This window comes from Vipera berus (assembly GCF_964194415.1).
Source record: "Vipera berus genome assembly, chromosome: 2".
NCBI classification, from domain to species: Eukaryota; Metazoa; Chordata; class Lepidosauria; order Squamata; family Viperidae; genus Vipera; species Vipera berus.
Window position 1 is genome coordinate 273,464,417 of NC_138203.1, and position 56,410 is coordinate 273,520,826.

General features: G+C 44.1%; 3 protein-coding genes across 5 annotated transcripts; 2 read left to right on the top strand and 1 right to left on the bottom strand.

Annotated features, from left to right (window-relative positions):
* Positions 1-11,643: 11,643 nt before the first annotated feature.
* LOC308663794 (uncharacterized protein) lies at positions 11,644-14,697 on the top strand. Its single transcript, XM_081320489.1, has 2 exons — positions 11,644-11,732; positions 12,462-14,697. Exon 2 carries the CDS (start codon positions 13,319-13,321, stop codon positions 14,243-14,245), a length of 927 nt encoding a protein of 308 aa, XP_081176615.1. The 5' UTR covers positions 11,644-11,732; positions 12,462-13,318; the 3' UTR covers positions 14,246-14,697.
* A 9,764-nt stretch (positions 14,698-24,461) lies between these two features.
* Positions 24,462-27,574, top strand: LOC308661886 (uncharacterized protein). The gene is made up of 2 exons (XM_081317107.1): positions 24,462-24,598; positions 25,178-27,574. Exon 2 carries the CDS (start codon positions 25,694-25,696, stop codon positions 27,215-27,217), a length of 1,524 nt encoding a protein of 507 aa, XP_081173233.1. The 5' UTR covers positions 24,462-24,598; positions 25,178-25,693; the 3' UTR covers positions 27,218-27,574.
* A 9,326-nt stretch (positions 27,575-36,900) lies between these two features.
* On the bottom strand, positions 36,901-53,988 carry LOC308662385 (tigger transposable element-derived protein 1-like). 3 transcript variants are annotated; one of them, XM_081318133.1, is made up of 5 exons: positions 53,631-53,988; positions 50,701-51,198; positions 44,676-46,557; positions 40,454-40,580; positions 36,901-39,469 (listed from the first exon to the last, which is right to left on the bottom strand). In XM_081318133.1, exons 2-4 carry the CDS (start codon positions 51,184-51,186, stop codon positions 40,474-40,476), a joined length of 2,475 nt encoding a protein of 824 aa, XP_081174259.1. In that variant the 5' UTR covers positions 51,187-51,198; positions 53,631-53,988; the 3' UTR covers positions 36,901-39,469; positions 40,454-40,473. The 3 variants fall into 3 exon arrangements, with proteins under 3 accessions (XP_081174259.1, XP_081174258.1, XP_081174260.1); XM_081318132.1 differs by having other exon boundaries at positions 53,603-53,988; XM_081318134.1 differs by lacking the exons at positions 36,901-39,469; positions 40,454-40,580 and adding an exon at positions 44,165-44,456 and having other exon boundaries at positions 53,603-53,988.
* Positions 53,989-56,410: the final 2,422 nt, after the last annotated feature.

Sequence of the window (56,410 nt, forward strand, 5' to 3'; positions counted from 1 at the left end):
TCAAAATTCCAGCCTGGTTAGACATCAGAGGACTCACACAGGAGAGAAACCATATGAATGCCCAGATTGTGGAAAGCTTTTCCTCCAGAAATATAACATGGAGAAACATCAGTCTACTCACATAGAAGAGAAATCATATAAATGTCGTGATTGTGGGAAATGTTTCAGTCAGAATTCCTACCTGGTGATACACCAGAGGATTCACAGGGGAGAGAAACCGCATGAGTGTATAGATTGTGGGAAAAATTTTAGATGGAATGCTGAGCTGGTGATACACAAGAGGACTCACACAGGAGAGAAGCCATATGAGTGTCCGGATTGTGGGAAAGATTTCAGTAATAGGTCTAGCCTTATAAATCATGTAAGGTTACACACAGGAGAGAAACCATTCAAATGCCCAGATTGTGGAAAGTGTTTCACATATTATAGTAACTTTTTCAGACACAAGAAATTACATGGGCAAAATTTGATGTGTGTAGAGGAATGTTGAATTTCATTTCTCTAATTTGGAAGCCCAGCTGAGAAATTAAACTTTTAATTTCTTGACATATTCTTTTTAATAAAATGTGTTTTAGTATCAAACATGAGAGAGAAGATCTGCGCTTCCTTTCTCTGGCCCAATGTGGTCGTTCCCTTCCACGGAGTCAAGGGGAACTGCTGTGCTGGGATAGTGAAAGCGAGCATGCATCTGTATTAAGTGTGTTTATTGCCTTGAGCTATTTGTACACATAAATATTTGTTAAGAAAATGTTTATGCCAACCCAGCTCATGGTGAGTGGGTGGCTTGCAGTAATAAAACCTTAATATAGAAACTAATAAATAGCATATGTGGCAAAATGGCAACATTTGGCCCCATTATGGCCCTACTTGTGCCATTCTTGTTCAGAAGTGGTCATCTTTCTCCTTGCAAAGAGTTAAACTGGAGAGGTTAACCACAGGATTAGATCTTCCTTGCTTTACCGAAGCCAAGGAGGATAAAGGCCTGCCACACTTCAGGGGGAAGAGTGTCTCACAGGGCAGGGTCTGCAGCGGAAAAGGTTCACTTCTTAGCTCCTATCAGACGGCAATAGTTAAGGGAAGGGGCTAGCTGTGTGCTCACCCTATCTGACCTGGTAGAACAGATAGATGCAAAAATAATAAAAGTGGAACACTAACGAGAGGTGCCCCGTTGGCTCAGTGGTCAGAATGCAGAATTGCTGGCTGACTCTGCCCACAGCCTGGCATTCGATCCTGAGGGGGTTCAAAATTAACTCAGCCTTCCATCTTTCTGAGATCAGTAAAATGAGAACCCAGATTGTTGGGGAGAATATGCTGACACTGGAAGCCAAGAGTGCTGCTGTAAAGCACAGTGGGGTAGTGTATTAATTCCAAGTGCAATTGCTACAGTAAAGAAATAGCTTTAAATGAGATGACCAGCATCTTCAATTGCACCTATAAAGAAAGAAACTTGGGGCAGCTCCCACCACAAAGATGTGACATGGGCAACCAAGAGGCCCTCATTACTTGGTGCGTTGGGGCATTCTGGATCAGTTAGAAGTTTCCGGGTGGTCCAGGGCAGTGATCCAAACTGGAAGTGACCAAGGCATGATTGAGCCCTGTGCAAGAACTCCCTGGTCTAGGAAAGGACACAGTTGGCGCACCAGATACATCTCTGTCAAGCCCCTCCCCCACCTAGGATCTTCTCAAGCAGGAGCCATGAGTCCTGGAGGATCCCCAAGTTGTGCACCAGCTCAGTCGACAAAGGAGATCACATGACCCAGGACACTGAAACTCACAAATATGAGTCAATTGCCAAGCCTCATAATTTTGATCACCTGACAAAGGGGATGCTGCAATGGTTGTAAGTGAAAAATGGTCATAAGTCACTTTTTTAGCACTTTTGTAACTTCAAATGGTCGCTAAATAAAATGTTATAAGTCCAGGACTACCTGTACATAATGGGGTATCGTAGGATGGATGGCCTCCCTTAGTGATTTCAGGTAGATGTTAGCAGCAGTGTTTTACCAAAAATTATTTTTTTGTTTTGGATGATCCCAATTAAGTTTTCAGATCAAGAATTAGAGGAAATACAGAGATTGCTGGAGGTGTATTGCAGTGGAGGCAAGAGAGCAGGAATAAGCAAAGCTTTATGGTATGAACCATTGAAAGGGTGGGCTGGGTTTTCCAAATGTTTGAAATTATTGGGTAGCTAATCAAGGGTGGTCCCAGATATTATAGCAGATAGAGGTTTATTATGGAGCGATACAGAATTGAATGAATTAGGGGAAATAGGTGATCCTAAGGAAACATATTGGTTTAAAAAAGATATTTAAAAAATAGTTAAGAGAATTCAAAATCCCTTTTTAAAAAACTTGATAGAATTCTGGAATAAATGGAGATATCGTTTAATGCCAGGAATTTCTCCTTTAACACTGGTAGTAGAAATGGAGAAATTCCCTAAGACTGAATTGAAAGATTGGATTAGTAAATTAAAAAATCAGATATATAAATGGGAAGACTGGAAGAACAAGATAAAGAATATAATACAATTAAAGAATTTTTTTATCAGATACTAAATTAAATTGGTTGAATTTAATACAATTAGAGAAATGGATAAAAATGGAAGAAAAATTCGAGGTGAAAGACGGTTAACAAAATTTGAAATGATTATAAAAGAAAGTGAGGAAAATGAACATATAGGTAAAGGAAGAATTAGGAAAATATACCCAATATTATCTGAACTAGATGATCAGGCAAAAGGGTTAAAATTAATCTGGGAATCAGATTTAGTAGAAATAAACTATAAAGATTGGAAAATATTTGGAACAGAAGAGTATATAAGAACATGTCAGAGTTAAGGAAAATGGATATAAAGTGATGGAGGTGGTACCTAATACCACGTAAATTAAATCAAATAGATGTTAAATATACAAATATTTGCTGGAGGTGCGAGAAAGAGATTGGAACATATAAAACGTGGTGGGATTGTGATAGCGCACAAAAAATATGGGACGTGGTGTTTAGGGAAATTAGAGAACTTTTGAAGGTAAATTTAGATATGTCACTGAGGATTGCATTACTGTTACTGGTGGAAAAACAAGATATAAATGAAGCAAAAAAAAGGAATTGATTGTAAATTTGATAATGGCAGCTAGATTAGTGATGGTTAAATATTGGAGACAGAATTGTGATATTCAAAGAAATGAGTGGTATAATGAAACATGGAATATGGCAATACATGATAAATTAACAGAAATTAAATTTAAAAAGGGATGATTAAAGTAAATAATTGTAATGAAATACGGGATGGTTTTATAAAAACAAGTCTTGGTGGAAGGCAAAAGGAATAAACCTGCTCAAGAATAGATGCTGTTTTGGAGGGGATAAGGGCAGAATTGAACTATATTGCATATTGTTAGTTGTTATATGAGATGAATTATAGGTCTCCAGGGGGGTGTACCTTTTTATAGTGTTTTTTAATTTAGATTTATATGTGTTATGTTTGTATTATTTGTATTTGAATAAAATAATTTTTTTAAAAAAAAAGTTAAAAAAAAAGCAAGCAGCAGTGTCAGGCTTTTCTCCTGGGGCCTCCTGAATTGCGAAAGGCCTGTCTCCACACCGAGTGGAACCAGTGTGGGGAAAAGAGCTTATTGTTTGTGCAGAACTATGAGAAGACATGCCAGCCTGTGAAGCAAATAAATTGTATATATTTTCATCTCACGAGCCCAGGGGTAGGCAATGTAAGGGTACACATAAGGGAGTAACGATTCAAATACTCTTGATTGTGGAGTGTTTCACACAAAATTCCTGCCTTATTACAGAGGAAATTCCACCTGAGGAGTTTCCACGTTGAAAGGAATAAAGTATTATTCAGAAATTTCTAATGAGTCTAAAGGTTGTCAGAAAAAGCAGGAGCCAACTAAAGATCAGAAATAATAATAATATAGAGTGTTGACAGGTACAAATGTGAAAAGCAGAAGTCGCTAGCTAACTGAAATTCCTAGCAGAGGAAGTATCGAAATAACTCTAGGAGCGGAGCTGTGCTAACAGAAAATTAGATGGTGAAAGATAGGATATGAACAAAGGGGCTTCCTGGAACGTAGAAAGGGACAGTGGTTTTAGGCGGTCCAAAGTAGGTATCAGATGATTAGATAAGGGGCGTTGAGTGCGACGGGGGGAGGGGGGAATCTGCGTCGGGGGTAGGAGATAAAAATGTGTAAAACAGCTCTTTAAGGTGTGCCTGAACTCCTGTGTGTGTTTCAGTCCACCAAGCTTTTGCAAACGCTTTATTTTGAATAAAACTTTGTTGCTGGAATTCCAAGTGAGTTTGTTTGCTTTGGGATCTTGGGCCACGTTCCAAACAACATGATCTGTGCAGAGGAATATTTAATTTTGTTTCTCATCTCTTATTGGAAGCCCAGCTTAGAAATCAATAATTTAATTTCTTGAATGATTTTTTTCCCCAGTCAAGTTTGTCTTGTTATTAAACGTGAGAGAGGAGATCTGAGCTTCCTTTGGCCCAGTGCGATCATTCCCTTTCATGGAGTTGAGGGAACTGCTGTGCTGGGCCAGAGAAAGCGAGCTTAGATCGCTATTAGTTTGCCATCTTGAGTTATTTCTACATAGAATAAACATGGGGCGTGTATCTTTATTTAGTAAGAAAATGTATATGGTAGCCTTCCTCATGGTGACTCCACACAATGTACAGCAATAAAACCTTAATATAGAAATCAATAAACCCCATATATTGCAAAAGTCAAAATGCAAAGCCTCTGCATTTAACATGTACTTGGTGTCAGGACCCACCCCAAACCACGTCTTAGGAAGACAAAACTCTTGGAGCCAAATCTTAATCCAAAAGGAATCTTTACTATGACATGCTTGGTTGTAGGAATACAAGACAGGACTTAATATTGTTCTACAAACTAAACCCTTATAAAGAATTCCCGGTTCAACCGCCCCTTAACCCCATTTGGTCAGTCCCCCATCATTTACCTCGTATCATCCCTCTCGTGGGAAAAAGGAACTTAGGACCTTTTATGTTTATTGCTCTCTTCCGTGACACAAGCCAGATGCTCCTACCCTAACCCCCCCTTTTGTTCCCCCAGTTCAAAAGGCTTCTCTTTTCCTTTGAAATGCCTAATACAGGCTCAATACACATTCGTTCCCTCCTCCTTGGGAGATGGCAGAATCCATGGAATAATGTTTTAAACATACATTTATGAATATGATATAAATGGATTCTGACACTTGGTCTGCAAATACGGGGCACTTCTAGCAAGGTTGGTGGTATTTTGATAGTCTGGAAATTTCAAAAAGCTGATTCTTCCTTTTGTTCAATTTCGAAGTTAACCAGGCCTTTGGCCCTGTTAACTCTGTTCATGCCTTGAGCCATTCTTGCCCCAAACTGGTAATCTTTCTCCTTCCAAGGAGTAAAATTGGAGAGGTTAATCTCAGGATTAGCGGCATATAAATTTGATAATTAAATGAATGCATAGAATAGATCTTCAGCGCTATAGGCAACTTGGAGATGGGGAGTCTCAGAGGATTCATTCATTCATCTCTTTCCTCTGATTTATTTAAAATATTGATGCTAGCCACCCAAGTTATAACAAACTCTGGCCGGGTCCCAATCAATAGTTAACTTAAAAACCGTATTAAAACCAAAAGCATATAAATAAAAACCTGGTGCCGAATCAAACTTCTGACGTGCAAGTGCCTCTTATCTCAGTGCTTAGGGGAAAAACTAGATCTTCCATGTTTTACAGAAAACTAGGAGGATAAAGGCCTTCCACACTTCAGGGGGAAGAGTGTCTCATAGGGCAGGGTCTGCAGCAGAAAAGGTTCACTTCCAAGATCCTTTCAGATGGCAATATTTAAGGGAAGGGCCTAGGAGTGTTCCTCCCCCCCCATCAGTCTTGGTAGAACAGATAGATGCAAAAGTAATAAAAGTGGGACAATAATGACAGGTGCCCTGTTGGCTCAGTGCTTAGCATACAATATTGCCGACTGACTCTGCCGACAGCCTGAAGTTCGATCCTGACTGGGCTTGAGGTTGACTCAGCCTTCCATCCTACTGAGATCAGTAAAATGAGGACCCAGTTTGCTGGGAACAATATGCTGTTAAACTGAGAGTGCTATAAAGCATTGTGGGTTGGTATCTGTGTTTAAGTGCTATTGGTATTGCTAGAATAAAGATCTAGCTTTAAAGGTGATAACCAGCATCTTCAGAAAAGAAACAAAGCCAGTGCAGCTTGCACTGCAAAGGTGTTACATGGACAATCTAAGGGCCACCCCTGCTGTTTGCACTGCTCCATTCTGGACCTGCTGAAGGTTCTGTGTGGCCCAGTGTAGTGATCCAAACAGGAGGTGACCAATTCATGAGCGACCCGTGTACGAGACCCACTCCTGCCAAGTGTCTGAATTTTAATCACATGACCCTGGGCATGCTGCAATGGTCTTTAAATGTGAGAAATGGTCGTGTCGCTTTTTTTTTAATGCCGTTGTACCTTCAAATGGTCACTAAATGAAGTGTTGTAAACTGAGGATTACCTGCACATCATAGGATACCATAGGATGGATGGCCTCCCCTAGCAGTTTCATATAGTTGTTAAACCACATTGCTTAGTGAGGGCATTCTCCTGGCATTTCCAGTTGCTATTGCAACTCCATGGCCCCGTGGGTCATTAAGTGAAGACCTGATGTGAGAAGAGGTAGGAGTTCCAGGCAAGCAGGTGAGAGTTGTGGGCAAGTGGGCGGTCTCCAGGTGAAGAATTGAGAGCCAGCTACTAAAGCGCAGGAATCTTTAGATCAGCTTTCTGCAAACTAGCGCTCTCCAAATGTTTTGCCCAAACTGCCTGGGAATATTCAATGCCAGAATCAAACTCTTCTGGAAATTGGGAAGGCTGCTCAGAGGAATTTCGCCCTCTAGTGAGATTTAGGCCCTGCAAGAATGCAGATGGGAAAATAATATCTCTCCTCTAGATGTGTTTGGAAGCAATATGGGTGGGTGCTTCAAGGTTTTGTCCCGTATTTCATCCTACTATTAATGGAATGAAGCTGACAAGCGTTTAAGGCTGCACATACAGACAAGACCTTTGTCAACTTTTATGATGAAGCACCTGGTTAATCTTGTGAAGCTAAAGTAGGGTCAAGCTTCACTCTTCAAACTTCCTTCAGTTGCAAAGGTAGTTTTGGGGCGTTATCCTACACCCCCAAGACAAAGAACCGGATGGAAGACTCTCCAATGATCCCCTAAAGGGGGTGCACTTTCTTGTTGGGGGAGAAACACACATTGTTGGAAAACACACATTGTGTTTCCCCCCACGGATGCTTTCCATTGGTTTAGTTCAGGGGTAGGCCACCTTGGCTCTTTTATGACTCGTGTACTTCAACTCCCAGAATTCCTGAGCTGGCTGGCTCAGGAATTCTGGGAGTTGAAGTCAACGAGTCATAAAAGAGCCAAGGTGGCCTACCCCTGGTTTAGTTCCAGCAAAAGAAGCTCTTGGCTTAGTTGCAGTGACAATGAGGGCATCCCTGCGAGACCCAAAAGGACAGACTAGGGCTAGATGGTCTTAGGGAAAAGTTACGGATGTGTCGCTAAGAAAGGAAAACAGCTCTTAATTAAAAAAAAAATCTTAGAAACATCAGATAGAGACAGAATGATTGTATTTTCACCCCTGTGTCACTAGATGGAGCCCTAAAAGAACACCAGGGCCTCGAAATCCATCAGTCAGATGGCGGCAGCACCTTGGTAGCTGAGTTGCCATTTCCAATTGAATCAATCAATCAGAATGGAGCTGGAAGGGACCTTGGAGGTCTTCTAGTCCAGCCTCCTGCTGAAGCAAGAGATCCTATACCATTTCAGACAAGTGACTGTCTGGTTTCTTCACCACGACTTCTAAAGGCAAAGCTGTTCCACAGGTTAATTATCCTCACTGTTAGGAAGTTTCTCCTTAATTCCAGGTTGCTTCTCTCCTTGATTAGTTTCCATCCATTGTTTCTCATCGGGTGCTTTGGAAAACAAATTGACCCCCTCCTCTTTGTGGCAGCCCCTCAAATACTGGAATATTGTTATCATGTTTCTCTTCCCCCCCTCCCCCTCCCCCTCCCCCAGTCCTTATCTTCTAGACTGGCCAAACCCAAATCCTGCAACTGTTCTTCATATGTTTCTGAAGCTGAGTAGGGTTAAGCATCACTCTTTTTAAACTTCCCTCAGTTGCAAAGGTAGTTTTGGGGAATTAGCATCAGGTGGATGGTGAGTTTAGGACAGGTCAGAGGAGAAGCCGGGAGCAAGTCAGGCTGTTTGGTTCCCTCCACGGTGTAAAAGCAGAGAATCAACTAGGCTGAAAGTGGTCGGCTGCTGTGTATTGCTTCCCACCCCAGATTTTATTGCACTTGTGCTGCAGTCCTTAAAACTGATGCCCACCATTCTCTGCTGGTTGGAAGATTTAAAGAGTCTCCTTCAGATTAAGATTGATTCCTTGGGATTTTGTAGACATGTTGTTTTGTTTGCAACAATATGTGACTGGTCTCTTTGGGGACTTTACTTTCTTTTATTTCCATGTTTGTCTAACAAGCACAGTATTTCCTATTGGAGCCCCATCAGTATATTAACCAGGTTCAACTGAGGTTAACCCACTAATTTATTAAAAAATAGCTATTGAGAATGTTAGAAATTCCGTTTTATTACATAGAAATGGTAGCAGAGGATTATCATGCAGCCATACAGATTGGTAACAGAGGATCCTTTGTGAGGTTCAGGGGTAGGCAACCTTGACTCTTTTATGACTCGTGGACTTCAATTCCCAGAATCATGCTGGCTCAGGAATGAATTCTGGGAGTTGAAGTTTTTTTTTTATCCCATTTATATCCCGCCCTTCTCCGAAGACTCAGGGCGGCTTACAATCTAAGAAGCACAAATCAATGTGCTTAGCAATAGCCTTCATTCTATGTATATGCCTGCTTACTAGGGCTTTCGGGGGCCCCAAGCGGCATTTTTACAAAGTCAGTTTATTGCCCCCAACAATCTGGGTCCTCATTTTACCTACCTCGGAAGGATGGAAGGCTGAGTCAACCTTGAGCCTGGCGGGACTCGAACCTGCACTAATTGCAGGCAGCTGGTGTTACTTAAGGAGGCATTAGCCCACTGCTCCACCAAGTCCTCGAGTCATAAAAGAGCCAAGGTTGCCTACCCCTGCTATAGGCAATCCTCGCTTACATTTGTTCCCTGAGCCTTCAAAGTTACTACAGCACTGTAAAAGAACACACAAAGCTGTTCCACATATTTGTGGCTATCGTGGCACTTATTCAGTGACAGCACTTCCTGTAGTTCTATAGGTGCAGGAAAAGGAGTTGCACCAATCTGGGTGCTGCCAACTGGTGCACATTTATGATCCCATTTTTGTGACCTTCCCAGCCAGCTTCTGACAAGGGGATGGTGGCAAGAGGTTGCCAGTCACAGTCATGTGAAAGTGCCTTTAACAACCCACAGTGATTAGCTTAACAACGGCAGAGGAGCAGATGTAAGTTCATGTTACATGAAACTTAATGATTGGGTTTCTTAATGACACTGGAGCCACTCCCAAATGTGGTCAGTAAGTGAGGACTACTTGAATGGGGATGTCACCAGAGGGGCTGTGGACAGTACTTTCTGCCTTTATTTGCAGCTGAGGATGTCCATGGGCAAACCTGTTGGTTCAAATCTTGCAGAGGCTTTAGGCATCATTTCTGTTAAAGCCCCCACATCTCTAAGATTAGTGCAGAGGGTTGGACCGTAACAATTTTGGGACATTATTCAGGCTAAAATACACATGGATTCTCTCTATATATACATTTGTAGATGTGTGCATTTGTATCTCTCTAGGTATATCTGCATCTGTATAATCTTATCCCCAACACTTCCAGGTATACAGAGGCTATAGAACATCTACACACCCCTTGTAAAATGCCAGGTAAAATAAATTGAGACCAAGAGAAATCACTTAGGAATTTTTTCCACATTTCACATAATGTATGAACTGTACAATTCAACTGAAATTCAAACTGAAAAGTTTATGGGAAAGAAATGACTATACAAATCTTAGAATGACATGGTTTTCATAAAGATGTGCGCCCTTAAACTGATACTTTCTTGAAGTACTTTTGGATTTTATCACAGCATGCAGGGCAGGAAGCTTTAGACCAGCTTTTTTCCCCTCTAAGTGTTTTGCTTGGGAATAATGAGGCTGAAAGGTAATGAAGCTGGGAACTGGGAAAGCTGCTCTGAGCAATTCTGCCACCTAGCAAGATTTAGACTCCCCAACAATACAGACATAATACAGGTCATATCTGCCTCCTGTGTTGGATGTGGTTCAGAGGCAGTGCCAGTGGGCACTCCTGGGTTGCTCCCATGTTTCATTATTCTATTCTAACAGGCTGAACCCTTAGTAAGACCACACTTGGAGTACTACAACCAGTTTTGGTCACCACACTATAAAAAAGATGTTGAGACTCTAGAAAAAGTCCAAAGAAGAGCAACAAAGATGATTAAGGGACTGGAGGCCAAAACATATGGACAGCAGTTACAGGAACTGGGCATGTCTAGTCTAGTAAAGAAAGGATCAAGGGAGACATGATAGCAGTCTTCCAATAACTGAGGAGCTGTCCCAGAAAGGAGGGATCATGGCTAGACTAGTGAAGAGACATGATAGCAGGAGGGGGTCAATCTATTTTCCAAAGCACCTGAAGGCCAGACAAGGAATAACAGATGGAAATGATCAAGAAGAGATTCAACCTAGAAATAAGGAGAAATTTTCTGAGAACAATCAACCGATGGAACTATAGGGATTGTACAAAAGGGTATTCTTGTTGTTAGCCTAATGACTGCCATGTTTGCTTCTGTACACTGCTTGCCTTAGGGATGCCGTTTTGTGAAGACAGGAAGGTCACCTACACAGACCCAGAGACGCGGGAAAGTAATGAAAGATGATTGGTTAACATTCTGTGTGCCAATAAGTGTCACCTTGTGGTTGCTGGTGACCTGTATATAAATAGAAGCACCTAACTGACCACTTTGTGGCACTTCTGAATGCAGCTGCCAGCGTTTCAGACAGTGTTCCACCCAGCAACTTCACTTGGCCAAATAAAGTTCTGTTTGACTTGGAAGCCTCTGCTTGAGTCTCCTGATTTGCCCGCTTGGAACCTCACGTTCTTCGGATAGCTGCTGACCCTTCAGAAGTTGTGGGAGACTGGACTGCCATCTATCAGAAATGGTGTAGTAGGGTCTCCTGCCTGGGCCGGGGGTTGGACTAAATGACCTACCAGATCCCTTGCAACTTTGCTACTCTACTCTACTCTAAACGCGTTAGGGTAGAAACAAAACGAGCGTGTTTTTCACCCTTATATCACTAGATGGCGCTCTACAAATGAGCGACACTCGTGCCTAATAAGCAGTGAATACAGTAAAAGTAGTGGCATTGCGAGTCTACTGAACGGGTATGACCCGTGGACTTCAACTCCCAGAATTCTAAAGCCAGGCATGCTGGCTGAGGAATTCTGGGAGTTGAAGTCCACAAGTCATAAAAGGGCCACGTTTGAAGACCCCAAGGGTAGAGGGTGAGATGGAACGGGTTGAAACGATAGAGTATTGGATTGCTAGAGAGGATTTTGGAGAAGGGCAGAGGAACTTCTTCTTCCGGCCACCCGGGGGAGGATGATGGCGTCGCTAGTGCTTCTTCCGCTGTCTCGAGGGTCGAAGCGGCTCCTGGGAGGTGAGTGGAGGGCAGGTCGGAGGAGAAGCCGGGAGCAAGTCGGGCTCTTTGGTTTCCTCCATTGCGTGGAAGCAGAGCAAGCAACGAGGCTGAAACATGTCGGCTGCTGCTGCAAATTCTTTCTCCGAATGTTATTACTCTGGTGCTGCACGGTTTAAACTGCTTTCTGCTGGGAGATTTCAAGAAATCTTTATATATTTTTCATATTTCTTAACCACCCATCTCCCTCGGCCTTCGCGTAACACGATTCGTTGTGATTTTATCGACCGGTTGTTTTCCTGGCAAGTGCGGAGTTTCATGGGCAAAAGGGATGCTTTCAATCTCGCGTATAGGATTTGGGCACCATTTCATCTGTTAGCGTCCCCAGCTTTCTAAACTTAGATCCAACAAATTGAGGGAATCCACTTCTGAATCATTTTGAAGACTGAAATAAACAAAGATCTTCTACATCCATAAATTTATAGATGTGTATTTTTGTGGGGGTATATGTGTTATCTATGTAAACCTAAGCATTTTCAGTTATTTTAATATCAGTTTGCAATGATAATTGTGATTTACTCAAGCCAATGAGAATTTCATGATTTGAAATATAAGTGGATATTTGAACTTGGTTTTTGCTAGTCTTCTATGTGCCTAATGAATCATAATGAATGTTAGACGTTAAACCAGCATTTTGATATGTTTGCTTTTTCATAGTAATACATGGATGATTTTTTGCTCTTTTCACAGGTTCTGCAGCAATTTTTTAAACAATAATGAAACTAACCCATTAATGTGAATCTTATAGACAAAGAGGATACCAAGAAGAGCACTCTGGAGAACAGACCATGAGAAGCAGCATTAAAATGCAAAAAAAAACAACCATCGATCAAAATCTTTTCCACTTCTTCCAGAAAGTGTTAAAATTCTTCTCTTTCCTTAGCTAATAGAGATAAGGGAGAGAATAACAGGAACAGAGTTTTCAGGTAGAAAAAATAGATTATGTGGAGCTCAAGGACATACTGCATAAAAAGGTAAAACAATATAATTATCAAATTCAGAAAAAGTGGGAAATGGCTGGAAATCAGTGGGAAGGAAAAGGTCACTTGGATAGCTAAAGGCATTAATGAAAGACTTCAAGGAAGGAAATAGTTTCTTTAAATCAAAGCACCACCAGATAAGGGATCAGAAATATTTTTGGCCGCCTCATCAATATATTACTGTTGGGGAAAACCCCCCCACAGATGACCTATTTTGGGGAAAACACAGATTGCAGATCACATCTGATTTATGCATAAATCAATCCACCTCATGAAAAGCCATACAAATGGTTGGAGTGCAACTGGTTAGACACAAGAGTATTCACACTGGGGAGAAACTCTTTAAATGACCTCTTTGTGGGAAAAGTTTCACTTGGAATTCTGCCCTGATGATACACCAGAGGATTCACACTGGAGAAAAAACATATGAGTGTATTGTGTGAAATGTTTCAGTCAGAATTCCAACCTGGTGACACACCAGAGGGCTGACACAGGAGTAAAACCATATGAGTATCTGAATTCTGAGAAAAATTCAGTCACAAATCCCACCTGGTGAAACACCAGACAATGCACATGGAAGAGAAACTGTCTGAGTTTTCAGATTGTCAGAATTCCAAGCTTGTGAGACAGCAGAGGGCTCACAGAGGAGAGAACCCATATGAGTGTCTGGATTGTGGGAAAACTTTCAGTCATAATTCCAAGCTGGTGAGGCACCAGAGGATTCACATGGGAGAGAAACCATATGAGTGTCTGGATTGTGGGAAAAGTTTCAGTCAGAATTCCAAGCTGGTGAGACACCAGAGGACTCATACGGGAGAGAAACCACATGTGTGTCCAGATTGTGGGAAAAGTTTCAATTGGAATTCAGAACTTGTGGTACACCAGAGGATTCACACAGGAGAGAAACCATATGAGTGTTCGGATTGCGGGAAAGGTTTCCATCGAAATTCCGACTTGGTGATACACAAGAGGACACACACAGGAGAAAAACCATATGAGTGTCCGGATTGTGGGAAAAGTTTCAGTCACAAATCCACCCTGGTGATACACAAGAGGACTCACACAGGAGAAAAACCGTATGAATGTCCAGATTGTGGGAAAGATTTCAGTAACAATTCCAACCTGGTGATACACCAGAGGAATCACATGGGAGAGAAACTGCATGAGTGTCCAGAGTGCGCGAAAAGTTTCAATTGGAATTCGGAACTTGTGGTACACCAGAGGATTCACACAGGAGAGAAACCATATAAGTGTTCTGATTGTGGGAAAGATTTCCATCGAAATTCTGACTTGGTGACACACAAGAGGACACACACAGGAGAAAAACCATATGAGTGTCCAGATTGTGGGAAATGTTTTAGTCACAATTCCACCCTGGTGATACACAAGAGGACTCACACAGGAGAAAAACCATATGAATGTCCGGATTGTGGGAAAGATTTCAGTACTAGATCTAGCCTTATAAATCATGTAAGGTTACATATAGGGGAGTAACCATTCAAATACCCAGATTGTGGACAGTTTTTCACACAAAATTCCTCCCTCATCAGAGAAGAAATTCCACATGAGGAATTAACACATGATCTTTGCAGAGGAATATTGAATTTCATTTCTTGTCTCATATCGGAAGCTCAGCTGAGAAATTAATTTAATTTATTGCATGCTTTTTTTTTAAGTCAAGCATGTCTTATTATTAAACATGAAGGGAGGAGATCTGGACTTCTTTTGGCCCACTGTGGTCGTTCCCCTTCATGGCGTCGAAGGGAACTGCCATGCTGGGCCAGAGAAAGCGAGCTTAGATCTGTATTAGGTATGTTTCCCATCTTGAGTAATTTCTACATATAATAAATGTGGGGTATGTATATTTAGTAAGAAAATGTATATGGCAGCCCGACTCGTGGTGACTCCACATGATTTACAGCAATAAAATACAGAAACCAATAAATCCCATATATTGCAAGGCAAAATGCAAAGCCGCCTCATTTAACATGTACTTGGTCTGCAACTGCAAGGCATTTCTAGCAAGGTTGATGGTATTTTATTTTATTATTTATTTATTTTATTACATTTCTATACCGCCCTTTCCCGAAGGACTCAGGGCGGTTTACAGGGTAGATTAAAAAACCGATTACAAAAGTTAAAACAAATTTAAAAAGAAAAAAATTGTATGTGCCCCTGTCAAATAAAACCCCCATTAAAATCAGATTTTGACGGTCTGGGAATTTCGAAAAGCTGATTCTTGCTTTTGTCCAAATTAAAAGTTAACCAGGCTTCTGGCCTACTATGTTCATGCCCTTGGCCCCCTTGGCTCTGCTGGAGAACTGTCCGCACAGCCACCTCACTGGTATCCACTTGAATCACAAATGTCACTTCTGGGTTTGGGTGTTTTCAAACTGGCCCAGCCACGAACAGCCCCTTTAATTTTTCACCTGCCGCTTGGCATTCCATCGCCCAGTTCACGGGCTTGCTCGGCTAAGGCTTTCCTCCCTCTTCCCGCCCAGTTTTTAGCAGCCCCGTGATTGGTAGGGAATCTAAAGGCCTTGGGAATGGACAATAACAGCTGGGGAACCTTGACCTCCGGTCGCTCAGCTTGGAGGCTAAAGACGCAGCATGGCCGCCTCCAATTCAAAGAGACACTTGTGCAGCAGGCTGAGGCAAAGGCAGTCCCGGAACCAGCGAAATCTGGGGGTTGAACAGGGGACAGATTGTAACTGCCCTCAAGTGTGGAAGGGACTGCCACTCTCAAATAGGCCTTTTCAGCCACACCAGATGCTGCTTTAGGACCTCTTTCCAGAGCACGATACCGTAGTCCAGGGGTAGGCAACCTTGGGTCTTTGATGACTCATGGAGTTCAACTCCCAGAATTCCTGAGCCAGCTGAGGGGAAAAGGGAGAGGTTTCCAAGCTGAGCCATGCTGGCTCAGGAATTCTGGGAGTTGAAGTCCACAAGTCATCAAAGACCCAAGGTTGCCTACCCCTGCCATAGTCTCTCGAGACTGAAGGATGCCAATGATGATTGGTAGGGCAATCTTTGTGAAGGATGGGATAAGTTGTCTGTAAAAGTTTGCAAACCCCCAAAAGCTTTGTAGTTGTTTATGGGGCGGGAGGGGGGCTTGACATTCCAAGATGGCTTTCACCTTTCCCAGGTCCAACTCTACTCCTTTGCATGACACTCTGTAGCTTAGCTAATCTAAGTTTGTCTTGTGGAACTTGCATTTTGACAACCTGGCATATAGCTTAGCATCCAAAAGATTTCTTGGCACCTGTCGCATGTGTTTCACACATTCATTCTTTGTCTCAGAGCAAATAAGGATGTCAGCCAGGTATACCAAAAGACCCCCCCCCCTTGTATAAATGTTCATGCAGCACCTCATTTATAAGTTGCATAAAAACATCAGCTAAATGCCTTGTGGTCCAAAGGCATTTGGACTTAGTAACTTCTTATCAATGTAGTTAGTCCCTCAGCTCTGTCATCTCCCTTAGGGTCATGGGATACATTTTCAGCTTAGGGCAGACATGTCAAACACAAGGCCCGGGGGCCGGATGCGGCCCGCGAAGTGGTTTCATGCGGCCCGCGAAGCCATCCTGGAAACAGTGAGGGAACGGCCCCCACTGCCTTGGCCCTGGCCCAGAGACCCTCCTTCTGCCAGAGACCCTCAGATCTGTCCCACTCCTGCCCAGGCCCCCATAGACACCCTTGATGCGAACGATGTAGAGCTGGCCACGCCCACCCAGTAGGCCATTTGCACTCTAGCCATGCCCACCCAGTAGGCCACGCCCACCCTGGCCATACCCACCTGGCCCCCTGAGGGCAACCGCAATGCTGATGCGGCCCTCAATGAAATTGAGTTTGACACCCCTGGCTTAGGGAGTTTCGCTCCAGGCAAGATCTCAATGGCACAGTCTGTGGGCCAGTGAGGGGGCAGCATGATGTACTCCTTGCTGAATATCTCGAGTTTGCTGCTCTGACATGGCCTTCCTAACTCTCTCTGGTGTGGCCCCACCTCTCTTTTCTCTTATGTGGGTGGGATACCCTTTCCCCATCACTCATTTTGCAGATTTTCCCAGTGGACTTTGCTTAAAAATGATCATCTTTCTCCTGGCAAGGAGTTAAATTGGAGAGGTTAACCTCAGGATTAGCAGCATATAAATTTAATAGATGATAGATTTGATAGATAGATAGATGCATAGCAGCATATAAATTTGATGAATGAATGAATGAATGAATGAATAGCTCTTCAGTGCCTCAAGCAAATTGCAGATGGGTAGCCTCAGTGGATTCATTCATTCATTCCTTTTTCTTCTGATTTATTTAAAATATTTACGTAGCCACCTGCGTTATGAGAAATTTTAGCTGGGTCCCAATCTCTTAATTTACTCAAAAACCATATTAAAACCAAATGCATAGAAACAAAAACCTGCTTTCAAGCTTTTGCTGTGCCTCTCTTAAACTGATGCTTACAGGGAAAAGCTAGTTCTTTGTTTATGGAAGACCACTAGCAAGATTTAGACTCCCCAATAATACAGACAGGAAGTTCATGTCTACCTCCTGTCTTAGATGTGTCTCAGCGGCAATGCCAGTGGGCGCTTCTGAGTTGTTCCATGTTTCTTTGTTCTATTAACAGGATGGAGCTGGCAACCGTTTAGCCCCCCCACACACACACACAACCAAGAATGTCATGAACTTTTAGGGCTCAGGACTTGGCTAATATTTTGAAGCTAAAGTAGGGGTCAAGCTTCAATCATTTGCAGAGGCAGATTTCGAGGAGTTATATTGCAGCGCGCAAGACAAAAAACTGGCTGGAACAATCTTCACTAGCCCCCCCCCCCAAGGGAGGCCCATGTTCTGATTTGCTGTTGTACGTCATTTTTCCCCCTAAGACACTTTCCTTTGATGCAGATGCAGCAAGAGGGACATGATGTCCCTCTTGGGAGACCTGAAAGAAAGGGATGAGGATAGATCAGGGGTAGGCAACCTTGGCTCTTTTATGACTCATGGACTTCAACTCCCAGAAGTCCACGGGTCATGAAAGAGTCATAAAAGAGCCAAGGTTGCCTACCCCTGATCTATTCTCATCCCTTTCTTTCAGGACTTCAACTCCCAGAAGTCCACGAGTCATGAAAGAGTCATAAAAGAGCCAAGGTTGCCTACCCCTGATCTATTCTCATCCCTTTCTTTCAAGACTTTAAATCCCAGAAGTCCACGGGTCATGAAAGAGTCATAAAAGAGCCAAGGTTGCCTACCCCTGATCTATTCTCATCCCTTTCTTTCAAGACTTCAAATCCCAGAAGTCCACGGGTCATGAAAGAGTCATAAAAGAGCCAAGGTTGCCTACCCCCTGGGACAGATCCTCAGGGAGGAAAGCGATCGACGAGCTCGTTGGGAGTCGAATGCGACTCGACGGCAGATAAGGAAGTACGAAAGCAGTGAAACCAAAGGCTTTCAGGGTAGGACCGAGCGTGATTTTTCAACCTTTCGTCGCTAGATGGCGCTCTAGAAAGAAGCATCAGTCGTGCCTAGAAAAGCCGCGAATACAGTATATAACAGCAGCCGCATCGCTAGTATTGACATTGCACGGGAGGGAGGGAGGCCGAGCTGGAACGAATCGAAACGATAGAGTCTTGGATTGCTAGAGGGGATGTGGAGGGGAGGAGGAACTCCGGATTCCGGCTCTCCCGCGGGAGGGCGATGGCGTCGGTGGCCCCTTTTGTGCGGTTCCGAGAGTCGAAGCGGCTCCTGGGAGGTGAGTGGAGGGCAGATCGGAGGAGAAGCCGAGAGCAAGGCGGGCTGTTTGGTTTCCTCCACGGCGTGGAAGCAGAACAAGCAACGAGGCTGAAGCATGCCAGCTGCAGCTGCCTACTCTTTCTCTCCCCAAATGCTATTATTGCCCTTATGCCGCATCGTTTAAAACTGCTGCCCGTCATTTTCTGCTGGGAGATTTGGGACATTTAAAACGTCTTTTTTCATGTTTTTTTAACCGCCCATCTCCCCCAGCCTTCACGTAACACTTGATTCCTTGTGATTTGTTTTTTGACATGTTGTTTTCTTGGCAAGCGAGGAGTTTCATGGTGCAAAACGGATGGTTTAAATCTCCCGTGGGATTTGGGCACCATTTCATCTGTTAGCGTCCCCCCCCTCCCGCTTTCAAAATGAGGTCAAAATGATTGAGTTGACTGCCTTTTGCAGATTGCAATACACAGAATTCTTTACACGAATCAATTCTTTGAAGTGTGTTTCCGTGTCAATCGGCATCCATATATAGTGCATTCAGAAGGTACTCGGACCTCCTTCACTTATGTCAATTTTGTTATGCTGCAGCCTGATTTTACAGTTGTTGAAATTCATTTTTCCCCTCATTAATCTATGTACAAAGTGAAAACAGAATTTGAGAAGTTTCTGTAAATTTATTAAAAACAAAAAGACTGAAATCACAGTGGTGTAATTATTCAGACTCTTCACTAAGTACTTTGTTGGAGCACCTTTGGCAGCAATTTTCTTTTTTTTGGTTATGACATGAGAAGCTTTGCCAAGACAACACAGGAGTGGCTTAGGGACAACTTTGTGAATCTCCCAGAGTGGCCCAGCCAGAGGCCTGACTTGAACATCTCTGGAAGGACCTGGCAATGGCTGTCCACCAATGATCACCATCCAATCTGTCTGAGCTTGAGAGGATTTGCAAGGAAGAATGGCAGAAAATCCCCCAATCCAGGTGTGCAAAACTTCTCACGTAACCAAAAAATTCAAGGCTGTAGTTGCTGCCAAAGGCGCTTCCACCAAGTACTGAGTGAAGGGTCTGGATACTTATGTCGATGTGATATTTCAGTTTTTGTCTTTTTAATAAATTTACAAACATTTTTAAAATTCTGTTTTCACTTTGTCAATAAGAGTGTAGATTAATGAGCAAAAATGAATTTCAACAAGTGTAGAATCAGTCTGCAGCATAACAAAATTGATAGAAGTGAAGAGGGTCTGAATACTTTGGACACTTTCTGAATACACTGTACATGTGATTTACTGAAGCCAAACAGAATTTTCTGATTGAGTTGATATTTGGATCTGTTAGTCTTCCGCATGCCAAATGAATCATAATGTTACAGGTTAAACTAGAATTTTGATGTTTGTTTTTTCATAGTAATATATGGGATATTTTTGCTCCTTTCATATGTACTGAAGCCGTTTTTAAAACAATAATTAAACTAACCCATTAATATGGATCTTACAGACAAAGAGGATGCCAAGAAGAGCACTCTCGACAACAGAAAATGAGAAGCAGCATTAAAATGTAAAACAAAGCATCAATCAAAATCTGTTCCACTTCTTCCAGAAAGTGTAAAAACTCTTCTCCTTCCTTAGCTGATGAGAGACAATGGAGAGAACTACAACAACAAGGTTTTCAGCTGGAAAAAAATAGAGTATGTGCAACTCAAGAAAGCATTACATGAGAAGTCAAGGAGGATAATTTCCAAAGAAAGAAAAAGTGGGAAATACCTGGAAGTCAGTGGGGAGGAAAGGGTACTTTGGATATCCAGAATGGGCAGGCATTAATTAAGGCCTTTGAGGAAGGAAAGAGTGGCTTGAATCAAAGCAGCCCCAGGTAAGAATAGAAGAGAACAGAAGAGAATAAGAGTAGAGTAGAGTAGGAAGGAACCTTGGAGGTCTTCTAGTCCAGCCCCTTGCTCAAGCAGGAGAACCTATACCATTTCAGACAAGCAACTGTCTAGATCAGAAATATTTTTAGCCTCCGGAAGAATCCAAGAATATCACTGTTGGAAAAACCCACAGACTGCCTATTGTCAGAAAAACAGATTGCAGACCATCGGTGAGATGATCTACCCAGAGAAAAGCTATACAAATGTTTGGAGAGCAGCCAAACTTTTACTCAGAACAGCTCCCTTATGATTCATGGAAGGATCCACACTGGAGATTAGCTCTACCATTGCTCCAATCTGGCAAAAGATTTAGCATGCAAAGCACTCTAGTGAGACACAAGAGAACTGACATTGGGGAGAAACCATTTGAGTGTCTTTATTGTGGGAAACGTTTTCTGCATCATTCCAAGCTGCTGATACACCAGAGGACTCACACAGGAGACAAACCATATAAATGTCCAGATTGTGGGAAAGGTTTTATCTGGAATTCTGAGTTGGAAGTACACCAGAGGTCTCACACAGGAGAAAAACCATATGAGTGCCCGGATTGTGGGAAAAGTTTCAGTCGGAATTCCAACCTGGTTGAACACCAGAAGACTCACACAGGAGAGAAACCATATGAGTGTCCAGATTGTGGGAAAAGTTTCCAGCAGAATTCCAAGTTGGTGATACACCAGAGGATTCACACAGGAGAAAAACCGTATGAGTGTCTGGAGTGCGGGAAACGTTTCAATCAAAATTCCCATCTTGTGCAACACCGTGGGACTCATACAGAAAAGAAACCATATAAATGTCCAGATTGTGGGAAAGGTTTTTGTCGGAATTCCTACCTGGTAATACACCAGAGATCTCACACAGGGGACAAACCGTATCAGTGTCTGGATTGTGGTAAAAGTTTCAATTGCAACTCCACCCTAGTGATACACCAGAGGACTCACACAGGAGAAAAGCCATATGAGTGTCTCGAGTGTGGGAAAAGTTTCATTCGAAATTCTGACTTGGTGATACACCAAAGGACTCACACAGGAGAGAAACTGTATGAGTGTCTGGATTGTGGAAAAAGTTTCAGTCGGAATTCTCACCTGATGTTACACCAGGGGTCTCACACAGGAGAGAAACCATATGAATGTCTGTTTTGTGGGAAAGGTTTCAGTCAGGATTCCTACCTGGTTAAACACCAGAGAATTCACACAGGAGAAAAACCATATGAGTGTCCCGAATGTGGGAAAAGGTTCATTTGGAATTCTGGCTTGGTGATACATTGGAGGACTCACACAGGGGAGAAACCGTATGAGTGTCCGGATTGTGGGAAAGATTTTAGCATTAGATCTAGCCTCATAAATCATGTAAGGTTACACACAGGGGAGAAACCATTCAAATGTCCAGATTGTGAACAGTGTTTCACACAAAATTCCTCTCTTACCGCACACAAGAAATTCCACATGAAGCAAAATTTGATGCGTGTAGAGGAGTGTTGAATTTTATTTCTCTCATTCGACACCCAGTTGAGAAATTAACCATTTAATTTCTTGCCTTATTCTTTTTAGTCAAATGTGTCTTAGTCTCACACAAGAGGCAGGAGATCTGAGCTTCCTTTTTGTGGACCAATGAGGTCATTCCCTTTCCCAGCGTTGAGGGAAACTGCTGTGCTGGGCCAGAGAAAAACAGCTTGGCTGTCTCTTATTTATGTTTGCCATCTTGAGTTATTTCTGCATATAATAAAGGTGGGATATAAATATGTATGTATTTTTATTTATTAAGAAAATGCATATGGCAGCCCAACTCTGTGCAACTGGACAGCTTAGAGCAATAAAACCCTGTGCAGTAACCAATAAACTCCATATATGCAACCAATCAATTAGAATAAAATAGGAAGGGACCTTGGAGGTCTTCTAGTCCAACCCCCTGCTCAAGCAGGAGACCCTATACCGTTTCAGACAAGTGACTGTCCAGTCTTTTCTTAAAAACCTCCAATGATGAAGCACCCAAAACTTCTGAAGGCAAGTTGTTCTACTGATTAATTGTTTGTATTGTGAGAAAGCTTCTCCATAATTCCAAGTTGCTTCTCTCCTTGATTAGTTTCCATCCATTGTTTCTTGTCCTGCCTTCTGGTGCTTTGGAAAATGAGTTGACCCCCCCCTCCTCTTTGTGGCAACCTCTCAAATATTGGAATAGTGGTATCATGTCCCCCCTTAGTCCTTCTTTTCTCTAGACTGGCCATACCCAAATCTTGCAACCGTTCTTCATGTGTTTTAGTCTCCAGGCCTTTCATCATCTTAGTTCCACTTTGGACTTTTTCAACGTATTGTTGTAATGTGTTGACCAAAACTGGATACAGTATTCCAGGTATGGTCTTACTAAGGCTTTACAAAATGGTAGCAAATGGTCAGTAAATGAAGTTTTGTAAGTCAAGGACTACCTGTACATAGTTGGGTATTGTAGAATGGATGGCGTCTCCTAGCGGTTTCACATCTATGTTAAAAAGGAGCAGTGAAAGGCTTGAGCCCTGGGCACCCCAAACTGCAAGGGCAGGGGTAGGCAACCTCGGCTCTTTTATGACTCATGGACTTCAACTCCCAGCATAGCTGACTCAGGAATTCTGGGAGTTGAAGTCCATGAGTCATAAAAGAGCCGAGGTTGCCTACCCCTGTGCAAGGGCCTAGGAGTCGGCCTCTCTTCTACCCACACCAATTGGAACTGGGCATATAGGCAGAAGTAGAATCACCTTAATAAAGTGCCTCTCATTTCCAGTTCCCAAAGCTGGTCCAGACGAATATCACAGTCAATAGTATTGAAACCTCATGAGAGGTCTAGGAGGGACAAAATGGCTGTACCCCGTCTATCCCCAGGCCTCCAAAAAGTCCATGAGAGTTGCAACCAGTCCAATTTTGTTGCTGTGCCCCAGACTGAACCCAGACCGAGAAGCCCCCAGGTGACTTTCTCCTGCACAACCCTTTCTGCGGGTGGCAAAGTCACGAGCTGCAAGCTGGGGGCGAGTTGAAGTTCCAGGCTGCCAGCCTTTCATTGCCCTCTTCAGCTGCACTTAGAAAAAGATCTTAATCTGCAGCAATGCCTTGAACTCCTCTGCCAGGAAAACCTGTCATGATTTTCTGATGCACAGCAAACTGCTGTTGAAGGTATGAAGCTGGCCAGGATGCCAACTGTCCGGAAGTGGGGGAAATGACGCTTCCAGCCCTCTCCTGAGCTTGGAAAAGAAATATAGGTAGTTCTTGGATTGTGACTGTCAGGACCCACCCCAATACTAAGTCCTGTCTACTGTCAGGACCCACCCCAAACCACGTCTTAGGAAGACAAAAACTCTTGGGAGTCAGTTCTAGTCCAAAATGGATCTTTACTAGGACATGCTTGGTTGTGGGAATACAAGACAGGACTTAGTATGGTTTTACAAATTGAAATTTTATAAAGGGTACCCAGTTCAGCCCCCCTTCCCTCAACCCCATTTGACCAGCCCCCATCCTTCTACTTCGTGTCAACCCTTTCCTGGGGGAAAAAAAGGAACTTTGAATCTTTATGGTTATTGCCTTTTTCCTCTCCCCTTCCCTTTTGATCCCCCTAGTTCAAATGGTTTCCTTGGTCTTTGAAATAACCTAAGGCAGGCTGAATCCACATCTGCTCCTCCTTCCTCGGGAGATGGCAGAATCCGTTTGGGGGGGGGGAAATAATGTTTTAAACATACATTTATAAATGTGATATAAATGGATTCTGACAGTGACAGCAATTGGCGCCCGAATTTCCATTGCTTAGCAGGGATGGGGCACCAGTAGGAAATATGGTGCTTGTTAGCGAAACACGGAAGTAAAAGAAAATAAAATCACAGAAGACACAAGGGATCAAGCTTCAGTCTTTCACCTTCCCTAAATTGCAGAGGCAAATTTCAAATTATCTTGTATTCCACCTCCCCAGCGGGATAAGGGGCTTGAACGAAGGGAGGTGCGCTTTCCTACTTCCATCCCCCCTCCCCACCCGCCAAAGGGCGCTTTCCTTTGGTTTAGTCGCCGCTTCTTGCAAAGGAAAAGCTGCGGGATGGATCCTCAGGGAGAAAAGCTACCGACGTGCTCGGTGGGAGTCGAATACGACTCGATGGTACAGAAGGAAGCCCGGAGGACGGGCGTGGCTTTCGGCCTTCTGTCGCTAGATGGCGCTCTACAAAGAAGCAACACTCGCGCCTAGAAAGCAGGTAAGGTACGGCGGCGGACGAACTATTCTAAGGGGAGGGGGAGAGAGTAGACTGAGCCGAAACGAGTTGAAGCGATAGAGAGTATTACTAGAGAGGACGTGGAGAAGAGGCGAAGGAAAGAGGAACTTCCTCTTTCGACTCCCCGAAGGGAGGAGGATGGCGTCGGTGGAGCCTCTTGTGCTAGTTCCAGGGTGGAAGCGGCTCCTGGAAGGTGAGTGGAGGGCAGGTCGGAGGAGAAGCCGGGAGCAAGTCGAGCAGCGAAGCAACGAGGCGGAAACATGCGGGCTGCTGCTGCATAATCTTGCTCTCCCCAAATTTTAGTCCTCTGGGGCTGCGCGATTTAAAGCGGATGGATTGATTGATTGAAAAAAGAATCTTATGATTGAATCAATATTTGAACTTGGATCTTGCTAGTCTTCTGTATGCCAAATGAATCATAATTAATATTAGAGATTAAACTAGAATTTCGGTGTTTCTTTTTTTCATGGTGATATAAGGGTGTTTTTTTGCTGCTTTCACATGTTCTGCAGCCATTCTTTAAACAATAATGAAACTAACCCATTAATATGAATCTTACAGACAAAGAGGATGCCAAGAAGAGCACTCTGGACGACAGAGAATGAGAAGCAGCATTAAAATGCAAAACAAATCATCAATCAATTTTTTCCCCTACTGCCTTCGGAAAGTGTAAAAACTCTGCTTCTTCCTCAGCAAATGAGAAACAAGGGAGAGAATTACAAGGACAGTTTTGAGCTGGAAAAAAAAATAGAGTGCAACTCAAGGAAACATTACATGAGAAGTCAAGGAGGATAATTTCCAAAGAAAGAAAAAGTGGGAAATACCTTGGAAGTCAGTGGGAATGAAAAGGTACATTGGATAGCCAAATAGCATTAAAGCCTTTGAGGAAGGAAAGAGTGCCTTGAATAAAAAAACCCACCAGACAAGAGATCAGAAATATTTTTGGCCTCCAAGAATCCAAAAATATCAGTGTTGGAAAAACCGCACAGATTGCCTATTGTGGGGAAAACACAGATTGCAAATAAACATCTTAATTATGAACAAGTGGATCTACCCCTTCAAAAGCAATACAAATGCATGGAGTATGGCAAAAGCTTTACTCAGAAGAGGTCTCTCATGATTCATGGAAGGACTCAGATCGAAAAGAAGCTCTACCAGTGCTCTCATTGTGACAAAAGATTTAGCATGCAAACCAATCTGGTGCGACACAAGAGGACTCACCCTGGAGAGAAACCATATCAGTGTCTGTATTGTGGGAAACGTTTCCAGCATAATTCCAAGCTGGTGATACACCAGAGGACTCACACGGGAGAGAAACCATATAAGTGTCTGTATTGTGGGAAAAGTTTCAGTCAGAATTGCAACCTGGTGAAACACCATAGAACTCATACAGGAGAAAAACTATATGAGTGCACTGATTGTGGGAAAACTTTCAAGCAGAATTCCAACCGGCTTGTCCACCAGAGAACTCACACAGGAGAGAAGCCCTTTGATTGTCCTGACTGTGGGAAAAGTTTCAGTTATAATTCCAACCTTCTGAAACATAAGAGGACCCACACAGGAGATAAGCCGTATGTATGTCCAGATTGTCAGAAAGAATTCAGTTGGAATTCTGACTTGGTGAAACACCGGAAAACTCACACGGGAGAAAAACCATATCAGTGCCTGGATTGTGGGAAAAGCTTCAGTCGGAATTCACACCTGGTGGAACACCAGAGAATTCACACAGGAGAAAAACCATATGAGTGTCCTGATTGTGGGAAAGGTTTCTCTCGTAATTCCAACCTAGTGGTACACCAGAGAAATCATACAGGAGAGAAAATGTATGAGTGTCAGGTGTGTGGGAAAAATTTCAGTTGGAAGTCTGAACTGGTGAAGCACCACAAGACTCATACAGGGGAGAAACCATTTCAGTGTCTGGATTGTGGTAAAAGTTTCAGTTGGAATTCTGCCCTGGTGATACACCAGAGGATTCACACAGGAGAAAAACCATATCAGTGTCTCGAGTGTGGGAAAGGTTTCACTCGAAATTCTGACTTGGTGATACACCAGAGGACTCACACGGGAGAGAAACTGTATGAGTGTCCGGATTGTGGAAAAAGTTTCAGTCAGAATTCTCATCTGATGTTACACCAGAGGACTCATACAGGAGAGAAACCATATGAGTGTGTGTATTGTGGGAAATGTTTCAGTCATAATTCCAACCGGGTGAAACACCAGAGGACTCACACGGGAGAGAAACCGTATGAATGTCTCGATTGTGGGAAAACTTTCAGTCAGAATTCATACCTGATGAAACACCAGAGAATTCACACAGGAGAGAAACTATATGAGTGTGTTGAGTGTGGGAAATGTTTCTATCGGAATTACGACTTGGTGGTACACTGGAGGACTCACACAGGGGAGAAACCGTATGAGTGTCCGGATTGTGGAAAAGATTTTAGTATTAGGTCTAACCTTATAAATCATGTAAGGTTACACACAGGGGAGAAACCATTCAAATGCCCAGATTGTGGACAGTGTTTCACACGGAATTCCTCCCTTATCACACACAAGAAATTCCACATGAGTCAAAATTTGGTGTGTGTAGAGGAATCTTGAACTTTGTTTCTTGTCTCATTGGGAACCCAGCTAAGAAATTAACCATTTAATTTCTTGCATGATTCTTTTTAGTCAGACATGTATTCATATCAGACATGTTGAAGGAGATCTGAGCTTCCTTTCTCTTGCCCAGCGCAATCAATATCCTTTCAGAGAGTCAAGAGGAACTGCCGTGTTGGGCAGAGAATAGGCGCTTGGATCTATGTTAGATATGCTTGCTGTCTAGATTTATTTCTACATATCCTAAAGGGGGATATAAATATGTATGTATGTATTTTTATTTATGAAGAATATGCATATGGCAGCCCAACTCTTGATGACACGGTTTACAGCAATAAAACCCAATACAGATACTAATAAACCCCATGTACAGCAAATGGTAAAATTCAAAGCGTCCACATTTGACCTGTACTTGCTCTGCAAATACAGGGCACCTCTAGAATGGCTGATGGTCTGGGTTCCAAAAAGGCGATTATTGTTTTTTTTTCAACGTAGATATTAACCAGGTCTCCTAGCCTTACTAACTACATTCATCCTTGGTGCCATTTTTTCTCAAAACTGGTAATCGTTCTCCTTGCGAGGAGTTAAATTGGAGAAGTTAAGCACAGGGTTTGTGTCTCATAAGGTAGGGTCTGCAATGGAAAATTGGTGCAGTAGATGAATCTGTGCAAAATCTCAGCTGGTCTTCTCCTGCCAACACCTACTGTGACCCGCCATGGAGGTTAAAGTAGAACCACTGTAATACAGTGGCTCCCATTTCCAGTCTCGAAAGCTTGTCCAGAAGGATATCATGGTCGATGTTATTGAAACCTGATGTCTAGGAGGGCCACTAAATGAAATGTTTTAAGTTGAGGAATGCATTGGGTTGAATTTGTTAAGAAAAACTCGTGATTTTCTTACGAATAACAAACTGCTGTTCAAGGTATAAAGCCAGCTGGGATGCTAATTTTCTTAAAAGGGGAGAATTCATTCTTTCAGGCCTCTCCTGAGCTTGTAGAAGAAATAGGGTTAGTTCTTGGTTCAGGACAGCAGTTGGTGCCAGAGTTTCCATTGCTATGCAGTGGGGTTATAAAAAGTGACATCACATCACCCCTTTGCTGAGTGAGGGCAATCCTGGCAGTTCCACTTGCCATTGCAACCCGAGGACCCCATGGGTCATTAAATGAGGACCTCATGTGACTGTGATGTGGGAAGAGGTAGGAATCCCAGCCAGGCAGACCAGCAGGTGAGAGGTGCAGTTAAGAGCTACGGGTAGTGGGTGACTTCCTGGCCTCCACCTTTCTGGGGCTGGGAGAGGAATTCCCCCCCCCCCGGCAGACTTTTTTTTTATTATTCCCATTTATATCCCGCCCTTCTCCGAAGACTCAGGGCGGCTTACAATCTAAGCACAAATCAATGTGCTTAGCAATAGCCTTCATTCTATGTATATTTTTTTATTTTTATTTTAATCCCATTTATATCCCGCCCTTCTCCGAAGACTCAGGGCGGCTTACAATCTAAGCACAAACCAATGTGCTTAGCAATAGCCTTCATTCTATGTATATGCCTGCTTATTAGGGCTTTCAGCCCCCCTCCAGCGGCATTATTACAAAGTCAGCTTATTTCCCCCAACAATCTGGGTCCTCATTTTACCTACCTGGGAAGGATGGAAGGCTGAGTCAACCTTGAGCCTGGTGGGATGCGAACCTGCACTAATTGCAGGTAGCTGGTGTTACTTAAGGAGGCATTAGCCCACTGCTCCACCAAGGTTCAGGACAGCAGTTGGTGCCAGAGTTTCCATTGCTATGCAGTGGGGTTATAAAAAGTGACATCACATCACCCCTTTGGTGAGTGAGGGCAATCCTGGCAGTTCCACTTGCCATTGCAACCCGAGGACCCCATGGGTCATTAAATGAGGACCTCATGTGACTGTGATGTGGGAAGAGGTAGGAATCCCAGCCAGGCAGACCAGCAGGTGAGAGGTGCAGTTAAGAGCTATGGGTAGTGGGTGACTTCCTGGCCTCCACCTTTCTGGGGCTGGGAGAAGAATTCCCCCCCCCCCCCCGCAGACTTTTTTATTATTATTCCCATTTATATCCTGCCCTTCTCCGAAGACTCAGGGCGGCTTACAATCTAAGCACAAATCAATGTGCTTAGCAATAGCCTTCATTCTATGTATATTTTTATTTTTTTATTTTTATTTTAATCCCATTTATATCCCGCCCTTCTCCGAAGACTCAGGGCGGCTTACAATTTAAGCACAAACCAATGTGCTTAGCAATAGCCTTCATTCTATGTATATGCCTGCTTATTAGGGCTTTCGCCCCCCCCCCCAAGCGGCATTATTACAAAGTCAGCTTATTGCCCCCAACAATCTGGGTCCTCATTTTACCTACCTCGGAAGGATGGAAGGCTGAGTCAACCTTGAGCCTGGTGGGATGCGAACCTGCACTAATTGCAGGCAGCTGGTGTTACTTAAGGAGGCATTAGCCCACTGCTCCACCAAGACTTCCTGCCTAGGATTCCCACTCACTGTTTCCTGGGTTCCTAGACTCGGGCCTGAACTCCTACACCAAAATGGCTCTCATAATTTCCTACTTTCTGCAGGGCCTATGCTTACGCTATACCAGGGATAGGCAATCTTGGCTCTTTTATGACTCGTGGACTTCAAGTCCACGAGTCATAAAAGAGCCAAGGTTGCCTACCCCTGCTCTATACTTTCAAAAGGCCTGTATCACTATATCTCCTTTCTCTATTCATAACCTCTACATTTCTATAATCCTAATTTCCATAGGTCGTCATCTATTTATCTGTCTGCCTGTGTGTGTACATCCATTCATCTTTCATTATTCCTCTCTACTGACTCCTGCAGGATAGGAGGGCTTTCTGCTTGCTCCAGGGCTCCAGGTTCAGGTCAGCCAGCCTATGGCTTTTCGCTGTGCTTCTGGGTGTTTGCCAGGCTCCCCTGCCCTGTGTTACCCATAGTGGATCTTATGAGGGGAGAGGCAAGTTAGTCTATGGTTAGCAAAAAGAATCTGTAGACTCATTGGACTGTTTCAGATTAACAAATGTTATTAAAAATTAGGAGTTAATTTATATGTCTCAAATATAACCTGCATCTGCATAACCGGCAAGTCTTCCAAATCTCTCCCCACAAACTGTGTGTAAATCCTACATCAGTCTAAGACGGTGTTTCTCAACTTTGAGATGTCTGGACTTCAATTTCCAGAAAATTCCATACATGATTCTAATAGAATTGTACAGTACTGGAAGAGACCTGGGAGGTCTTCTAGTCGGCATGCCAGCAACCGGGCAGCACAAGCAAGCAAAGCCCCATCTGTGGCATGTAGGCAGCACACACACAAACACAAAAAAAGCCTTGGTGGAGCAGTGGGCTAATGCCTCCTTAAGTAACACCAGCTGCCTGCAATTAGTGCAGGTTCGAGTCCCACCAGGCTCAAGGTTGACTCAGCCTTCCATCCTTCCCAGGTAGGTAAAATGAGGACCCAGATTGTTGGGGGCAATTAAGCTGACTTTGTAATAATGCTGCTTGGGGTGTGTGTGAAAGCCCTAATAAGCAGGCATATACATAGAATGAAGGCTACTGCTAAGCTTGTAAGCCGCCCTGAGTCTGGAGAAGGGCGGGATATAAATGGAATTAAAAAAAAAAACTACACTTCCTCAGGTCCGCGGAAAAACCTCTCTCCACAGAACTGGTCCCTGGTGCCCAAAAGGTTAGGGACCTCTGTTCTAGTCCAACCCCAGGCTCAAGACAGAACTGTTATCCCCTCTCAGTCAAATGGTTGTCCATTCTATTTTTGAAAACCTCCAGTGGCAGAACACCCACCATCCCAGGAAGCAAGCTATTCCATTGATTAATTGCTCTCGCTGTTAGAAAATTTCTCCTCCTAGGTTGGTTTTCTCTTTGACAAGCTTCAGTTGTGGCTTGCAAAAGCTTATGCCTGGTCAGAAAAGGTGGTATGGGACCTCTGATGTTTTGCCTCAGCTGCCTTTACTTCTTTTCACTTGGTGGCCTGCTTTGGCCTGTACTGGCATGCCGGACCACTGGCATGTGACACAGCTGCAGCTGCATAGCTTCAAGGCAGCCAAAAATGCTAATGCAATCCTTGTTTGTATAAACAGAGGCCTAGAATCCAAATCAAGTGAAATATTAGTATTGCTTTATAAAGCCTTAGTAAGGCCCCATCTGGAATCCTGCATCCAGTTTTGGTTACCATATTACAAAAAAGATGTTGAGACTTTGGAAAAAGTGCAAAGAAGAGCAATTAAGATAATAATAATAATAATAATAATAATAATAATAATAATAATAATAATAATAATAATAATAATAATAATAATAATAATAATAATAATAATAATAATAATAATAATATAAGTTGGAAGGGACCTTGGAGGTCGTCTAGTCCAACCCCCTGCTCAGGCAGGAAACCTTATACCATTTCAGGCAAATGGCTGTCCAGTCTCTTCTTAAAAACCTCCAGTGTTGGAGCATTCACCACCTCCGGAGGCAGGTTGTTCCACTGGTTAATTGTTCTAACTGTCAGGAAGTTTCTCCTTAGTTCTAGGTTGCTTCTCTCCTTGACTAGTTTCCATCCGTTGCTTCTTGTCCTGCTTTCATGTGCTGTGGAGAATAGCTTGACTCCCTCTTCTTTGTGGCGGCCCTTGAGATATTGGAACACTGCTATCATGTCACCCCTCACCCTTCTCTTCATTAAACTACACATACCCAAATCCAGCAACCGTTCCCTATATGTTTTAGCCTCCAGTCCAACAATCATCTTTGTTGCTCTTCTCTGTACCCTTTCTAGAGTCTCGACATCTTTTTTACATCATGGTGACCAAAACTGGATGCAGTATTCCAGGTGTGGCCTTACCAAAGCATTGTAAAGTGGTGTTAGTACTTCACTTGATCTTGATTCTATCCCTCTGTTAATGCAGCCTAGCGCTGTGTTGGCTTTTTTGGCAGCTGCAGCACACTGCTGGCTCATATTGAAGTGATTGTCTACTAAGACTCCGAGATCCCTCTCACAGTTACTACTATTGAGCAAGGTACCACCTATACTATACCTGTGCATTTGATTTTTCATGCCTAAATGTAGAACCTTACTTTTTTCACCATTGAATTTCATTTTGTTAGATAGTGCCCAGTGTTCGAGTCTGTCCAGATCCTTCTGTATCTTAAGCCTATCTTCTGGAGTATTGGCTATTCCTGCCAGCTTGGTGTCGTCTGCAAATTTGATGAGTTCCCCATCTATCCCCTCATCCAAATCATTAATGAAGATAGATGATTGAGGGCCTGGAGACTAAAACATATGAAGAACGGTTACAGGATTGGGTTACGGCTAGTCTAGAGAAAAGAAGGCCTAGGGGTGACATGGCAGTATTCCAGTATTTGAGGAGCTGTCACAAAGGTGTGGGGGGAACAACTTATTTTCCCAAAGCACCAGAGGGCAGGATAAGAAACAATGGATGGAAACTAATCAAGGAGAGAATCAACCTGGAACTAAGGAGAAACTTCCTAACAGTGAGGACAATTCACCAGTGGAACAGCTTTGCCTTCGGAAGTTGTGGGTGCCTGGCTGAGGAATTCTGGGAGTTGAAGTCCACGAGTCATAAAAGGGCCAAATCTGAAGACCCCTGAGCTATGTGAACACAAGCTTTAAGAGTAAGGATGAAAAAATCTTGGAAACTCATTCTTAACTAATTTAAGTTAATTTTTCTTCTAATGATGGGGAATGTCATCTTCCTGAGCATTTTTTGCAGCTGGAATTGAGGTTCCACTTACTGTAAGTGATAAGCTACTGACAAACTTCTATCTGTTTGTTATTTTTGTTGCACTTTCTTCCTGGTATTTTTCCAGTCTCCTCCAGTCTGTCACTCCCATGATTCTATGACCAATTTCTTTTCTTTCATTTCTACATTTTTGTCATTCCATTATGGGATTAGAGCAGGGATAGGCAACCTTGGCTCTTTGATGACTTGTGGCCTTCAACTCCCAGAATTCCTGAGCCAGCATGGCACAGCTTGGAAACTCTCCCCTCAGCCTAGCTGGCTCAGGAATTCTGGGAGTTGAAGTCCACAAGTCATCAAAGAGCCAAGGTTGCCTACCCCTGGATGGGGTCAGCTGTTTGAGCAGGGGGGTTGGCTAGAAGTCCTACAAGGACCTTTCCAGCTCTATTCTGAATGAAATTAAATCTGATACTCCCACCACCACCACCAATGCCCCTTTGGAAAACACTGCTTAGTTGCTCCTTGTGGGGTCCTAACAGTGGGGAAGTGGAAGGAAGAGGGAAACGTGAAGGGACCTGCAATCCACCAGGGCAGGCGTCCCCCACCCAGCCACCCTGGTCCATGGGAAAACCTTTCTCCACTGAACCGGTCCCTGGTGCCCAAAAAGTTGGTGGCCTCTGCACCAGGAGATGCTGTTCTATCAGGTATGTTTATTATTTAATTTAATTCATTTATATCCCGCCCTTCTCCGAAGACTCAGGGAGGCTTACAAGCTTAGCAGTAGCCTTCATTCTATGTATGTGCTTGCTTATTAGGGCTTTCACACACACCCCAAGCGGCATTATTACAAAGTCAGCTTATTGCCCCCAACAATCTGGGTCCTCATTTTACCTACCTCGGAAGGATGGAAGGCTGAGTCAACCTTGAGCCTGGTGGGACTCGAACCTGCACTAATTGCAGGCAGCTGGTGTTACTTAAGGAGGCATTAGCCCACTGCTCCACCAAGGCTTTAGTAGTAGATTTATTACAATGATTCTTGGGTGCCTGGTTAACAGGAAAGAGGGGCCCCCTATCAATGGAAAAGCAAAGATTTTAAATTTTACTACAAGGTGGGGAGGCTGTTTCCTTGGCCTGCTGGGATTGCAGGGGGCTTTGTCTGGAACAAGAAGGATCAATTGGGGTTTGATCTAATTAAGCACAGAGAGGTCTGACTGGGTTTGACCCTGGTCCTATCTGAAAGGCAATGGCGGGGAAGGGTGCGGTGTCCATTCTGTTGGGTTAGGTTTTCCACTTTCAGATAGGACCAGGGTCAAACCCACGTCCTCTCCCCAGTCCAGACAAAGCCCTCTGCAATCCTACTCAAAGCACAGCCCCAGGGCAGCCCTAATAATGGAATTGCAAGGAAACAACCAGCTGAGAAATCCCAGCATTCCATCCTCCATCAAAGCCACGCCCCCACCCCGCCCCCGCCTTATGTCAACATTCCACCCCTTTCACAATGGACTTCCCAGCTCTGCTTCTCCTCTGGAAAAGCCCCTTTTGCCTAACAATGGAATCTCCCCCAGGTGCACTAACAAAGGTCTGCCTAGTTCAGGCGTAGGCAACCTTGGCTCTTTTATGACTCATGGACTTCAACTCCCAGAATTCCTGAGCCAGCTATGCTGAGGGGAGAGTTTCCAAGCTGTGCCATGCTGGCTCAGGAATTCTGGGAGTTGAAGTCCACGAGTCATCAAAGAGCCAAGGTTGCCTACCCCTGGCCTAGTTTCCCCAAACTGGCCAGCCAATCAGATCCTGAGGATTTTCAGCCTTGTTTTTTTTTTAAAAAAAATATCCTTTGCTTTTTCATTGTTCTTGTAAATCAGGCATCAATTGTTAAAACAAGCAGGATTCCTCTCCAGTGTTACAATGAGTACATGCCCTCACAGAACCTATTTCTTATATTGATTTATAATGAATAATTGCGGCCATCTTTCAGTTGGGACTTGTTTTTAGCAAAGCAACGTATGACACATAGTGACACAATCGGACAACTGCTCCATGCAGTTTTATTGGCTTCTTTTGGCAGGCCACCGCCAGGATTTCCAAAATTCCTGTCCAGCGATCTCAGAAATTGAGCAAAGAACTTCACATGCCGCAACAGCTTCCATGTCAACCCGACAATATTTTACCAACTCTCATTTGCTTGACTTTAAAGAGCAGCCTCTATGTCCTCCTCCTGATGATATATGGGAATCTAGAAAAGATTCTAGAGGCCTTTCTAGGAGGCATAGCTCTATGGCTTTAACTCTTTCATGCTTCCTATGGCAATCCAGTGCTCAAGGGTGGAATTGCTTCTTAATAATAATAATAAAGTTGGAAGGAACCTTGGAGGTCATCTAGTCCAAACCCCCCCCCCCCCGCTCAGGCAGAAAACCCTGTGCCATTTCAGGCAAATGGCTGTCCAGTCTCTTCTTAAAAACTTCCAGGGTCGGAACTTTCACAGCTTCTGGAGGCAGGTTGTTCCACTGGTTAATTGTTCCGTCAGGAAATTTCTTAGTTCTAGGTTGCTTCTCTCCTTGACTAGTTTCCATCCGTTGCTTCTTGTCCTGCCTTCAGGTCCTTTGGAGAATAGCTTGACTCCCTCTTCTTTGTGGCAGTACCTGAGATACTGGAACACTGCTATCATGTCACCCCTCGCCCTTCTCTTCATTAGACTAGACATACCCAATTCCAGCAACCGTTCCTTATGTTTTAGCCTCCAGTCCTGTTTGTTCTACAAACACATCCCTTGGCGTGATTCAAGGCAACTTTTGCAGTTCCAGGGACTGGTTCTTAAGTTTGGGAGTTTTGTTTCTGGAGGGTTGTTATACCGAGTTATGAGAAATCCACAGCCCTCTCTTATTATTGCTCAGTACTAGCCATTATTCAGAGATTCCTAGATGCTGAAGGCCTGTCAAACTTGTCAAATTCACTTTTGTTTCTTTACTACAAATTAAGTCCACCTTGTCCCAAAGGTGTTTTTTCAAGAGGCAACTGGACTTTTTTTTGTTTTTCCTCGAAGACGTTTCACTTCTCGTCCAAGAGGCTTCTTTAGCTCAGCTCTTCGGAACTGAAGAAGCTTCTTGGATGAAAAGTGAAATGTCCTCAAGGAAAAACAAAGTAAGTGCAGTTGTCTCTTGGAAAAAAAAAACACCTTTGGGACAACCATGACCTGGATGACAATCTCCATGGACATTTAGCCATGCACTTTGGGATGAACGCCCTTTTGAATGATGCGGGAGTAGGGACCGATTTCCAGAAAACATTGCAGACTACAGGACCATTTGTGCTTCAGTCTGAGATGCAGACAACACAGACTCAACCTCACCAGCCTGTGCCTGAGTTCAGTGAAGGGACACAGGGCAGAAAATATCCTGCAGAAAGCACAGCTCCACAACACAGTCCTTTCAGAAGTTCCAAGAAGGCTCCACACCCATTTGCACTACTCAGGTCCCCCCCCCCACCCCGAGGACAAACTTCCAAGTGGCCTCAACGACTCAGTCTCTAAAAGAATGCAAATGACCAGCTGCCTGAAAGGAATATTAAATCCTTCCATTCCCCACCATCCAGAGCTGAAGAAGCTTCTTGGATGAGAAGTGAAACATCTTTAAAAAAAACAACAAGGAAGTCCTGTTGCCTCTGAAAAAGCGCTTTTGGGACAACCATGACCTGGAAGACTGAGAATCTCCATAAATAGTAAAGAGAAGTTACTATTGGTTCACTCCATGATGCCTCTTCTAAAGGGCTTCCATCTCACTATTAAGCTACATCACTATGGTTAGCTTCCCAACCCAGCCAAAATCAACCTGAGCTGAGATTTTGCAGATTGGGGCATTCAGAGCAGACCTGGGGGGGGGGGAGGGGGGGTTGTGCCAGGAAGAAAAAGAATGGAGCTGAGGAGGAAGAGAATGAAAAGTGTGCATGACACAACCAGCAGTCATAATTTTATTTCTATACATTCTTTTTCCTGCAAATAAGTGCAAAAATATTTTCCCAGCACTACATCACGGTTCTGGGTCTGGTTCCAACATTTTTAGACATTTAACAAGTTTTGCTCTTAAAACAAGCCCTTAAGTATCATTTTAGAAACTTTTCAGTTTATTAGGATTACTTTTTTTCCCCCTATGGAAAACAAGGCTGTCCATAAATAGTAAAAAAAAAAGTCAAGATGGCAGGCACAACAGTGCAGTCCATGACCTGCCTGGTCTGCAGCTTCATTTCCTATTTCTTAAGACTCTTCCTGTGGGTAAAGACCAGCCCTGACAGAAGCAAGGATCTTGTGGGGGAAGAAATCATGTTTTTTTTTCTTAAAAAAAAATCTAATCAGGAAGTATAGAAACATGATGAAAGTCCGGTCTCGGTTCACCTCTCATTTTGGCTGCACAAACAAGGCTGCCTGGGGGATTCTGGGAGTTGAAGTCCACACATCTTTAACTTGCCAAGGTTGAGAGCCACTGATACACTTTATTATTGATTTAAATAGTTTTCATTTTAATTCTTTTCTTGTCGACCAGTTATTATTATTTTTTTGAGAAGAGCAGCCATAGAAATTGTTTAAACACCAAAGAAAAATACTATCACATTACATTTGCATGTCATTTGTATGCCACCGAAACTCTCAATGGCTCTGGATGGTATTTTAACCCCAGGATTAATTTATCTAATCACAGGAGAGATAATGAAGTAGGCCCCGGGAAAACTGTTGAGGGTGAGGAATGAGTGAGGGCAATTCCAGAAGGAGGAAAAAATATATCCCCCTTTTGCCTTCCGAATATTCCCTGCTGAATAGATTTGGCTAGGTTAGACTCATTTCCCAAAACCTGCATGGAGGCCAAATATATGCACAAGGCACCCCACTGCACAAAGCAACATCCCTTACGGAGGTCAACCCCCCTGACCTATTTTATTTAGTCGTTTATTTGTATCGCATCTTCATTAGTTTTGCAAACAATTCAACTCTCTCCTCCTATTTTTCCCTCTGAGGTCAGTCACACCGAGAGAGAGAGAGAGAGAGAGAGAGAATGACAGGCCCAAGGTCAACCAGCTGGCATTCCTGGCTAAGGTGGGTCTAGAACTCACGGTCTCCTGTACCAAGATTTGAGAGCTGGGCCGTTTCTCAGCTGCCTGCTATCCTAGAGGTTGAACAAAGCAGTTCAGTTATGAAACAGGCGCTTCTTTCTAACACTTTAATGTGCCAATATTTTTAAAAGCCATCAACCTTGTCCCCTTGCGCTTCCTCTCGGCTGTCAGCTGTTGCGCTCCAATTGCTAGTGTCGTTTTCACCATCTCCGAGACGGTGTGTTAGACCTGAACACCAACCCGCCCCTGTTGAAGGGGTTTTCATATCTTTACGAAGCACGGAAGAACTGCAGGATCGTTCCTCTCACACCGAGCGTCTTTATGGCTTCCCTCAGGCGTGAATCCAGCGGTGGGCCACCATTTTCTAATGGATGTTTCCCCGCCATGGAAAAACTTATAGGGCTTTTTACGCCTGTGCACCATAATATGCTTCCTGAGATGCGAGCTAGAAACGAAGGTCTTTTCACACCGAGGACACCCCTGTGGCCTCTCCTGTGTGAGATCACGAGCCGTGGATCACGAGCCGTGAGTGAAGTTCTGCATTCTGCCTCAGTGCTGATACGACTTTGGTACACGCGTCACATTTCACCAGCCATCCTCTCTCGTCCTCTTCTGCCGAGGTCTAAATGTGAAGTTTCTTGCCCTTTGATGTTTTAAGGTGGCAGCTTTTCCCACAGTTGGAACATTCGTAAGGCTTCTCTCCTTTGCTTGTGTTTGACGAGGGCATCTCACCCAGTGAAGTGTTTGCTGCAGTTGAGAGCATCTATGTGGCTTTCCCCACCCCCAGCTCAGGGACTTGACCAGAACTCCCTCTTTCTAGAAAAAAAAAAGCTTTTCCACATTCGGTGCATCTGTACAGCTTCTCACCCGTGCGGAACTTTCTCATATTTAATCAGAGCTGACTTTGCGTTGAAACTTTTGCTGCGGTTTGAATGTTTATACAGCGTCCTTCCCGTTTGGGTTATCTTGGTCTTCAAGGAGGTTTGCTTTAAAACCCAAGTTTTTCTGCGCTTTGAGCAAACGTGATTTTTTTCCCCCCTTGCAGAAGATTTTCCTGTGGAATACATGGAGTTTGCCGTTAATGTTCTCAAAGAGCATATATATTTACGCAGTTGTCCTGTACTTGCACATTTGAACACTAATAGTTGCACACCATCTCGGGCTCCTCTTAATTCCAGACTTTGTGCCCTGCTGAAAATTGGCTTCACTTAAATTTTGATCACCGTCCGCAGGCAGAAAAGTTTCACTGGCTTTCTTTTCTGTGTGCCTTTGTGCTCTGGTGGATCTACTGGCTTTCCTCAATCCTGGAACCCCAGAGAAACGATCGTTTGACTCCTTTCAATGGAATCTTCCAAAATCTACTTCTTCAGATCTTCCCACCTGGAAGGTCTTCTTATGAGTTGTCCCATATCCATCATATTTCTGAGAGAAACAGAAAAGAGTTTATTTCACATTGCCTCCCCAACAATGAATTTCATTTAAATAAAATATCTGGTATAAATTCCAATGTTAATGGGTCTTCTAAAAGACCACCTCGGCTTCTCCCTCCTGTTTGACTTAAGACATCCCTAATTCAAACAGAATAATACAGCTGGAAGGGATATTGGAGGTCTTCTAGTCCAACCCCCTGCTCAAGCAGAAGACAAATGGCTGTCCATTCTCTCAAGCATCCTCATTTGATGGTTTTCATCATCTATCTCAAGACCCCAGCTTGGGAGACCTCCTCATCAAGAAGACTCTTTTTGAAGCTGACAAGAGTTCACAGGTCACTAAGCCACTGATTTACTTAAAACATTCTTTAATTAAACACATCTAACGGGCTCATTCACCAACATTTTAAATGCCATCGTCCATTGTCCATGTAATATTCTAACCCAGTGGTTCTTCACCACGTCCCCTCCCTTTAAATACCTTTTTGTAGCCACGGGCCGTGGCCATGGACCCCCAAGACTTAATATTTCAATCATAAACTTTCTTCAAGCCTTTGCAGACATCCTGTGATGACATTGTGCCCCCCCCCCCGCCGCCCCAATGAGGTCTGCAGACCACAGGTTGAAAACCACAGTTCTAAGCCAATCAGACCACCTTACATCTATGGTCAGCTTCCCTAGATGGCCAGAGTTCGGTTCCCAGAATCCTTCATTCCTGATCTGTGAAATACGGCAGCAATGGCCCAGACGGGTGGGCAGCTCCATTTTATTATGAAACTAGATAGCTGTGTTGACAATGACTGAATATGGATTCCCACTCAGAGCCAGGGTTTGGTGGACCATCAGATGGGAAGGACTGCACAACCAGTATGTTCTACAAGATGTTGGCACTTCCCAGGGCTTCAAAAAGACAGCAGAAAACCAGCTTGGGTCAAAGCACTCCCTATTTGCAATGACTGACAGTCTATATCCTTACCTAGAGAGTTGGCCTCTTCTTCATTCTCTTGCTTTATCTCCGGGGAAAGCTTCACCTTCACAATCTCCAAGGCCTCTTCCTCCAACTTGGGAGATATTAGTATCGTATAATGCAGGGATTGGGATGCCTAAAAGCAAAAAAAAAAAAAAAAGGGAAAGTTGATTCAATTCAAAGAAGTCTTGCACCAGGCTTTCTCTCCATTCCCCCCTAGATGAGTAAGACTCAAACTCTGTTGGAAGAGATGGGATCCAACTTGGAGGTCAATCAATCAATCAATCCAAAATAGAGCCGGAAGGAACTTTGGAGGTCTTCTAATCCAACCCACCCACCCCCCTCAACCAGGAGACTATACTATTTCAGACAAGTGGCTGTCCAGTCTCTTCTTAGTGGACAAAATTCCTTTTCTAGACCATTTCTGAAGTCTAAATCCCCAAATCAAATCACATGCTCAGAACTGGAGTAGGTGGGTTAGGACGCTGAGCTTGTCGATCAGAAGGTCGGCAGTTTGGCGGGTCAAATGCCACGTGCCGTGTAACAGAGTGAGCGCCTGTTACTCGTCCCAGCTTCTGCCAACCTAGCAGTTTGAAAGCACGTAAAAATGCAAGTAGAAAAATAGGGACCACTACGGTGGGAAGGTAACAGCGTTCCGTGCGCCTTTGGCATCTAGTCATGCCGGCCACATGACCACGGAGACGTCCTCGGACAAGCGCTGGCTCTTTGGCTTTGAAACGGAGATGAGCACTGGCCCCTAGAGTCGGAAACGACTAGCACGCATGTGCGGGGGAACCTTTACCTTTATATATTTTTCTTCCACAGCTAATACATTGACAGAATGGAAGCAGCTTCTGGCGGCTCTGTCCAAATGTTTGGCAGCTCCAGATTCTTTTGGGCCACAATTCTGAACTGAGAGGTAGATGAACTGGGCCCAAAGTATGCAACAGATGGAACCCTAACCAAGGAGAGAAGGCACCTAGAACTAAGGAGAAACTTCCTGACAGTTAGAAGGATTAACCAGTGGAACAACCTGCCTCCAGAAGTTGTGAATGCTCCAACACTGGAAGTTTTTAAGAAGAGACTGGACAGTCATTTGTCTCAAATGGTATTGGGTTTCCTGCCTGGGCAGGGGGTTGGACTAGATGACCTCTAAGGTCCCTTCCAACTTTATTATTATTATTATTATTATTATTATTATTATTGTGCTGCTACCATGTGGTTGTTTGGGGAAATTATAATATGCTAACTTGACTTGGTCAGCCAACCCCTCCTACTCTGTGACGTGCTTCCTCCTTCTCATGACTCTGTGCCTTCACCCCTCCCCTTCCTGGGACGGACTTCCTCCTTCTTCTCCCTGGGTGATTCTCCTCCTCCATAACCGGCAGATACATGTGCAGACACTGTGGGTCATTACTGTCTTTTGACATTGGAAATACCGTGCATTTATCATCTACCACATCTTTTTTTGCTGTAATCTTCTCTGCATGCAAATAAAGGTACTTCTGGTTGATAAAAGGTACTTTCATGAGTTTTGCTATCTGGCAAGAGCTGTTAACAGTGATAATATCCGCATATACAGGCCAAGCACAGGGGTCTTAGCAAGGGTATAAATCATTAAACGACAGTCTGATCCAGAATAATAATTATTATTATTCAAAAAAAATGGCTGCAACTCAGAAGCACAGCAGCCAAAAGATTCTTCTCTACTTCCTCAGAAATATTGGTTAGAAAATCAGACTGTGTGCATTTTCAACCAGGATAAAATCCTCACAAAGGAGCCCCAAGGAGCAATTCCTATAAGCCTTTATTGCTTGCTGACTACACCCATTCTTCCTTCTGGTTCCAGAACCAGGTCTTCTGAAATGATTGCTGGATGAAAATCTCAGTAGTCTAGGTGTGATGGTGACTGTGCTTATGATTTTACTTCAGCCTTCCCTACTCAATTTCTGTTTTCCTTCCTTGAGTATACATGGTTAAACAATATTACAAAGCTCTTTATATAAAATGTTTAACAGATGGCACTTAACACTGGTGAGGTTAGCAGAAAGGTTTAAAAATATGTCCAGCAACTGCTGGAAATGTAGACAAAAACCAGGCACATACTATCATCTTTGGTGGACATGCCCTAAAGCCAAAAGATTTTGGTCAAGAATACATATATGGTTAGAGAAAATGATTAAACAAACATATAGGTTATTAAGTCAGAATTATTTTTGTTAGGTATAATTGTAGGAAATTATGAGAAGGAATGTATATATTTAATATTACATGTATTAACGGCAGCAAGAATTGTATTCGCTCAACATTGGAGAAATGTAGAATTACAACAGAGGAAGTGTTAATCAAAAAAATTCTAGATTGTGCAGAAATGGACAGGTTGACATTGAAAATGAAAGAGAAAGAAGACTCTGTATATTTTAAAACATGGGATACTTTTTTATCAATGGCTAGAAAAATGAGGTTGAGAGCAAGGAATTTAACATGTATTAGTAACGGTATATTTTAAAACATGGGACACTTTTTTATCAATGGCTAGAAAAATGAGGTAGAGAGCAAGGAATTTAACATGTATTAGTAAGTTAACTATTGGAACCCTGACAATATGTTGCTGATAAAATATTAAGAATTTGTAACTATAAAAATTAATAAAAATATATATTAACAAAGTTTTTTTTAAAAAGCCCTTTAATTCTAGCATATGTTTGTCATTAGAAATACACGGGAATAATGTATTTATATTTTAACTGTTTCAATGTCATTCTAACAACTTTAAAACTTTGGAACATTTTGTTAAGCTTTTGTTTAATACTTTAGGCAGATTTTTTTAACAAGCTGCCTAAACAGAAACAAAAAGATTAAATGAAAATCACGATGTAGGAAAACTGGGTTTACAGGTTGTCCTTGGGTTTCAATGACACATTCAGCGACCGTTCAGTGGTAGGGCGGCACTGAATGAGGGGGGACTTACGTCCTTACTCTAAAATCCACATGGGCAGGGGTAGGCAACCTTGGCTCTTTTATGACTCGTGGACTTCAACTCCCAGAATTCCTGAGCCAGTATGGCACAGCTTGGAAACCTCTCCCTTTCCCCTCAGCATGGCTGGCTCAGGAATTCTGGGAGTTGAAGTCCACGAGTCATAAAAGAGCCAAGGTTGCCTACCCCTGCCCATGGGGGATTATGACATTATGATTATGACATCACAGGGAGCCATATCACTTGATCACCATTTCAGACGTTCCCTGTCGGCTTCCCAAAAGCAAAATCAATGGGGAAGCCAGCAGGAAAGTTCACAAGTCGCTTCGCTAAGTTGCTGCTGGCACTTATGTAATCCAAAGAGTCACGCTACGACATACAAGATACTAGGATCTTGTAGTCCGTAGCACGCTTAAGTACAGCCTGCGAAGGCACAGGCTCACAACTCTGAATTACTGGCCTTCATCACATGAGGTCCTCCCTTAATGTCCAGTGTGGTCTCTCAGTTACAACGGCAAGCGGGTCTGTTAGAATTGCAGATGCTAAGCCAAGGGTCTTCAAACTTGGCCCTTTTATGACTTGTGGACTTCAATTCCCAGAATTCCTCAGCTAGGCAAGCTGGCTGAGGAATTCTGGGAAGTCCACAAGTCATAAAAGGGCCAAGTTTGAAGACCCCTGTGCTAAGCAATAGGGTTATGTCACATCATATTTTACAGCCCCGTCGTTTAGCAATGGAAATTCCAGCCCCGGTGGTGTTGTATTTTGAGGACTCTCTATATTATGTAAGTCCAAAAATTAGGGAATAATTGTATTACCAAAATAAAAAACAGTACAGGTAGTCCTCATTTATGGACCCCAAACAGGACTGAACTGAGTCAATACTATAAGCAGAAGTTAATTGAAACCGCAATTGTGATTGTGATCTTATAGGTAGTTCTCCTTTAGTGACTCCCTTGTTTAGCAGCCATCTGCAGTTACTCGGGTGAAGAAAAAGTAACTTTACGATCAGTCCTTGCACTTATGACCTTCACAGACCTGTAAAGCAAAGAAAAAGCTAAAGCAGGATCATATGCACAGTACCTATACTTTATATATTTTTTTCTGCTTTATAAAAATGGGAGAGTTGTAAGTGGGAAGATTATGGTCATAGAGTTACTTTTTCCACCAACGCTGTTTACTAATTCTGGCTACTAAAAAAGGCAGTCACGAAATGAAAAGCCACCGGTGCAAAATGGGATTTTACAATTACAGTACCTGTAAGCATCAAATTGGATATAAATCCTTGAAAATATTCATAGTTTTCTGTGTTTTCGGGAACATCGGACCCACTGGCGTAGCTGGTTGACGGCTGAGGATCTGGGTGTTGTATTCCTGTAGAGGGGAAGGGCAAGAGGAAGGGAAGTGGAGCTGGGGAAGGAGTAACTTTCTTCAGCAACCCACTCTGTTTGTTTTCTTTATCGTTCTTTTCTTTCTTTTTTCCTTCATATATTTCGCGGTAACATTTTAAGATTTCACACATTTCCCAGTGCACCCTTCTAAAACGTTCCACATCTGGGTCCATACTCTCTAATTCTGATAAAATTTTGTTCACGCTTGAGAAAACACTGGCCAGTCTTCTCAGGCTGAATGTTTTGGGCCGAACCTCTACAACTTTCCTTTCTTCTTTCCTTTCTTCTTTCCTTTCTTCTTTCTCCACTTCTTCCTCCACAATCTTTTGGGCTTCCAGTTCTTCCTTCAGTTCAATTAAATCTTCGTTGGAAAGCTCCCCTTCCGCGTAAGCCACCAAATTTTTCACGTCTTCAGCATCGACCTGCAAATCCAGGAATCGCGTGAGCGTCAGAATCTTCCGAATTATTTCGTCCAAATTTGGCATTTGGTGAAACATCCCAAAATTGTTGGTGAGAGCCACAAAGCGTTTCAAGCACTTTCTCCAAAACTCTTGCATACTTTTCACGCTGACGTCCTGCCAGGCTGTGGCAATGTTCTCGATACAATGCAGGATGTTGTAGTTTTTCCAAAACTCGCGCAACGTTACTCTGTCATATTCCATTGCGGCTAAGGCTTTGGCAAACACGGCGTGCAAATAGTACATCTTGAATGCTGAGATCATTCCCTCTCCCACAGGCTGCAGGAGAGCAGAGGTGTTTTGGGGTAGATAAACTACCTTTACATCGGGGTGGAGACTGTCAAGATGTGGGGGGTGTCCCGGTGCTTTGTCTAGGAGAAGGAGAATTTTAAAAGGAACCCCCTTTTGCCCACAATATTCCTTTACCTCGGGTACGAAACAATTCGTAAACCAATCCTCAAAGAGGATCGGCGTCATCCAAGCTTTCCAATCAAATCGGTAATAAACAGGCAGTGGGTCCTTGCTTATGGTTTCGAACATACAGGCGTGATCTGATTTGAGGATCAGAAATGGCGTCAGCTTGAATCCGGAGACATTTCCACCCAATAGTAAAGTTACTCTATCCTTAAACGCTTTGCACCCGGGCATGGCTTGGGCTTCTCTGTGTAGGTAGGTCCGCTCCGGCATTCTTTTCCAGTACAACCCAGTTTCGTCCACTCGGAATATCTGTTCAGCGAAATAATTCCCTTCTGCTATGATACCGTCGAGTTCATTCAGAAAATGCCTGGCCGCTTCTTCGTCCGCCCTCGCGGCTTCAGCTGACGCCTGTGTTTTCTGGTAATGAAACCTCTGCTGAAACCGCATAAACCAGCCATGGCTGGCCGTGAATATTTCCGTGCACTCCTCGCCCGTTTGTTCCTTCAGCATGGAGAAAATGCTGCGCGCCTTGTTCTGGATGAGGAGAAGGCTCACCGGCAACCTCTTTTGTATCCGATCTTCGATCCAGAGTATCAGGAGTTTTTCCATTTCGTGGATGAGGCCTTTTCGCTGCCGGGTTATGCTTGTGTTCATTCCCGCTGCTCCTTTCAACGCCTCTCTGATCCTCGCTTTATCCTTCAAAATGGTGGAGATGGTGGAATGGGCCAGGCCTACTTCTCGCGCTATTTTAGTCACCTTCTTCCCGGCCTCGTACGCTTTGATGATCTTCATCTTCAAATTGAGATCAATGGCTTTCCTTTGCTTCTTGCTGCTCACTTCAGCTGAACCAGGATGCTTTCTCTTTGAAGGTATCTTGGCGTGGGATATAAATGCAGGTTAAAAAAAAAGTGAAAATAAGAGCAGGATATATATATATATATATATATGTGATATTAACTGTGCAGGTAGTCCTCGACTTATGACCAAATTGAGCCCAAAATTCCTGTTGCTCAGCGAGACAAGTGAGCTTTGCTCATTTTATGACCTTTCTTTCCACAGCTCTTAAGTGAATCACTGCAGTTGTTGTTAGTAACACAACTGTTAAGTCACTTGGTTATGGCTTCCCCATTGACTTTGCTTGTCACAAAAGGGGATCACATGATCTCGGGACAGCACAACCATCATGAGTCAGTTGCCAAGCATCTAGATTTTGATCACGTGACTCTGGGGATGCCATAAAAGTCGTTAAGTGTGACTTACTCCAGTGCTGTTATACCTTCGAATGGAGACTAAACAAATGGTTGTAAGCTGGGGACTACCTGTAATACTGAAGATGTAACTGACAAGAGAAGCTTTGAAGCTCATAAAGCCACATCTGGATAGAAAATGCTTTTTTTATTAGTGTCGCATCTGCGAACTGTCGCTAACTGAGATGGTTGATAAATGAGGAGTGGCTGTACCTCATTCTGGGCAATTTGGTTAAGCCAGAATTTGGTCTAGTGGTAAAGGCACCAGGAAAATGTGAGTTCTAGTCCTGCCTTAGGCATGAAAAATTGGCCTGGTGACTTTGAGCCGATCATTTTTTCTCAGCCCAAATCACTTCACAGGATTGTTGTGGGGAAAATAGGAGGAGGAAGGAGTATTGGAGATATATATATATATATATTAATCCCATTTATATCCCGCCCTTCTCCGAAGACTCAGGGCGGCTTACAATTTAAGCACAAACCAATGTGCTTAGCAATATTTGCCACTTTTGAGTTATTTATAACAATTAACAAAGCTGGGATAAAAATAAGTAAAACCTACTGCTTTCCTTGCTTATAAACCTTTCACTGGCTTCTCACAACGTAAGTCTAACCCTAGTTTCACAAGCCCCAATAAAGCCATTCTTCCTTTTGTGGTTTACACCAGTTAGTGACCGTTCTCAAATACCATGGTAGTAAATGATGAGGGGAGGGGGAATCGTTTTCTGGCCAAGATGCACACCTCTGACTAAATTTCTGCACCTGACAACAAAACACGCCAGAGTTCAAATAACACTAGCATTGCTGTGTGAGAGAATTTTCTATGACAGGAGTCCTCGACCATGGCAACTTTGTAAGACTTGTAGACTTCAACTCTCAGAATTCCACAGCCAGGAAAGCTGGCTGAGGAATTCTGGGAGTTGAAGTCCACAAGTCTTAAAGTTGCCAAGGTTGAGGACCCGTTCTATGAGACAGCAGCACAGCAGAGATCTTTGCAGCATCTCTCTCTCTCTCTCTCTCCCTCCCTCCCTCTCCCTCCCTCCCTCATGTAATCTGGAAGAGGCAGCCCCTCAAATAATCCACCCAATGTGTGCCTCTTCCTGCATCCGGAGGCTCTGAACCTGGGGCACCCCACACAGTAGGGGCTGAGGACTGGATTCCCCTCCCCCATCACCACAGACCGGCATGGACCATGGATTGAGGAGGAGATATAACACCCCGTGCAACCCATCCCCAATCTCAGGAGCCAATCCATGACTGACAGCATCGAAGGCCACTGAGAAGTCAAGCAGAGTAAGGATGGATGCAGAACCGCCATCCTGCTCCTGCCAGAGATCATTCAAAAGCACAGCCAATGCTCTTTCTCTGTCCCATTCCCAGGGGATCCAAATAACTCTTACGTTCATCTGGAGTTTCCCCAAGCTGGTGCTGTTAAAAATCCAGACTTCCTCAAGCTGAGATGTTTTCATCCCCCACAGGGGTGAGGAACAATGGCCCTTTTATGACTTGTGGACTGCCACAAAGCACAGCTGGCTCAGGAATTCTGGGAGTTGAAGTCCACAAGTCATAAAGGGGCCACAGTTCCTCACCTCTGTACTGCAGGGTGGGGATGGTGAGAACATCTGAAGCATTTTGGGGAGCACTGCCTTAGATCAGGATTAGAAAGGTCTGACCCCACAAAAGTAGCGATGCCTTTATCTGAAGCAGTTGACAAACAACCCTGGTTAGGTCAACCGAAACAGCTTTATCTTCTATAACAAAGGTCAAGATTGCTTTCCCTGATCATGGCATACTCAACAAAACAGAACATCTGGAAACTCTTACCACCACCTGTCTCTGCCTTTTTATTTTTATTTTCTTTTAAAAAGATCCTGAAATCCTTTGCGTCGGGGTGGACTGAATGGAGCTGAGCGTTTTAACGGCTGGATGCCCTTCCTGATGTCTACATGGAACTCACAAGCAGACATTTTCTCTTTGTGCCCAGAGAGAGAAATATCTGCCGCTACCTAGGATTGAACTCACAGCCTCCTGATTACAAAAGCGAGAGCTCCACCTCTAGGCCACCACACAATTCCCCCATGGCCTTTCCATAATCCTTTGAATTCACCCCAGAATCATCTGCTGCAAAAATATTCCCTTCTGTGCAAATCTCTTGATTGCCGTAGACAAATAGAAAACCCCTCCGTCTCCTTAGCAGCAACCCGGGGTTTTATGTTGTGAGGCTACAGAAAATACTCAGACATTTATAACGGCAATTGAGACCAGAATTTCTGTCGCTAAGCGATGCGGGTCATTACACCAAATCATTTGGCTTAGCTACGGCAGTTCCCAGTTGCAGTCCTTAGGCGAGGCCAGCGACATCATTAGGCAAAGACTCACATTTCTCCTGCTCTCCAGGGCTCACCTCCAACTCCCCCAGCCCACCTATCTCCCTCCATCTCTCCCCCTTTTTGTTACTCCGCACTCTGCTGTCTACCCCGTTGCAGTTCGCTGTCATCTTCCTCCTCCTGCTGGTCTGGAATCCAGGTGCTGGGTGAGGGTGAAGCCCTGGAATGTGCGTGGTGACAGGACATTGGACCCTTGTCTGCTGAAGGGAGCTTTGGCAGGCCCAGCCAGGGAGGAGGCAGGGGTGATCTCCATTACCAGGTAAGGCAGGAGAGGAGCAAGAGGAGGCCGTGTTGGAAGCGTATTTCAGGTGGCAGCAGAACTGGAGGAAGAAGAGGAACGTAGCCTCCCAGGAAACACTTAGCAGCTGGAAGCTGCCCTTGAAAACAGCGAGGGGTGGAGGAAATCCTCCAGTGGGCACAGCCTATCTGCAGGCCTTCTTGAGCTACCTAGCCTTCTTCTTGCAGCTTCCCATATGCTCACGTTCTCCAAGGGCATTCTGGTGTGTGCTCGGCAGCGCTTGTTAGAAGCTGCTGGCTGTTTGTGAGGCTTTGCCTGGGCTGAGAGAAGAGAGCCGGGAAGGCGGTAGCCTTTGCCACACTGGGTTCATCTCCACCCCTCACGGAAGGCCTTGATTTGGTTTTCCAGGGGCGCTTCCAACACGAGCTACACGAAGGAGATGTTGCAGCTTTGGAGAGTCCACATCCCTCCACTGCTTCAAGATCCGCTGCCCCCTTCGTCCATGGACCTGCTGCCAAGATTTCTGCCTTGCCACTCTGCTGCCTCTACCCTAGCCGGGCCTGCCAAGCTCCCTTTGGCAGATGAGGCTCTGTTACCTTGCTGTGCTCAATGTGGACATTCCAGGTTTGTACCCGCACTTTAGAGACTGCTTCCTGGGGCACCAGCAGGAAGAAGAAGAAGGCAAAGATCAGCTGGGGGCAGTGGTGGTAGGGGGGCAACAAAGGTGCGTGGCAAAGGGCAGGATACCTAAAAGGGCAGAGATGAAAGGCAAGGTACACAGGCTGGAGGGAGCTGAAATGCCCGTAGGGTCGTAAGTGTGGGCAGGCTACCAAGTCCTGAAATTTGGATCACGTGATTGCAGGGGCTTTACTTCATGGACAGTTGTAACTCTTATTCTTTCAGCACCGTGGTCAACTGGATGATGGGCGACTGAAGGAATAGGAATATCTCCACTAGGCTAACCATCATCTTTCCACAGGGCTCTTGCAACCAACGTTGAAATACAAACTGACATCTGCTACTGTAGCTGGCTAGTAACCCATTTTACAATTTAGCATTCTCACAGCTTTCAGCAACCTCCCCCTCCCATGTTGCCCCCTCCCCCATTCCCCTTCCTTTTTTTTGGCCTTTGGGGATTGGATACCTCCTGGTGCTGCTCAGCATCCTGGGGGCCGAACTGCCTGAGCTGCAGGGGCCACTGGCTCTCCAGGTCAACTTCCTCCAGAGTCTCTTCCACCTTCACCTTCATGCAGAAATCCAGCTTTTCCCTGTCCATCCAGGCTTTCCCACTGATGTTCGGATCTCTTTGCAGGACAGGTTCCCCTCTGAACTCTCCAGAGCTCTCTTCTGGTGGGTCTTCCTTAATTCTCCCCCAGGGCACCTGGAAACCTCTGGCATCGTCGTCCAAGGGAGGAAGAGCCGCGGGAAGCGCTGCCACCCTTTTCAGGAATTCCTGCCACTGAAAATCCCAGCGCTGGTGAATTTCCTCCTGTGACTCCATCTTAATGTGGGATGGGCCATCCCCGGTCAAACTGTCCCCGATGGTCCTGACTTGGACAATAAAAGGATCTCTTCCCCCATTCTCAGCTTTCTCTTCTTCTTTCATCACCATGAGCCTCTGTTCCTCCATCGTTGTTCCTCTCTGCAGTTCCAGGAGGAAGAAGGAAAGGAAGAAAGAAATATTACTGAGGGCCACAGCAATGTGCCAGGCATAAAAGGATCCTTTTCTACATCTCTAATATTCATTACGTCTTTAAAATTTGCAAAATATTCTCTCATTGGAATAAACATCATTCCCTGCCTGAACGAACAAACGAATGAGACGCCTGGGCTGGTGCTTCAATTTCCCCCAATCCCCTCCCGTGTCCCTCTCTCTTTCTCTCTCCAGGTTTGGGCCTTTTACTTACAAAGTCTTGTAAACCTGGAATGAGCTCTCTTGGTCTCTGGGGAAAACTGGCCTTTCAGAGGGCTATAAAGACCTCTTTATTTGATTAGCAATTTAGTTTAGGGCCTGGTCATTCCACCCTACGCTTGTTTAGTTGCGAGTGAACAGCCAAGTTAATTTATTTTCTACAGAGAGATCGATACAGATACACAGATAGTTCCTCTCTTAGCAACCACACAGCTCAGGCTGGAAACTCAGTTGCTAAGCACCCTGGTCGCTAAGCAGAAAATTCACCACCCGTGAAAGAGTTTATGATGTCACTTCCCCTTCAATTGTTCAGCAAAGTGGCACGGTTGCTAAGCAGACAATCATGTGATTGCTACTTCTGATTTTATTGCCAGCTTCTCTATTGACTCTGTGTGTCGCAAGCCAGTTGCGAAGGGAAGGAATGACGAACATGTGACTCCAGTACACTGCAACAGTCATAAATGGAGAATTGATCACAAAGCAATTCTTTTTTTCACTGCAAGAAGCTCCAATGGTTGCGGCAGAAGGCATTACCTCCCCCCCCCTCCCACTTTTGATTGGTCTTAACCCAATCAATTGTGCCTGGGGGTCTTGACAATGGTGTGAGGTTCCTACCTGTCTGTATCTAGATGCTATAGACTAGAGTCAATTCTGTTGCTGGCTGGCTGAGATTTTATCTTGTTAAATTCATTACAGGTAGTCCTCAACTTACGACCAGTCTCTTTGTGCCCTTACAATGGACCTTTATGACCTCGATTCAAAGCTCCACATCTGCTTCCCCCTCCTCCCCATGGTCACATGATCAGCCCACCATTTACAGCATCCCGCAGTCACATGATTGTGATTTATGCTTTTTTGCCGTTTACTTCTGGTTTCCAGCAAAAACCACCCATTACAGACAATAGAATCCCTTAATTAGTGTTGTGAAAAACGGTTGCAAAATCGGGGGGCAGTCACGTGGTGACCCGTTTAGCAACCAGCATGACCTTTGACCATAATTTGGGGGTCAACTGCAGTCATACAGCAAGCACTACCTGTATAGATAGTTTTTTGTTTTTTTTTAACATATTTGCATATTGTTTATTTTTATTTATTATTAAACGTCTAGGCTGCCCATGTTGCTGAGGCAGCTCTAGATTTAACTTCTTTTTTTAATTATTATTTTTTACTTTCTGAGAGCCACCAGAGTTGAATAGACGAGATCAGGGCCCCTAACAAAACCAATATATAAACAATCACATCATTATCAGAATAGTGAGAGTGACTGCAAAAGTCCCCAAAGATTTTTTTTAAAAAAATACTCAGCCCAAATGGTCACCGCACGAGTCGGCTGGTCAACGAGGTATATACCTTGGATGGAAAATTCTATCCAGCCGTCACCCCTCTCAATCTATCCAGCCGTCACCCCTCTCAATCGCAAACATTTCCAACAAGGCGATGAAATAAAATTCTAGCAAACTGATAACGTGCGATAGGGATAGAATAATTGATGCAATTCGTTTGTGGGGGGGGGCGGTTCTCCACCGCACTCCGACAAGGTTGACTCCATCCTTCCGAGGTAGGTAAAATGAGGACCCAGATTGTTGGGGGCAATAAGCTGACTTTGTAATAATGCCACTTGGGGGGGGGGCGAAAGCCCTAATAAGCAGGCACATACATAGAATGAAGGCTATTGCTAAGCACATTGATTTGTGCTTTAAAATTGTAAGCCGCCCTGAGTCTTCGGAGAAGGGCGGGATATAAATGTGATTAAAATAAAAAATAAAAATAAAAAATATTACCCCGTGGCAAGAAATGCAACTATTAAAACTGGACTGGCGCAAACGGGCAAGGAGGGACAAGACAATCGCCAGGAGTCCCAGCTGCCTCATTCAAAAGATCGGATCCAAAGAATCAGGGAGATGATGGGATAAAGAGTCGGAGATCTCAGATCCAGGAGGGGATTCCCTCTCTCGCCCCACAAATAAGTGCAAAAGTGCCTCTTGAATTGCACCTGCAGAGCAAAAGGACCTCAGCCTCCGGGGCTGCCATGCACGAGTGGGCGGGAGGCGAAGCAAAAAAAAGAAAAAGAAAAAGGGGGACCCCCGCCGCTGCTCCGGCAGCTCCCCGATCCACAGGGGACCCCCCCCCCTACCTTCTTCCCCGGGAAGCCCCGCGCCTGCCTGTTTTCTCTCCTTCCAGGCAGCGACCCTCCGCCGCGGGAAGAGCCGCCGCCTCTCCTTCTCAGCCGGCGCGGCTCCTCGTCCCGATCTGCCGGCCACACGCCTCCCTTCCAGATGGGGCTGCAGGCTCGCCGCCCATCCGCGCCCTCTCCGGACGGGAAGGGGGCAAAGGCCAGCGGCACCTCCTCTGCGCTGCCTCTCTAGGAGGCGGAGCTTTATGGCTTTAACTCTTCTTTCTTTTTTTTTTTTTGCGCTTCGCCGGGAAAAGGAAGCCTGGAGGGTGGATTTGCAAGCTTCTCAGTTCCTTCATCAGAATGCAGTTGGAAAGAACCCTTAAGACAGGGGGCGTCTTCAAACTTGACCCTTTTATGAGTTGTGGACTTCAACTCCCAGAATTCCTCAGCCAGCGTGCCTGGCTGAGGAATTCTGGGAGTTGAAGTCCACAAGTCATAAAAGGGCCAAGTTTGAAGACCCCCTACCTTAAGAGGTCTTCTAGTCCAACCCCTGGCTCAAGCAGGAGACCCTAAATACCGTTTCAGACCAGTGGCTGTCCAGTCACTTCTTAAAAAAAAAAAAAACCCAGCCACGAAGCACCCCCAGCTTCTGAAGGCAAGCCGTTCCACTGGCTGATGGTTCTCACGGTTAGGAGGTAAAGGTAAAGGTTCCCCTGCACATTTGTGCTAGTCGTTTTCGACTCTAGGGGCCGGTGCTCATCTCCGTTTCAAAGCCGAAGAGCCAGCGCTTGTCCGAGGATGTCTCCGTGGTCATGTGGCCGGCATGACTAGACGCCAAAGGCGCACGGAACGCTGTTACCTTCCCACCGCAGTGGTCCCTATTTTTCTACTTGCATTTTTATGTGCTTTCGAACTGCTAGGTTGGCAGAAGCTGGGACGAGTAACAGGTGCTCACTCTGTTACGCGGCACTTGGGATTTGACCCGCCAAACTGCCGACCTTCTGATCGACAGGCTCAGCGTCCTAACCCACTGAGCCATCGTGTCCCTCACGGTTAGGAAGCTCCTCCTTAATCCCAGGTGGCTTCTCTCGTGCGGAATTGTGAGACATCCAACGCTCTCCCTTTATTGCTCGCTACCAGCCTGATATTCAGAGATGCCTGGGTGCTGCAGGTCCGTATGGTGCATCTTACCTATTGATGGACTTCTCCCCAAGAATCAGGCAAATTCACTTTTGTCTGTTTACTACAAACAAAAAACTACTTGAGCCAGTGGGGTTGGACTAGAAGACCTCCAAGGTCCCTTCCGGCTGTATTCTGATTGAATAATAATAATAATAATAATAATAATAATAATAATAATAATAATAATAATAATAATAATAATAATAATAATAATAATAATAATAATATAAAGTTGGAAGGGACCTTGGAGGTCATCTAGTCCAACCCCCTGCTCAGGCAGGAAACCCTATACCATTTCAGGCAAATGGCTGTCCAGTCTCTTCTTAAAAACCTCCAGTGTTGGAGCATTCACCACCTCTGGAGGCAGGTTGTTCCACTGGTTAATTGTTCTGTCAGGAAGTTTCTCCTTAGTTCTAGGTTGCTTCTCTCCTTGACTAGTTTCCATCCGTTGCTTCTTGTCCTGCTTTCAGGTGCTTTGGAGAATAGCTTGACTCCCTCTTCTTTGGGGCAGCCCCTGAGATATTGGAACACTGCTATCATGTCACCCCTCACCCTTCTCTTCATTAAACTACACATACCCAATTCCAGCAACCGTTCCCTATATGTTTTAGCCTCCAGCTAAGTCAGTCCACCTTGTTTCCTTGACAATGCAAAGCCATTCAGAGGGTTGTGCCAGGAAAAAAAAATGGAACTGAGGAGGAAGAGAATGAAAGTGTGCACCTCTCAAACAGCAGTAATGATAATTTTATTTTTATACATTATTTTCTACAAACTCAGTGCACCAAAAGAACAAAATATTTTCCCCGCAAATAACAAAATATTTTCCTATATTCATGGTTCTAGGTCGGTTTCCAACATTTTAACATTTAACTAATTTTGCTCTTAAAGCAAACCCTTGGTTTTATTTTAGACACTTTTAAGTTTATTAAGACTGCTAACTTTTTTCATCCAAGACAGGGATGTCCGCAGAGTGTGATCAATAAAGCCCAGATGGCAAGCACAGCAGTGAAATCATGCCTGGTTTGTAGGTCCATCGCATGTTACACTAAAAATCTTCCTGTCAATCAAGACCATCCTAAAAAGTTTCAAGGATCTTGTGGGTGAGGGAATCAAATTTTTAAGACTCCAACCAGGGAGAATGGAAACATGATGCAAATTCAGTCTCCGTTCACCTCTTTTTTGCCTGAACAAGCAAATTCTGGGAAATTTTGGGAGTTGAAGTCCACACATCTTCAATTTGCCAGGGTTATGAAACACTGATGTAGTTTATCCATCTAAACTGTTTTATTTAGATTCCTTTCTTGCCATTCAGAGTTGTTTTTATGAGAGGAGCAGTCATATAAATTCTTAAAAAATAAAATGTCAGCAAATAAGAGTATTACATTAAATTTGTACGTCTTGTGTATGCCACCTGACTCTCAATGACTCTGGTATTTTAAACACAGGATTCATTTATCTAATCACAGGAGAGAGGACCAAGCAGGCCTTGACAAAACTATAAGGGTGAGGAATATGTGCGGACCTATGAGGGCAATACCTGAAAAATCCCTTTTTCTTTGCTACCCAAATCTTCCCTACTGAATAGGTTTTACTGTAAAGGTGTCAGGTTGCAGCTCCTCTCCCAAAACCTCTGTGGAGGCCAAA

What these genes read in the sequence shown, in the direction of transcription:
- LOC308663794 (XM_081320489.1), top strand. Translation starts at nt 13,319, where the DNA reads ATGCACATGGAAGAGAAACTGTCTGAGTTTTCAGATTGTCAGAATTCC.
- LOC308661886 (XM_081317107.1), top strand. Translation starts at nt 25,694, where the DNA reads ATGGAGTATGGCAAAAGCTTTACTCAGAAGAGGTCTCTCATGATTCAT.
- LOC308662385 (XM_081318133.1), bottom strand. Translation starts at nt 51,186, where the DNA reads ATGGAGGAACAGAGGCTCATGGTGATGAAAGAAGAAGAGAAAGCTGAG. An exon ending in ATGCTGAGCAGCACCAGGAG is followed by an intron (nt 46,558 to 50,700) that starts GTATCCAATCCC and finishes TCCCACGCCAAG; the next exon opens with ATACCTTCAAAGAGAAAGCA. An exon ending in ATCCAATTTGATGCTTACAG is followed by an intron (nt 40,581 to 44,675) that starts GTACTGTAATTG and finishes TTTTGCTTTTAG; the next exon opens with GCATCCCAATCCCTGCATTA.